The sequence below is a fragment of the Hemitrygon akajei genome, chromosome 17 (genome assembly GCF_048418815.1).
Source record: "Hemitrygon akajei chromosome 17, sHemAka1.3, whole genome shotgun sequence".
In the NCBI taxonomy this organism is placed as follows: domain Eukaryota; kingdom Metazoa; phylum Chordata; class Chondrichthyes; order Myliobatiformes; family Dasyatidae; genus Hemitrygon; species Hemitrygon akajei.
In genome coordinates, this window is record NC_133140.1 from 6154929 (window position 1) to 6227017 (window position 72089).

General features: G+C 44.9%; 1 protein-coding gene across 1 annotated transcript; it reads right to left on the reverse strand.

Moving 5' to 3' along the window:
• Positions 1-22911: 22911 nt before the first annotated feature.
• LOC140740960 (uncharacterized) lies at positions 22912-46457 on the reverse strand. The gene is made up of 11 exons (XM_073070601.1): positions 46324-46457; positions 45056-45138; positions 44308-44402; positions 36978-37090; positions 36770-36850; positions 33635-33690; positions 31294-31614; positions 27604-27906; positions 26444-26557; positions 25023-25060; positions 22912-24370 (listed from the first exon to the last, which is right to left on the reverse strand). Exons 1-11 carry the CDS (start codon positions 46455-46457, stop codon positions 24347-24349), a joined length of 1362 nt encoding a protein of 453 aa, XP_072926702.1. The 3' UTR covers positions 22912-24346.
• Positions 46458-72089: the final 25632 nt, after the last annotated feature.

A 72089-nucleotide genomic window follows, 5' to 3' on the forward strand; every position in this document is an offset into this window, starting at 1 on the left:
GCCTGGAGCCTTGCCACACCTTACCTCACCTCTGCCTGGAGCATTGCCTCACCTCGCCTCACCTCTGCCTGGAGCCTTGCCTCGCCTCGCATCACCTCTGCCCGGAGCCTTGCCTCGCCTCACCTCGCCTCTGCCAGGAGCATCGCCTCACCTCTGCCTGGAGCCTTGCCTCGCCTCACCTCACCTCTGCCTGGAGACTTCCCTCACCTCTCCTCACCTCTGCCTGGAGCCTTGCCTAGCCTCGTCTCGCCTCTGCCTGGAGTCTTGCCTCACCTCGCCACACCTCGCCTCTGCCTGGAGCCTTGCCTCACCTCACCTCAACTCTGACTGGAGCATTGCCTCGCCTCGCCTTGCCTCTGCTTGGAACCTTGCCTCACCTCACCTTGCCTCTGCCTTTTGCCTTGCCATGCCTCGCCTCGCCTCTGCCTGGAGCCTTGCCTTGCCTCGCCTCGCCTCTGCCTGGAGCCTTGCCTCGCCTCACCTCGCCTCTGCCTGTAGCCTTGCCTTGCCTTGCCTCACCTCGAACCTGCCTGGAGCCTTGCCTCGCCTCGCCTCACCTCTGCCTGGAGCCTTGACTCGCCTCGCCTCGCCTCTGCCTGGAGCCTTGCCTCGTCTCGCCTCGCCTCTGTCAGGAGCCTTGCCTAGACTCTGCCTGGAGCCATGCCTCGCCTCGTCTCGACTCTGCTTGGAGTCTTGTCTCGCCTCGCCTGGCCTCTGCCTGGAGCCTTGCCTCACCTCACCTTGCCTCTGCCTTTTGCCTTGCCATGCCTCGCCTCGCCTCTGCCTGGAGCCTTGCCTCGCCTCACCTCGCCTCTGCCTGTAGCATTGCCTTGCCTTGCCTCGCCTTGAACCTGCCTGGAGCCTTGCCTCGTCTCGCCTCACCTCTGCCTGGAGCCTTGCCTCGCCTCGCCTCGCCTCTGTCAGGAGCCTTGCCTAGACTCTGCCTGGAGCCATGCCTCGCCTCGCCTCGACTCTGCTTGGAGTCTTGCCTCACCTCGCCTGGCCTCTGCCTGGAGCCTTGCCTCACCTCACCTTGCCTCTGCCTTTTGCCTTGCCATGCCTCGCCTCGCCTCTGCCTGGAGCCTTGCCTTGCCTCGCCTCGCCTCTGCCTGGAGCCTTGCCTCGCCTCACCTCACCTCTGCCTGTAGCCTTGCCTTGCCTTGCCTCGCCTCGAACCTGCCTGGAGCCTTGCCTCGGCTCGCCTCACCTCTGCCTGGAGCCTTGCCTCGCCTCGCCTCGCCTCTGCCTGGAGCCTTGCCTCGACTCTGCCTGGAGCCTTGCCTCACTTCACCTCGACTCTGCCTGGAGCCTTGCCTCACCATACCTCACCTCTGCCTGGAGCATTGCCTCGCCTCGCCTCTGCAAGGAGCCTTTACTCGTATCACCTCGGCTCTGCCTGGAGCCTTGCCTCGCCTCGCCTCGCCTCTGCCTGGAACCTTGCCTCGTCTCGCCTCGCCTCTGTCAGGAGCCTTGCCACACCTTACCTCACCTCTGCCTGGAGCATTGCCTCACCTCGCCTCACCTCTGCCTGGAGCCTTGCCTCGCCTCGCATCACCTCTGCCTGGAGCCTTGCCTCGCCTCACCTCGCCTCTGCCAGGAGCATCGCCTCACCTCTGCCTGGAGCCTTGCCTTGCCTTGCCTCGCCTCGAACCTACTTGGAGCCTTGCCTCGCCTCGCCTCGCCTCTGTCAGGAGCCTTGCCTAGACTCTGCCTGGAGCCATGCCTCGCCTCGCCTCGCCTCTGCCTGGATCCTTGCCTCGCCTCACCTCACCTCTGCCTGTAGCCTTGCCTTGCCTCGCCTCGCCTCTGCCTGGAGCCTTGCCTCGACTCTGCCTGGAGCCTTGCCTCACTTCACCTCGACTCTGCCTGGAGCCTTGCCTCACCATACCTCACCTCTGCCTGGAGCATTGCCTCGCCTCGCCTCTGCAAGGAGCCTTTACTCGTATCACCTCGGCTCTGCCTGGAGCCTTGCCTCGCCTCGCCTCACCTCTGCCTGAAGCCTAGCCTCGCCTCTGCCTGGACCCTTGCCTTGCCTCGCCTCGCCTCTGCGTGGAGCCTTGCCAGGCCTTGCCTCGCCTCGCCTCTGCCTGGAACCTTGCCTCATCTCGCCTCGCCTCTGTCAGGAGCCTTGCCTCGACTCTGCCTGGAGCCATGCCTCGCCTCGCCTCCACTCTGCTTGGAGTCTTGCCTCGCCTCGCCTGGCCTCTGCCTGGAGCCTTGCCTCACCTCGCCTTGCCTCTGCCTTTTGCCTTGCCATGCCTCGCCTCGCCTCTGCCTGGAGCCTTGCCTCGCCTCACCTCGCCTCTGCCTGTAGCATTGCCTTGCCTTGCCTTGCCTCGAACCTGCCTGGAGCCTTGCCTCGCCTCACCTCACCTCTGCCTGGAGCCTTGCCTCGCCTCGCCTCGCCTCTGCCTGGAGTTTTGCCTCGACTCTGCCTGGTGCCTTGCCTGGCTTCACCTCGACTCTGCCCGGAGCCTTGCCTCACCTCACCTCACCTCTGCCTGGAGCATTGCCTCGCCTCGCCTTGCCTCTGCTTGGAGCCTTGACTCGCCTCACCTCGCCTCTGCCTGGAGCCTTGCCTCGCCTCGCCTCACCTCTGCCTGAAGCCTTGCCTTGCCTCGCCTCACCTCTGCCTGGAGCCTTGCCTTGCCTCGCATCACCTCTGCCTGGAGCCTTGCCTCGCCTCACCTTGCCTCTGCCAGGAGCATCGCCTCACCTCTGCCTGGAGTCTTGCCTTGCCTTGCCTCGCCTCGAACCTACTTGGAGCCTTGCCTCACCTCGCCTCACCTCTGCCTGGAGACTTCTCTTGCCTCTCCTCACCTCTGCCTGGAGCCTCGCCTAGCCTCGCCTCGCCTCTGCCTGCAGCCTTGCCTCGTCTTGCCTCGCCTCGCCTCTGCCTGCAGCCTTGCCTTGCCTCGCCTCAACTCTGCCTGGAGACTTGCCTCGCCTCGCTTCTGCCAGGAGTCTTGCCTCGACTCTGCCTGGAGCCTTGCCTCACCTCGCCTCGACTCTGCTTGGAGCCTTGCCTCGCCTTGCCTCATCTCTGCTTGGAGCCTTGCCTCGACTCTGCCTGGAGCCTTGCCTCGCCTCGCCTGCACTCTGCCTGGAGCCTTGCCTCGCCTTGCCTCGACTCTGCTTGGAGCCTTGCCTCGCCTCGCCTCACCTCTGCTTGGAGCCTTGCCTCGCCTCACCTCACCTCTGCCTGGAGCCTTGCCTCGCCTCGCCTCGCCTCTGCCTGGCGCCTTGCCTTGCCTCACCTCGCCTCTGCCTGGAGACTTGCCTCGCCTCGCCTCACCTCTGACTGCAGCCTCGCCTCGCCTCGCCTCTGTCAGGAGCCTTGCCTAGACTCTGCCTGGAGCCATGCCTCGCCTCGCCTCGACTCTGCTTGGAGTCTTGCCTCACCTCGCCTGGCCTCTGCCTGGAGCCTTGCCTCACCTCACCTTGCCTCTGCCTTTTGCCTTGCCATGCCTCGCCTCGCCTCTGCCTGGAGCCTTGCCTTGCCTCGCCTCGCCTCTGCCTGGAGCCTTGCCTCGCCTCACCTCACCTCTGCCTGTAGCCTTGCCTTGCCTTGCCTCGCCTCGAACCTGCCTGGAGCCTTGCCTCGCCTCGCCTCACCTCTGCCTGGAGCCTTGCCTTGCCTCGCCTCGCCTCTGCCTGGAGCCTTGCCTCGCCTCACCTCACCTCTGCCTGTAGCCTTGCCTTGCCTTGCCTCGCCTCGAACCTGCCTGGAGCCTTGCCTCGCCTCGCCTCGCCTCTGCCAGGAGCATCGCCTCACCTCTGCCTGGAGCCTTGCCTTGCCTTGCCTCGCCTCGAACCTACTTGGAGCCTTGCCTCGCCTCGCCTCGCCTCTGTCAGGAGCCTTGCCTAGACTCTGCCTGGAGCCATGCCTCGCCTCGCCTCGCCTCTGCCTGGAGCCTTGCCTCGCCTCACCTCACCTCTGCCTGTAGCCTTGCCTTGCCTTGCCTCGCCTCGAACCTGCCTGGAGCCTTGCCTCGCCTCGCCTCACCTCTGCCTGGAGCCTTGCCTCGCCTCGCCTCGCCTCTGCCTGGAGCCTTGCCTCGACTCTGCCTGGAGCCTTGCCTCACTTCACCTCGACTCTGCCTGGAGCCTTGCCTCACCATACCTCACCTCTGCCTGGAGCATTGCCTCGCCTCGCCTCTGCAAGGAGCCTTTACTCGTATCACCTCGGCTCTGCCTGGAGCCTTGCCTCGCCTCGCCTCACCTCTGCCTGAAGCCTTGCCTCGCCTCTGCCTGGACCCTTGCCTTGCCTCGCCTCGCCTCTGCGTGGAGCCTTGCCAGGCCTTGCCTCGCCTCGCCTCTGCCTGGAACCTTGCCTCATCTCGCCTCGCCTCTGTCAGGAGCCTTGCCTCGACTCTGCCTGGAGCCATGCCTCGCCTCGCCTCCACTCTGCTTGGAGTCTTGCCTCGCCTCGCCTGGCCTCTGCCTGGAGCCTTGCCTCACCTCGCCTTGCCTCTGCCTTTTGCCTTGCCATGCCTCGCCTCGCCTCTGCCTGGAGCCTTGCCTCGCCTCACCTCGCCTCTGCCTGTAGCATTGCCTTGCCTTGCCTTGCCTCGAACCTGCCTGGAGCCTTGCCTCGCCTCGCCTCACCTCTGCCTGGAGCCTTGCCTCGCCTCGCCTCGCCTCTGCCTGGAGTTTTGCCTCGACTCTGCCTGGTGCCTTGCCTGGCTTCACCTCGACTCTGCCTGGAGCCTTGCCTCACCTCACCTCACCTCTGCCTGGAGCATTGCCTCGCCTTGCCTCTGCTTGGAGCCTTGACTCGCCTCACCTCGCCTCTGCCTGGAGCCTTGCCTCGCCTCGCCTCACCTCTGCCTGAAGCCTTGCCTTGCCTCGCCTCACCTCTGCCTGGAGCCTTGCCTTGCCTCGCATCACCTCTGCCTGGAGCCTTGCCTCGCCTCACCTTGCCTCTGCCAGGAGCATCGCCTCACCTCTGCCTGGAGTCTTGCCTTGCCTTGCCTCGCCTCGAACCTACTTGGAGCCTTGCCTCACCTCGCCTCACCTCTGCCTGGAGACTTCCCTTGCCTCTCCTCACCTCTGCCTGGAGCCTCGCCTAGCCTCGCCTCGCCTCTGCCTGCAGCCTTGCCTCGTCTTGCCTCGCCTCGCCTCTGCCTGCAGCCTTGCCTTGCCTCGCCTCAACTCTGCCTGGAGACTTGCCTCGCCTCGCTTCTGCCAGGAGTCTTGCCTCGACTCTGCCTGGAGCCTTGCCTCACCTCGCCTCGACTCTGCTTGGAGCCTTGCCTCGCCTTGCCTCATCTCTGCTTGGAGCCTTGCCTCGACTCTGCCTGGAGCCTTGCCTCGCCTCGCCTGCACTCTGCCTGGAGCCTTGCCTCGCCTTGCCTCGACTCTGCTTGGAGCCTTGCCTCGCCTCGCCTCACCTCTGCTTGGAGCCTTGCCTCGCCTCACCTCACCTCTGCCTGGAGCCTTGCCTCGCCTCGCCTCGCCTCTGCCTGGCGCCTTGCCTTGCCTCACCTCGCCTCTGCCTGGAGACTTGCCTCGCCTCGCCTCACCTCTGACTGCAGCCTCGCCTCGCCTCGCCTCTGTCAGGAGCCTTGCCTAGACTCTGCCTGGAGCCATGCCTCGCCTCGCCTCGACTCTGCTTGGAGTCTTGCCTCACCTCGCCTGGCCTCTGCCTGGAGCCTTGCCTCACCTCACCTTGCCTCTGCCTTTTGCCTTGCCATGCCTCGCCTCGCCTCTGCCTGGAGCCTTGCCTTGCCTCGCCTCGCCTCTGCCTGGAGCCTTGCCTCGCCTCACCTCACCTCTGCCTGTAGCCTTGCCTTGCCTTGCCTCGCCTCGAACCTGCCTGGAGCCTTGCCTCGCCTCGCCTCACCTCTGCCTGGAGCCTTGCCTTGCCTCGCCTCGCCTCTGCCTGGAGCCTTGCCTCGCCTCACCTCACCTCTGCCTGTAGCCTTGCCTTGCCTTGCCTCGCCTCGAACCTGCCTGGAGCCTTGCCTCGCCTCGCCTCACCTCTGCCTGGAGCCTTGCCTCGCCTCGCCTCGCCTCTGCCTGGAGCCTTGCCTCGACTCTGCCTGGAGCCTTGTCTCACTTCACCTCGACTCTGCCTGGAGCCTTGCCTCACCATACCTCACCTCTGCCTGGAGCATTGCCTCGCCTCGCCTCTGCAAGGAGCCTTTACTCGTATCACCTCGGCTCTGCCTGGAGCCTTGCCTCGCCTCGCCTCACCTCTGCCTGAAGCCTTGCCTCGCCTCTGCCTGGACCCTTGCCTTGCCTCGCCTCGCCTCTGCGTGCAGCCTTGCCAGGCCTTGCCTCGCCTCGCCTCTGCCTGGAACCTTGCCTCGTCTCGCCTCGCCTCTGTCAGGAGCCTTGCCTCGACTCTGCCTGGAGCCATGCCTCGCCTCACCTCCACTCTGCTTGGAGTCTTGCCTCGCCTCGCCTGGCCTCTGCCTGGAGCCTTGCCTCACCTCGCCTTGCCTCTGCCTTTTGCCTTGCCATGCCTCGCCTCGCCTCTGCCTGGAGCCTTGCCTTGCCTCGCATCGCCTCTGCCTGGAGCCTTGCCTCGCCTCACCTCGCCTCTGCCTGTAGCATTGCCTTGCCTTGCCTCGCCTCGAACCTGCCTGGAGCCTTGCCTCGCCTCGCCTCACCTCTGCCTGGAGCCTTGCCTCGACTCTGCCTGGTGCCTTGCCTGGCTTCACCTCGACTCTGCCTGGAGCCTTGCCTCACCTCACCTCACCTCTGCCTGAAGCCTTGCCTTGCCTCGCCTCACCTCTGCCTGGAGCCTTGCCTTGCCTCGCATCACCTCTGCCTGGAGCCTTGCCTCGCCTCACCTTGCCTCTGCCAGGAGCATCGCCTCACCTCTGCCTGGAGTCTTGCCTTGCCTTGCCTCGCCTCGAACCTACTTGGAGCCTTGCCTCACCTCGCCTCACCTCTGCCTGGAGACTTCCCTTGCCTCTCCTCACCTCTGCCTGGAGCCTCGCCTAGCCTCGCCTCGCCTCTGCCTGCAGCCTTGCCTCGTCTTGCCTCGCCTCACCTCTGCCTGCAGCCTTGCCTTGCCTCGCCTCAACTCTGCCTGGAGACTTGCCTCGCCTCGCTTCTGCCAGGAGTCTTGCCTCGACTCTGCCTGGAGCCTTGCCTCGCCTCGCCTCGACTCTGCCTGGAGCCTTGCCTCGCCTTGCCTCATCTCTGCTTGGAGCCTTGCCTCGACTCTGCCTGGAGCCTTGCCTCGCCTCGCCTGGACTCTGCCTGGAGCCTTGCCTCGCCTTGCCTCGACTCTGCTTGGAGCCTTGCCTCGCCTCGCCTCACCTCTGCTTGGAGCCTTGCCTCGCCTCGCCTCACCTCTGCCTGGAGCCTTGCCTCGCCTCGCCTCGCCTCTGCCTGGCACCTTGCCTTGCCTCACCTCGCCTCTGCCTGGAGACTTGCCTCGCCTCGCCTCACCTCTGACTGCAGCCTCGCCTCGCCTCGCCTCTGCCAGAAGCCTTGCCTCGACTCTGCCTGGAGCCTTGCCTCGCCTCGCCTCGACTCTGCCTGGAGCCTTGCCTCGCCTTGCCTCATCTCTGCTTGGAGCCTTGCCTCGACTCTGCCTGGAGCCTTGCCTCGCCTCGCCTGGACTCTGCCTGGAGCCTTGCCTCGCCTCGCCTCGCCTCTGCCTGGCGCCTTGCCTTGCCTCGCCTCGCCTCTACCTGGAGACTTGCCTCGCCTCGCCTCACCTCTGACTGTAGCCTCACCTCGCCTCGCCTCTGCCAGAAGCCTTGCCTCGACTCTGCCTGGAGCCTTGCCTCGCCTCGCCTCGACTCTGCCTGGAGCCTTGCCTCGCCTTGCCTCGCCTTGCCTCGTCTCTGATTGGAGCCTTGCCTCGCGTCGCCTCGCCTCTCCTCTGCCTGGAGCCTTGCCTCGCCTTGCCTCACCTCTCCTCTGCCTGGAGCCTTGCCTCGCCTCGCCTCGCCTCTGCTTGGAGCCTTGCCTCGCCTCACCTCGCCTCGCCTCACCTCAGCCTGGAGCCTTGCCTCGACTCTGCCTGAAGACTTGCCTCGCCTCGCCTCGCCTCTGCCTGGAGCCTTGCCTTGCCTCGCCTCGCCACTCCTCGCCTCTGCCTGGAGCCTTGCCTTGCCTCGCCTCGACTCTGCCTGGAGCCATGCCTCGCCTCGCCTCGACTCTGCTTGGAGTTTTGCCTCGCCTCGCCTGGCCTCTGCCTGGAGCCTTGCCTCACCTCGCCTTGCCTCTGCCTTTTGCCTTGACATGCCTCACCTCGCCTCTGCCTGGAGCCTTGCCTCGCCTCGCCTCGCCTCTGCCTGTAGCCTTGCCTTGCGTTGCCTCGCCTCGCCTCACCTCTGCCTGGAGCCTTGCCTCGCCTCGCATCGACTCTGCCTGGAGCCTTGCCTCGCTTCACCTCGCCTCTGGCTGGAGCCTTGCCTTGCCTCGCCTCGAATCTGCCTAGAGCCTTGCCTCGCTTCACCTCGACTCTGCCTGGAGCCTTGCCTCACCTCACCTCACCTCTGCCTGGAGCATTGCCTCGCCTTGCCTCGCCTCTGCCAGGAGCCTTGACTCGCCTCACCTCGCCTCTGCCTGAAGCCTTGCCTCGCCTCGCCTCACCTCTGCCTGGAGCTTTGCCTCGCCTCGCATCACCTCTGCCTGGAGCCTTGCCTCGCCTCACCTCGCCTCTGCCTGGAGCATCGCCTTGCTTCACCTCGACTCTGCCTGGAGCCTTGCCTCACCTCACCTCACCTCTGCCTGGAGCATTGCCTCGCCTCGCCTCGACTCTGCTTGGAGTCTTGCCTCGCCTCGCCTGGCCTCTGCCTGCAGCCTTGCCTCGTCTTGCCTCGCCTCACCTCTGCCTGGAGCCTTGCCTCGCCTTGCCTCGACTCTGCTTGAAGCCTTGCCTCGACTCTGCCTGGAGAGTTGCCTCGCCTCGCCTGGACTCTGCCTGGAGCCTTGCCTCGCCTTGCCTCGACTCTGCTTGGAGCCTTGCCTCGCCTCGCCTCACCTCTGCCTGGAGACTTGCCTCGCCTTGCCTCGCCTCTGCCTGGAGCCTTGCCTCGCCTCGCCTCTCCTCTGCCTGGCGCCTTGCCTTGCCTCGCCTCACCTCTGCCTGGAGCCTTGCCTTGCCTCGCCGCCCCTCTGCCTGGAGCCTTGCCTCGCCTCGCCTCGCCTCTGCCTGGAGCCTTGCCTTGCCTTGCCTCGCCTCGAACCTGCCTGGAGCCTTGCCTTGCCTAGCCTCTCCTCACCTCTGCCTGGAGCCTTGCCTCGCCTCGCCTCGCCTCTGCCTGGAGCCTTGCCTCACTTCACCTCGACTCTGCCTGGAGCCTTGCCTCACCATACCTCACCTCTGCCTGAAGCATTGCCTCGCCTCGCCTCACCTCTGCCTGAAGCCTTGCCTCGCCTCTGCTTGGACCCTTGCCTTGCCTCGCCTCGCCTCTGCGTGGAGCCTTGCCAGGCCTTGCCTCGCCTCGCCTCTGCCTGGAACCTTGCCTCGTCTCGCCTCGCCTCTGTCAGGAGCCATGCCTCGCCTCGCCTCCACTCTGCTTGGAGTCTTGCCTCGGCTCACCTGGCCTCTGCCTGGAGCCTTGCCTCACCTCGCCTTGCCTCTGCCTTTTGCCTTGCCTCGCCTCACCTCGCCTCTGTCTGGAGCCTTGCCTCGCCTCGCCTCGCCTCGCCTCTGCCTGGCGCCTTGCCTTGCCTCACCTCGCCTCTGCCTGGAGCCTTGCCTCGCCTCGCCTCACCTCAGCCTGGAGCCTTGCCTCAACTCTGCCTGAAGCCTTGCCTCGCCTCGCCTCGCCTCTGCCTGGAGCCTTGCCTCAACTCTGCCTGAAGCCTTGCCTCGCCTCACCTCGCCTCTGCCAGGAGCATCGCCTTGCCTCTGCCTGGAGCCTTGCCTTGCCTTGCCTCGCCTCGAACCTACTTGGAGCCTTGCCTCGCCTCGCCTCACCTCGGCCTGGAGACTTCCCTCGCCTCGCCTCACCTCTGCCTGGAGCCTTGCCTAGTCTCGCCTCGCCTCTGCCTGGAGCCTTGCCTCGCCTCGCCACACCTTGCCTCTGCCTGGAGCCTTGCCTCGCCTCACCTCTGCCTGCAGCCTTGCCTCGTCTTGCCTCGCCTCGCCTCTGCCTGGAGCCTTGCCTCGCCTTGCCTCATCTCTGCTTGGAGCCTTGCCTCGACTCTGCCTGGAGACTTGCCTCGCCTCGCCTGGACTCTGCCTGGAGCCTTGCCTCGCCTTGCCTCGACTCTGCTTGGAGCCTTGCCTCGCCTCGCCTCACCTCTGCCTGGAGCCTTGCCTCGCCTCGACTCGCCACGCCTCGCCTCTGCCTGCAGCCTTGCCTCGTCTTGCCTTGCCTCGCCTCTGCCTGCAGCCTTGCCTCGCCTTGCCTCGACTCTGCCTGGAGCCTTGCCTCACCTTGCCTCGCCTCTGCGTTGAGCCTTGCCTAGCCTCGCCTCTGCCTGGAGCCTTGCCTCACCTAGCCTCGCCTCTGCCTGGAGCCTTGCCTAGCCATGCCACTGCGTGGAGCCTTGCCTCACCATGCCTGTGTCTGTAGCCTCGCCCTGTTTGCAACTGTCTGTGTCCACACCTTTGCTAGGTAGGTCGGGCCGTTTTGCCGCTACCTAGTGATGTGAACTGTCTTGTCGTCTTCAGCGTTCTGTGTAATGAGTCCCGGCCCTACGTCCTGCACCCAACGAGGGGTCCTGGCTTGGTGTTCCATGTTCCTGTCTCTCCCTCAGCTCTGTGTTCTACGTTCCTGTTCTTCTTCAATTAAGGCTCTACGTTCCCGTCTCTTCCTCGACCAAGTCAAGGCTTTGGGCTCCCGTCCAGTCCTAGTCACGTCCAAGGTCCTAATCCTGTCCAAGCCATGGTTTTCTGTTCTCATCTTGTCATGTCCCTCACCCAGCCCAATGCTGGGGTTCCCTCGTCCTTTGCTGTGGTTCCCTTGACCTGTCCATGAGTCTCACGTTCAATCCTGTTGCCTCTCCTCATCCTGTAGGCATGTCTTGTCTTCACCTGATTCTGGAGTCTGAGCCCGAGTCAAGAACCAGGTTCTGGGTCCTTGTCCAGTCTCTGGCTCTGAGTCCAAGCCCAGGCTCCTAGTTCCCAGTTTCATGTCCTGGTTCTGCTATCCTTGTCAAGTCCTAGCCCAGGCCCAGAATCCTTGTCTGGGGACTGTGTCATGTCCAGCATCCTTTCTTCCCCACTTTCCTTGCTTCCTTCTCACACCTAGTCCTGTTCCTGGTAGTTCAGTGTCTGTGTCTTGATTTTGGTTCCACTCCCAACGCCCCACTTATGACAAGTATGTTGTCAAGCAGCTGCACGTAGTTTGGTGCTCTGTAGTTACCAAGAACATTTTGAACATTCTTAGATGCCTTCCATGCGATTTTGTCTGGTCCTGCTAAAAGTTACCTGTCATTGATGACATGTTGATTTGTGGACCAACAACAAAGCCTTCCTTATTCTTGGCATCTGTTATTCTGGGAAACATCTGTCTCAGATATTGAAATCTTTCATGGGATTGTATAGAATTCCTATAACCTGTCCTGCCAGGCAGCATCTGCCTTGGACATGTCTTGACAAGACAGAGAACTTCTGAGCTTACATTGTGGGCAACATTATAATTGACTTGATTTATCAATTGAAATAACAAATACAGGTGATTTCAAAAGACGGTGCATGATAGGGAAATTCGTGGTGATTTTCTTTAGTTTTGTAATTTGTTTTTTATTGAAGTTCATCATCAAACAAACATTTCCATAAGATGTATTTCAGACATTGTACATATATATCATATAATCATATATGACACAAATCTCCACATAGTATTTATCTGAGGTATATGCTTATAGAAAAGAGTGGAAAGAAAAAACAAGCAAAAGGAAAAAACTATGTACAAATAGGGAATGATATTTTTATTTACAACATATTCATTGATTTGTGAGGATAAAATCAGGTCTATGAGGCATTATGCAGTTAAACCATGTTCCCAGTATGAATTAAATTGTTCCAGCTTATGATTAACAGATGCTGTTATCTTTTCCATTTTGTAAATGTCCATTGTAATTTCCATCCATGCATTTAAAGTTGGGCTCTCCTTTGATAACCATTTCCTAGTAAGAGTCTTTTTACCAGCCACCAATAGTATATTCATTGAATATTTATCTCTTTTCAACCATTCTTGAGGTATATATCCAAAATATATGGTCTTACTCTCTAACGGTATTTCACATTTAAAGATGTCTTGTAGGGCATTGTGTATCTCCCTCCAATAGTCTTTGATAACAGGGCAGTCCCAAAAAATACAATAATGATTTGAATTTTGATTTCCACAATTCCTCCAGCAAACAGGGAAGTTACTATCATAATGGGATTTCTGAGAGAGTGTAATAAAATATCTTATCAAGATTTTCCATCCAAACTCCCTCCATTTCTGTGAACCGATACACTTCCATTGATATCTCCATATTATTGTCCATTCTTCCTCAGATCTAATTATCCCTCCTTCCTTCTCCCATTTTGTTTTAATGTATGAAGTCGAATGTGTTTTAAGACTTGACAACCCCTTATACATGCTTGAAATGATTCTACTACCGTTATCTGAATGATATGCTTTTCTAAATAGCTCTATCAAGCATGAACGTGCCTTGGTTACATTTTTAAGCATCTTATTAACATATTGTCGCATCTGTAAATACTGATAAAAATCTTGTTTTTCTAATACGTGTTTCTCTTTAAGCATTTCAAAACTGAACAGTGTTCCTTCTTTCATTATGTTGCAAAAAACTGTTATTCCTTTAGCTGTCCAGTCCTTAAATCTATCATCCAATTTATTTGGTGTAAAATCCGAGTCATATCCACACCATTTAAGAACTGCAATATCTCCCTCTAGATTGTATTCTTTCATAACAGTTTTCCATATTTTAAGAGTCAATTTCACCCATGGTTTATCAATAATATTTATGTACCTTTGCAGGTTGTTATGAGCCAAAATTGCTTGTATGAGGATGGGAAGCACCTGCTCCTCAATGTTTTTCCATTGAGCTTCATAAGATAGGGTGCACCCACATATGACAGCTCTCAACTGGGCTGCAAAATAATAATCTCTGAGAGAAGGTAGGCCCCTTTCCTTTGCTAAATGCAAAGTTTTGAGATGAAATCTAGGCCTTTTATCCTGCCAAATATACCTAGATACCATCTTGTTCCATTCATTGAATCGATTTTGATTCATCTCTATTAGTAGGGTCTAAAAGGGATATCACAGTCTGGGCAGTATATTCATTTTAATAGACTCATCCTTGAACTGAGACTGAAAAAAGGAATCCGGTTCCATCCTGCCATATCGTCCTTCATTTTTTATATAAATATTATATAACATTCTAATATTATAATAACATTCTGATAATTTTGCCAAATCTTTTGGCATAATAATGCCCAAATATTTCAAAGACTCTGTTTTCCATGCCCAGGGATATCTACTTTCAATTTCTCTTGGTGGGCTATAGTAATATGAAAGTAATTGGGTTTTATCTGTGTTGATCTTGTATCCTGATAATTGACTATATTGTTCAAAGGATTGCATCAATTTAGGTAAAGAGTATGTTGGTTACCCTAGATAGATCAAAATGTCATCCACGTAACAAGCTAATTTACGCTCTGCCCCTTTAATAGTAATTCCCCTGATATCTTCACTTTGTCTGATGTATTGAGCTAATGGTTCCAGATATAAAGCGAAGACCATGCACAACCCTGTCTCGTACCCCTTTCTAGGGTAAGACTATTTGATAAATATCCATTAATTTTCATCCTAGCAGTAGAGTTGTCATATAGTGTCTGCATAGTTTTCATAATTGTGTCTTGGAAACCAAATCTATGTAAAACTCTGTAAAGAAAATTCCAATTAACCAAATCAAATGCCTTTTCAGCGTCCATGCTTATCACTATTGCTTCGATTTTGTTTTTGTATATGATCCATAATGTGAAGTCTCCTTCATATATTATCTTGTGTTTGGCGGTGTCGTATAAAACCTGTCTGATTGTTATGTATCAGTATGGGTAGAAACTCCTCTAATCGTTTGGCCACGATGGAGATAAATAATATATAATCTACGTTAAGAATGGATATTGGTCTAAATGACCCGCATTCCATTTTATCCTTGCCTTCTTTCGGTATAGCTGAGATTATCGCTTCCTTCCAACTGGGTGGCATTTGTGCCAGTTCAGTGTGGGGAGTAAAACAGGAATTAATTCTTTTTTAAATTCTTTGTACCACTCTGCTGTGTACCCATCTGATCCTGGTGAGTTACTTAATTTAAGCCTACTAATTGCAGCTTTTAATTCAACTTCAGTTATGTCAGCAGTCATCGTTCTATTTTGTTCTTCACTTAAAGTAGTTAACTCCAGAGAATTCAAGAAGGTGTCAATTTGGGTTATGCTTCCCCCTGGAACTTTAGAATATAGAGTTTTGTAAAATACTTCAAAAGCTTCTTGAATTTCACTTAGCATATTTTTTATTATTTTCGTTCTTGGGTCCCTAATTCTATGAATTGTATTTTCTGCTATCTTTTTTTTTCATTTTCCACGCCAGTATTTTCATAGACTTTGATCCACTTTCATAAAGTATCTGTTTTAGAAACATTAAATTTTTCCTGATTTCTTAGGTAGCCAAACTATTAATTTCATTCCTCATTTTTTTAAAATTCCCCAAATGTATCCTGTGCCAAATTCAATTTGTGTTTTTCTCTAGTTCCTTCAGCCTATTTTGTAATTCCTCTAATGTTTTATTCCTTGTTTTTTCTTATATGAAGATATCACTATAATTTTCCCTCTAAAGACAGCCTTCAAAGTATCCCATAAAATGGGAGGTGAAACCTCTCCATTACCATTAAATTCTAAGTAGAGACCAATTTCTTTTTTAATTTGTTCCTTAAAGTACGGATCATTGAGCAGACTTGTATAGTATTCTTTGGTTGTAGGTCAAAATCAACAGATAAATATACAGGTGCATGGTCACTTACATCTGTTGTCCCAATTCCACAGGTGTTTATTTTGTCTTTTTTCTTTTCCAAATGTTACAAAATAGTCTAATCTTGTATATACAGAATGGGGAGCAGAATAATGAGTGTAATCCCTTCTGTCGGGGAAAAGGTCCCTCCATATATCAATTAAACCAACATCCTCAAAAAGTGTATTAACTTTCTTATGTAAGGATTTTGTTTCATAGGTTTTTCTATTGGAAGAGTCCAACTTTAGTTGTAATTGTAAATTTAAGTCTCCCCCACATATCAGGAGACCTTCTGTTTCTGCTACCATAATATCAGTAATTTTGTGAAAGAAACCAATATCACTTCCCGGGGGTGCATATATATTCAATAGAGTAACTGAATTGCCGTCTATATTCCACCTTACCAGAATATATCTGCCCTCTTTATCTCCCATTTCGAATACTTTTTCAAAATTTAGCTTACTTGAGATAAGAATATCAACTCCTCTCCTATGTCCTGATTTATATGAGGAGAAAAACAAATTAGTGAAGCCCATTCTCTTTAGTTTTCCATGCTCATTATCACTTAAATGAGTTCCTGTAAATATACTACATGGGCTTGTTCTTTTTTCATTTTGTATAAAATTCTGTTATGCTTGATTGGATTTAATAGCCCATTAACATTAAAAGAAATGAATTTTACCTTGTCCTTAGCCATCTGTATTTATCTGTCAATGTGTCATTGAAATTAGAATAAAACTTAATCGATTTACTCCCTGAACAAATAAGAATCAAGAAACGCAAATAATAACAAAAATGGCAATGAGCGTGTGATTCCAAGGCTGAGGTCTCTAGTACATGACACTGCGTTGATTTGGAAGAAATGTATAGCTGTGGTGGAATAACCCCTCCTACTTGTGAGTTGAGGGCCCCCATTGCAGTATTCAGAAAAGTCAGTGAACAAATCCATTACACAAAGTTTTTCCTGTATACTCCTTTTATATATATATATCTACATACATACATACACACACACACACGCACACACATATATATATATATATATATATATATATATATATATATACATATATGCATACATATATATATTCTCATTTTGGTGGGGAAAAGGAGTAAGTGAGTGAATAAAGAATAACAACTAAGTAATATAAAATCCACATTATAATAAGTATTTCTCGAGATAGGTATATCACCGTCTACTTTTGCTTCCGATTAGCTTCTCAACATTTTTAAAGTTAGCCAGACCTTATGGTTCTTTTGAATGGGGCGAGGACTGTCTTTAGGAAACTCCTTGTCTCTTCCTGATATACTTCTCTCGGCCTCCTCCCGTGTCCTGCCTTCTCGATTCTCGCACTATTTCCCAAGTGGAGTGGGATAATTCCTCAGCCAGGCTTTCCCTTGGTTTGAGCATGCTGACGGGCAACCCTCTGGCCTTCATGTCTGTAGGCGCCTCTTCCACTGTCTGGTACAACCGTGCCCCATCGTCATACAACACTCGAAGTTTAGCAGGGTACGGAGTTTGAAATCTAATCCTTTTTTGCTTTAGTACTCGCTTTACTTCAGAGTATTCTTTACGTTTCTACAGGACCGTGGGGGGGGGGGATATTCTTGGTCGAAATATATTAATTTATCACCTAAAAACACCTTCTTCTTACTCCAGGCCCTTCGTAGAATCTCCGCCTTGGTACTGTCTGAAGGAATTTAATTATTATTGAGCGTGGCTTATCTGGTCTATCTCGGGTAGGCTTTGGGACAAGCGCACAATGCGCTCTCTCAGTTTCCAGCTCCATAGTCGAGGGAAGCTCCAGCGCGTCCCACAGCAACTTTCCGACTAAGTCCCTCATAGACAAGCCCTCCACTCCTTCAGGAACGTTGTATATTCTGATATTTTTTCCGCCGTGATCTTCTCTCCAGGTCAAGCAGTTTACCTTCTTGTTGATTTAATATTTGTGTCGTCTTACTTAATATCCGTTCCACATTTTGAATGCGATCTTCCACCTTCTCAATTGGAGTCTCTGCCATCGCTATGTTTTGATTGACATTGGCGAGCTTTGACTTAATATCATATAGCTGCTGTTTTATATCTTTCTGGAACTCCCTTATCTCTTTCAAAATTTCGATCATATTTGCCGCTTTGCCTGAACGAGGCCCAGCGTCCGCCTCGCTAGCACACGGTTGGGTAGAAGAGCCGCTCGCTGCACTCCTCTTGGCCACAGGCTCCGCAGTGTCGCTTTTTTTATTTCCATTATTTTTCCCCATTCTTGCCCCTCTTATCAGTTCAAATACTTTCGAAAAATACTATAATTTGATGGGTTAACGGGACTTAAATAAGTGTTTTTCCGGAGGAGCTAATGACTTAAGAAGCCATTCTCGACAATGACATCACTGGAACCCTCATGGTGATTTTCATGATAAGAAGCCCAAAATCGGTAAGCTACACCCAAAAGTATGCAGGGAGCAAAAGCTTTGTTGTCCAGTGTTTTAGTGTAAATGTGGTTTTCAGCAACTTGAACAAAATACGTAGAGACTATCTATGATACTGTGGTGGCCCAGCAATAATTTATTAATTCAATTAGATAGATAAATAGATAAATAGACAGACATATGGATAGATGGATAGTTGGATGGATAGATGGATAGATAGATAGATAGATAGATAGATAGATAGATAGATAGATAGATAGATAGATAGATAGATAGATAGATAGATAGATAGAGATAGGTAGATAGATAGATGGATTAGATTGATAGATATAATTTATATCTGTTGGCATCACCAGATTTGTAGTGTAATAGTATTTCAGAAGAATTTGTCAACTTGTTATTCCAGATAACTTCTGTATTATTCATCAAATGTGCATCGATTTCCATAGAGCTATCTGTGGGAATAACATGGAACACCAGATTGCTACCATCTAGAATTTGTTTCCATTCTGGTATGCCACATTTTAATTATTTGTCGGAGAGTTTTAGGTAATCCAGCAAAATTGTCTCATATTATGCAGATGAAAGTTGCTTATTGCGTTTCATTACATCTGGTGTCTATATATTTCACAATTGAAACATCCTTCGTTACCGATATGGCAGCTGGATGTATCCCATTTATTTTCCAGTAGCTTTCTCTAAAGAAGAACTGCGCAGTCAGTCAGAAAAGTAGGCCTATTATTTGATGGGCCAAGGGCGTTATTTATTATGTCCTGTGCCATAGTATATGAATCACATATATCGATGATGTTTGAAGTTTGTACACAATATCTTTGAACAAGATGATCATAATCGGAGTTCGCTGTTTGAATTCATGTATGCTATCATTTGCCAAAGCTTTATCAACCAGCATTTTGTCACCATGTTCCAGTGTCTTCTTTTTCTCATACTGGGTACGATACAAGAGATGGCTTTACATAACTAATTATGTACACAAATAAACGAAGATCCAGACTCCTGTGTTCCTACTTGGTAACATTTCACTATGTTGATTATCAGTTATAGTTTCTTTTTCTTTAAAACACTCCTGGACTATCTTTTCAAGTTAGACAGACAGACAGACATACTTTATTGATCCAGAGGGAAATTAGGTTTTGTTACAGTCGCAGGACCAGCCTATTGGCTCAGAGTGTCTGACACTCCAAGGGAGGAGTTGTAAAGTTTGATGGCCGCAGGCAGGAATGACTTCCTATGACGCTCAGTGTTACATCTCGGTGGAATGAGTCTCTGGCCGAATGTACTCCTGTGCCTAACCAGTACATTATGGAGTAGATGGGAGACATTGTCCAAGATGGCATGCAACTTGGACAGCATCCTCTTTTCAGACACCACCATCAGAGAGTCCAGATCCACTCCCACAACATTACTGGCCATACGAATGAGTTTGTTGATTCTGTTGGTGTCTGCTACCCTCAGCCTGTTGCCCCAGCACACAACAGCAAACATGAAAGCACTGGCCACCACAGACTCATAGAACATCCTCAGCATCGTCGGGCAGATGTTAAAGGACCTCAGTCTCCTCAGGAAATAGAGATGGCTCTAGCATCATAGTGTCATAGAAACGTACAGCAGAGAAACGTTTCTAGTCCATCTAGTCCGTATCTAAACATTTAAACTACCTACTGCAGTGGACCTGCACCCGAACACGCAGGGAAGAATATTTTCCTCTTGTTTCCCTTAAACTTTTCACCTTTAACCTTTAACTCATGACCTCTGGTTGTAGTCCCTCGCAACCTCAGTGGAAAAACCCTGCCTGCATTTCCCCCATCTATACCCCTCATAATTTTGCATATTGCTTTCAAATCTGTCCTCAATCTTCTGCGTTACAACAAATAAAGTCGTAATCTATTCAATCATTCATTTTAACTCAGTTCCTCCAGTCCTGACAACATCCTAGCATTTTTTCCTGTATTCTTTAAGCTTATTTCCTGTAGGTAGGTGACCGAAACTACACTCAGTCATCCAAATTAGGCCTCACCAACGTCTTTTACAATTGTTGGAGTTTTAAAGCATTGCATGGCAGCAGTTGGACAGATCAGATGCCTGAGAAGTTGTCTTTCCCTCAGGTTAGGAAAAGCAGCGGCTCACGGAATTTTGGAGCTCTGAAGAATGCCAAATCAGGGCTCGGGAATGATTGGCAACAAGTTAAAGAAAGACTGCCACAAACGGAATGGTCATCATCGCAGTGATCATCGTTGGAGTGAAGATTTTGAGACTTTAGCTCTTTGAGGCTTGAGTGAGAGAAGGCAAAAAAGCTGTAGGTAGAGATATTTCATGATCCACCCCATCCCCTTCTTTACATTTGCTAAGTTGGAACAGTAGAGATACCAGGCGGGATAGTGGAATGCTCCTCTTGCAGGATATGGGAAGGCAGGGGGATTTCCAGTGTACCTGAAGACTACACCCACAAGAATGCATCCAGTTGCAGCATCTAACAATCTGCATTAAGGAACTGGATGAACAGCTCGTAGGATGGGGGAAGAGGCAGAACGAGCCTCTTGTTGGATTTGGAGTGGGTGAGAGGAGGAAAGCTGGAAGCCAGGAGCAGATGGCCAGTGATTTGGCCACCAGTGCCGGCCCACCAACTGGAGAGTGTCATGGTTAAGGGTCAAAACACTCTGTGAAGGTTGGGAACCACCTGATGACATCTCTTCCTGGCTGAAGGCTACAGTTACCTCATAAGGTATCTGCAATCTAACAGGTGTATGTAACAAGTGAACACCAGATCACTTGGGAGGCTGAGGGGGTAGGACATATAGAAAGGTAGTTGCGCCTGAGGTGCAGGAAACAGGAAAGTGGGTGACAGTCAGGAGGGTAAAAAGAGTTAAACAGCCAGTGAAGTGTACCCCTGTGCCCATCCCCCTAAACAACTAGCTTGGATACTGTTGGGGGAGAATATCCACGCAGTGGAAAGTCACAGCAGTCAGGTCTCTGGCACTGAATCTGATTTTGTGATTCGCAAGGAAAACAGGGAGAAGAGGCGAGCTGTGGTGATAGGGCCTTCATTAGTTAGGGACTCAGGCAGTGGAGCTCATTAGCCTTGGACGGTCCACCTAGAAGAAGGAAAACTCTGATTTTAAACCTCCGCTGCCTTGCAGCCATACTCACCCATGGGAAAGGCTTTGAAGTAAACCCCGAGGAAGAAATCCAGAGCCGGGGTCCCTAAGGCAGTTTGATGTTGTTTACAACTTCACTCTGGCAAACCCTGTGATGACACTGGTACCAGGCTGTATCGGCGCTTACCCTTCCCTTGGACTACATCAGTGACGTGGAGAGGGGGAACTTGCTGCATGGGCAACAGCCAGTTCTTCAAACCTTCCCACCCAGGCTTGCACCCTGAAGAGGATGCAATCAACCAGAGGTGCAAACCCATGATCTCCTGGGATCGATGGCCTCATGCAACTACATTAGGGAAACAGAAAGAAGGTCACGTGAATGAGGACATGATTCTAGGATGGTATGTGGCCTCCAGGTGCCAAGATCTGATCGAATCCTCCGCAACAATCTTCAATTGCAGGACTGGCAATTGTTAAGTGGCAGTGTGAATAATTATATATAGCGGTAACGATATAGGTAGGAAGAGTGACGGCATTCTGCAAAAGGAGTTCATGGCTTTAGGTGTTAATTTAAAGGACAAGACCTCCAGGGTTGAGATATTAGGGTTGCTACCTGTGCCATGTGCTAGTGAGGCCAGAAACAGGAAGATTATACAGTTGAACACTAGGCTAAGGAATTGGTGTAGGAGGGTGAGCATAAGATCATTGAGCTCACTTCCAGGGAAGTGGGACCTGTACAGAAGAGACAGTTTGCACCTAAACTAGATGGAGACTAATATAGAACGGGGGTGGAGATAAACTAGAGTAACAGGGAGATGGGAACCGAAGTGTCAGAACAGGCAGTGGAGAGGTTGTGGAAAGAGATGTTTGGAAGACCTCAGATGAAGTCAGGAATCACAAAGTTGATTATGGTGTGATTAATATCCTGAGTTGCATATATCTAAAAGTAAGAAATCCGTAGGAAATCAGCTGAGGACATGCATGAAGCCTCGAATTATGATGTTGTGATCACTAGTGAGACTTGATTGCAGGTTGGGCAGGACTGGCAATTCAATATTCTGGGGGACTGTTGCTTTAGCCATGACAGAGTGGAGGGGATTAAAGGAGGAGGGGTTGTTTACTTGTCAGGAAAAATATTACAGCAGTGCTCAGTCAGGATAGATTGGGAAACCCCAGTGAGGCGTTGTGAGTGGAACTGAGAAATGCGAAATGTGACCACGTTCATGGGGCTATTTTACAGACCAACCAACTATCCGAGGAAGAACATATTTGGAGAGCGATTGAAGATTGTTGCAAGAAACATAAGGTTGTTACAGTAGGTGATCATAACATTCCAAATATTGATTGGTACTCTTATACAATAAAAGGATTAGAGTTCATCAAATGTGTTTAGGAGAGTTTCCTTATTCAGTACATAGATGACACAATGACAAAGTGTGTGATTCTTCATCTGCGATTAGAAATTGAGACAGGGCAGGAGACAGAAATGTGTGTAGGTGAACACTTTGCAATTCGTCATCACAGTACCATTAGTTTCAAAGTAAGTATGCAACAAGATAGGTTTGGTCTGCGGGTTGTCATTCCAAATTGAGGAAAGGCCCATTATATGGTATCAGAAATTATCTGACAAGTGTAGATTGGAACAGGCTATTTTATGGGAAATGTGTACTGGTAAGTGGGAAACCTTCAGAAATGAAATTCGGAGAGCAAAATATTGTCAAAATAAAAGGTAAGGTAACAAGTGTAAGGAGCCTTGGTTTTCAAGGGTTATTGAGGCCCTGGTTAAGAAAGAAAATGGAGGTCTGTAGCAAGGATAGGCAGGAAGGAACAAATATGTTGCTTATGGAGCATGCAAGAGAATACTTAAGAAAAATATCAGGAGGGCTCGAAGAGACATGAGGTTGCCCTTGCCGACAAGGTGTAGGAGTGTAAGGGAATCTGCAGATATTGAAAGAGAAAGGGGATTACAAGGGACACTCTCCCATCCATGTACCTATCTAAACTTCTCTTAATCGTTCACATCGACCTCGCATGCACCACTTGTGCTGGCAGCTCGTTTCACACTCTCACGACCCTCTGGGCAAAGACTTTTCCTTTCATGTTCCCCCTAAACAATTCAACACTCACCCTTAAACCATGACATCTAGTTATAGTCACACCCATCTTCAGTGAAAAGTCAGCTTATATTTAACCAATCTATAGCCGTCACACTTCTGTATACTTCTGTCAAATCTCCCTACAATTTTCCACATTCTGAGGAACAAAGTCCTAACCTATTCAATCTTTCCTTATATAGCTCAGACCCTCCAGTCCCGGCAACATCCTTGTAAATTTTTTTCTGTTCTCTTTCGACCTTATTTACATCCTTCCTATAGGTCGGTGACCAAAAGTGCGTACAATAGTCCAACATAGGTTTCTTAAACAAATTAATTTTAAGTTGTTTAATTTTAAACAACTTCAACAAATCATAAGCATGAGAAAGTCTTCAGGTGCTGGAAATCCAAAGCAATACACACAAAATATTGAAGGAACTCAGCAGGTCAGGCAGCATCAATAGAAATAAACAAGCAGTCGGTGTTTTGGGGTGAGGCTCTTCTTCGGGACTGGAAAGGATAAAAAGGTGGGGGGAGAGGGAGGAGTATAGTTAAAGGTGACAGGTGAAACCTGATGGGAAGAAAAGTTAAACAAGGGTTGGGAGGAACGAATCTGATTGGAGAGGAGAGTGGACCATAGGAGAAAGGGAAGGCAGAAGAGATCTTGGGAGTGGTAATAGGCCAGTGAGAGGCCAGATTAGGAAATATAACAAAGAGGACGGGAATTGTTTCTTAGCAGAAGAAGAAATCAATATTTATGCTATCAGGATGGAGGCTAAAACAACGGAATAAAGGTTTTGCTTTTCTACCCTGAGGATGGCCTCATCATAGCACAAGAAGAGGCCATGGGCCCACATGTCGGAACGGGAATGGGAATGGGAATGGGAAATAAAATATTTGGCCAGGGCGAAGTTCCGGTTTTGGCGGATGGAGATAAGGTGCTCAAAAAGTGGTTCCTCAATTAACCACGGGTCTCATCAATGTAGAAGAGGCCACATCAGGAGCACCAAACGCAATGGACAATCCTAGCAGATTTGCAGGTGAACTGCTATCTCACCTGGAAGGATTGTTTGGCGATGTGAATGAAGGTAAGCGGGAAGGTGAATAGGCAGGAGCAGCAAATTGGCCGCTTGCAGATATTAGTGCCAGGAGACAGATTAGTGCGAAAAAACGAATGGACAAGGGAATCATGGAGGGAACGGTGAATGGCAGAACTGGAGCGGGGTGGCAGGGGAGTAAAGATACATTTGATTGTGGGATCCTTTGAAGATGGTGAAAGTTGTGGCGGATGATGTGTCAGATACGGAGGCTCATGTGGTGGTAGAGAAGATGGGGTGAGCGCCAATGTTCAGGAATTGGGAGAGATGCGAGTGATTGCAGCATCTATGGTGGAGGAAGAAAGAGAAGATCTCTAATGTCCTGGAATGGAAAGCAGCATCCTCGGAACAGATGAGGCGGAGGCGACGGAACTGAGAAAAGGGAATAACATTTTTACAGGATGGAAAGAGGCACAGTCAAGATAACTGTGGGAATCTTTAGGTTTATATATATATTGATACCTCTATCAGTCTATGTTTCTACTTCAGGTAAAGCAGTTTAACATTTGATAATAACATTGAAATATGAAGATAGGTAGCCAAATAACAATCGTTCATCTCAGATCATGTTGCAAACGGAAGCTGCGCCAATTCATTCCATAACCGTAAATTCCAGCAGGTGCAAGATTTCTCGAGCATGAAACGGCGTTTGTGAGAAAACAGGCGCATGGTCAAGTGGATATGGTCCTCTTCATCTGGAACGAAATATAATGACACTATAATTCAGCACCATTTGCGGAATTGTTAACGCAATGATTACAAAGATATTTATCGTACAGACCAATGTGCCGCATCCGCAGAATCTCTTGAGTTAAAGAAATTAACTGACTAGTTTAAGCGCAACGTGACACAATGGCACAATAGTTATCAGATCTGTCACAATTCCAGCGATCTCCGTTCCATTTAGATCTCAAGAGCTTCAACATACTCCGGGTGATGGTATCTGTTTCTGATAGGTCCCCAGTGTCCTCCCATATATCAAAATGAATGTTTTAAAACTTCATGATGGCTTCAAAAATTACAATGATTTTTCTGAATACAAAAGAATAATTATAGCAGTTATCAAGACAAGAGATAATTTAGTTTACGTCATTTAAGTAAATATGATGAAATGCATAAATAAATAAATAGATAGATAGATAGATAGATAGATAGATAGATAGATAAATAAATTTATTAGTGCCAAATGGACGTCTTAACACGATTTGAATCATTGTTAGCGACAGGAAGAATAAACAAACTATGCAAACACACACTGTTATAATAAGACTATCGTTAATTCTGTCCAGATCAGATCGTCTATTGAATGACCAGAATGTACGGCGCTATATGTAAGCAAGAACAAACCTCACTATGATTCGCTTCCGTAAAGCATTCCTCGTTACCTAGAACGAAATATAATGGCATGAAAATAAAGCACCTTTCGCAAAATTGTTAACGAAATTATCGTAAAGATATTTATAGAAGCACTCAAATTACAGCATCTGCAGAATCACTTGTGCTGGTTTTTTGTCCAACGTGTCGCAATAGCGCAATAATTATTCCACCGCAACCACTTCCATAGAACCATAGAACATAGAATACTTCGGCACAGTACAGGCCCTTCAGCCCTCCAGTTGTGCCGACCCATATAATCCTTTAAAAAAGTACTAAACCCACACTACCCCATAACCCTCCATTTTTCTTTCATCCATGTGCCTGTCCAAGAGGCTCTTAAATACCCCTAATGTTTTAGCCTCCACCACCATCCCTGGCAAGTCATTCCAGGCACTCACAACCCTCTGTGTAAAAAAACTTACCCCTGATGTCTCCCCTAAACTTCCCTCCCTTAATTTTGTACCTATGCCCTCTGGCGTTTGCTATTGGTGCCCTGGGAAACAGGTACTGACTATCCACCCTATCTATGCCTCTCATAATCTTGTAGACCTCTATCAAGTCCCCTCTCATTCTTCTACGCTCCAAAGAGAAAAGTTCTAGCTCTGCTAACCTTGCCTTATAAGACTTGTTTTCCAATCTAATCAACATCCTGGTAAATCTCCTTGGCACCCACTCCATGGCTTCCACATCCTTCCTATAATGAGGTGACCAGAATTGAACACAATACTCTATGTGCCGTCTCACCAGAGATTTGTAGAGTTGCAATATGACCTCTCTACTCTTGAACTTAATCCCTCTGTTAATGAAGCCGAGCAACCCATAGGCCTTCCAGCGACCTCGGGTCGATTGTGATCTCAGATGCTTCTACATTCTCCGAGAAATCGCATGTGTTTCTCTAAAGTACCCCAGAGACCTCCCACATCCATAGTAATAGAAATTAAGTGAACTGGCAACTCTAAATTTCCTGAAGTATGTGTTATTGGAGGAGAATCGTGGGCATATCTTGTTACAGGGGAATAAATTGGAGCGTCAAATCCTGTGAGAGCAGACACAAAACACAGTAGGCCGAATGTTCTGTGAGTCGCTACAAATTTTGCAGAAAATTGCAAGATTTTTTTGCTTACACCAATTGCATTTTCTCGTTCCGAAAATTAAAGTAATCGTTTGGCATGCGAACGAAGTATACGGCGAGAGAATGGGAATAGATAATTAAGCACGTCATAGGCTGGCCGAGAATTGAATGCTTGACTTCTGCTAAATATCTGAAATACGTGACCCAGATGTTGCAGCTTATTGAAACCCCAGTGATGATTGTGCTGTCCTGGAAAAGACGCAGAAATGGTTTTTTTTTGTCTTGCTTGTGGATTTGGGAAATGTTCTTTAAATCATACCCTTTCTTTCCTGCTTTCGGCACCGCGTCCCAATGACGATCATTAGCACTAGAATCGCCAGTACGCCCATCGCACAACGGAGAACCCAAACGAAAAGAGATTTGCCAGAGGAACCTGGAGTTTTCAAAGAATATACGTTATGGAAGCTGAGAAGTAAATATATAACTCTCTTTTTTGAGAGGAGCTGAAGAGTCGCTGCTGGTTCTCGTGCTAGTGGTGGCATTAGGGTGTGTGAATAATAGCGGATAAGACAACCCAACACAGATTAAAAGTATGAGAGAAAATTAATAAATAAAATACACAGCCCTCTCTTTATCAAAATAAACCCCGAAGTTATTCTATATTGGACAATTAAAGTGTGTTTAATCAGGCTCGATGTGACTATGGCTGATGGATTGCAGTGTCTGAAACAATTTTCCCAATTTTCCCAGTGCAAGATTGACACAATATGTAGATGCGCCTACAAGAGGAGAGGCAGTACTTGATCTGGTATTGGAAAATGAACCTGGTCAGGTGTCAGTGGGAGAGCATTTTGGAGATAGTGATCACAATTCCATCTCCTTTACCATAGCATTAGAGAGGGATAGGAACAGACTAGTTAGGAAAGCGTTTAATTGGAGTAAGGGGAAATTTGAAGCTATCACGCAGGAACTTGGAAGCATAAACTGGGAACAGATGTTCTCAGGAAGATGTACAGAAGAAGTATAGCAAATGTTTTGGGGATATGTACGTGGAGAGAACCGGAGTTGAGATATTTTATATGTCTCGGATAGAAATCTGATGGAAACGCGAAACGGAACGGAAACTCCTGCAAACAGTTCAACTGAAAGGTACGGAATCACTGGTAAAAAATGATTTTTTTTTCAAATGGATTACAAAAGAAACATCAATACACGTGGGTGGAAATGCAAATTATAAAGAACTTGTTTCCCAATTTTCTAAAAATTCAAAAGACATTAAATGTAAAATTTTGTCACAGAAGTGCTTTTATTAATGCCTGTCTTGCAACCCACAGAATTCGATATTAACTAAAAGCCCTTTAACGGTATGCTGTACTTAGAGTTTCAAAGAATTAAAGTGGATTTTCCTTGCGACCTCTAACAAGTAGTGATGGCTCATTATATGTATATTTGAGAAATTAGCAGGACATGCCCTTGTACCTTGGTTAGATTTGGAAATAGAATAGACTGCCACGGCTGAAGTATTGAGGGAGACATGAGATACCGAACAGGTATATTTTGTGCCGTTCTTATCTGGCTGCATCTCTGTCAAGCTGCTCGAAACCTCATAAAGACCTTCAGTGTCATTCTTTACTTTGGTATGCGTGCCCAAAACTATCTCAACATCATTTTTATACCAGGTAAGCGAGAAGTCCATAGGATAAAAGGCACCTGTTTCACACACAATAATGAAGGCGGTAGTTGAATGCTTTTTCACGAACATTTTCAATGGAGTTGGTACTACTGTGGAACAGATAATGGAAAAAATGTTAAATGACTTTGCGATATTGACGTATTTCCCTTACATTATCCTTAGGTTCATTAACTGTGATGTTTGCATTTGAAGAAATATTAGTAATATGATCTATATCAACTACTAATACCTGACTCTGATTCATATTAGACGACATCATTTGTTGTGTCTCAATAACGCCTCTGATATTCATAAACTATTTTTACGGAGTCAGATTTAACCAAATAATCCTGACAAAAGGCAGCACGGAGAAACTCTAAATTTGTTCTACACAGATACTGACGAGCAAACTGCAGCTTAATTATGTGAAAATGAATAAGTAAGCTGCTTTATAATAAAAATATCTTTACAGAAGTGAGTGAAAATAGTATGCCGTTTTCAAATTCGCCAGCAGTCAACGCCTTGCCATTTGAAAGGGTGATCGCCCTTCATTTATTGAAGGAGTGCATGGTTTAGTTTTGAATTTTTCACACTCCAGGAGACAGTGCAGAGTAGTTGACCAGCAGGGGGTTATACACTGTATTTTAAATCATTTGTATTAATTTTATACTTCTTTTGGAATGTCGAACAGTAACATAAGCAGTCAGAGAGGAGAATTGGGACCATTGGGAATTGGATTTAATGAAGTCAAACGCCATGTAATGCATATTGGAAGATAATAATATGTTCTCAGCGAAACGTATGGAAGAAATGTGGTCAGGGGATTTTTGCATGGGGTTCTGAGTAGGTACATTCCAATGAGACATGGAAGGGATGGGCTTAAGAAAAAAAAAATAGGAGAGCCAGAAAGGGCCATGAGAAGACCTTGGCGGACAGGATTAAGGAAATCCTCAAGGTGTTCTACAAGTATGTGAAAAGCAGGATGATAAGACATCAGAGACTGAGACCAATCAAGTGTGACAGTGGAAAAGTGTGTTTGGAAATGGAGGAAATAGCAGAGGTACTTAATGAGTACTTTGCTTCAGTATTCACTACAGAAAAGGATCTTAGCGATTGTAGGGATGACTTGTAGTGGACTGAAAACCTTGAGCATGTAGATATTAAGGAAGAGGATGTGCTGGAGCATTTGGAAAGCATCAAGTTGAATAAGTCACCGGGACCGGAAGGGATGTACCCCAGGCGAGGGAGGAGGTTGCTCAGTTCTGGCAATGATCTTTGTATCATCAATGAGGACAGGAGAGGTTCCGGAGGATTGGAGGGTTGTGGATGTTGTTCCCTTCTTCAAGAAAGGGAGTAGGGATAGCCCAGGAAATTATAGGCCAGTGAGTCTTACTTCAGTGGTTGGTAAGTAGATGGAAAAGATCCTGAGAGGCAGGATTTATGAACATTTGGACAGGCATAATATGATTAGGAATAGTCAGCATAGCTTTGTCGCATAGGCAGGTCGTGCCTTGCGAGCCTGATTGAATTTTTTGACGATGTGACTAAACACATTGATGAAGGTAGAGCAATATATGTAGTGTACAGGGAGTTTAGCAAGGCATATGATTAGGTACCCCATGAAAGGCTTATTGATGAAGTAAGGAGGCATGGGATCCAAGGGGACATTGCTTTGTGGATCCAGAACTGGCTTGCCCACAGAAGGCAAGGAGTGGTTGTAGACGCGTCACATTCTGCATGGAGGCTGGTGGCCAGCGGTATGCCTCAGGGATCTGTTCTGGGACCACTACTCTTCGTGATTTTTATAAACGACCTGGATGAGGAAGTGGAGGGATGGGTTAGTAAATTTGCTGATGACACAAAGGTTGAGGGTGTTGTGGATAGTGTTGAGTGCTGTCAGAGGTTACAACGGGACATTGATAGGATGCAAAACTGGGCTAAGAAGTGGCAGATGATGTTCAACCCAGATAAGTGTGTGGTGGTTCGTTTTGGTAGGTCAAATATGATGGCAGAATATAGCGTTAGTGGTAAGACTCTTGGCAGTGTGGAGGATCAAAGGGATCTTGGGGTTCAAGACCATGGGACTCTCAAAGCTGCTATGCAGGTTGATTCTGTGGCATACGGTGCATTGGCCTTCATCAACCATGGGATTGAGTTTAAGAGCCAAGAGGTAATGTTGCAGCACTATAGGACCCTGGTCAGACCCCTCTTGGAATTTTGTATCGAACTACTTATTCCATTATTCTTAACAATCATGTGTCCACAATATGGAAACTTAGAAGGTCATGAGCACAATACAGGCCCCTTCAGCCCACAATGCTGTGCCGAACATGTACTTACTTAGAAATTACGTAAGGTTACCCGTAACCCTCTAATTTTCTAAGGTCCATGTACCTATCCAGAAGTCTCTTAAAAGATACTATCGTATCCAGCTCCACCACCATCGTCGGTTACCCATTCCACACATTCTTCTGGAGGGATGTGTAATAACAGGGGAGTGGGGAAGTTTTAAGAATATTTTCTTGGATTGGGAGGATTTGGTTTAAGAAGAAAGATAGTATTTCATGAGTTTCTTCTGAACGATGGAACCTGAGGGTGATCTAGGTGTTGAAACAAAGAAATTTTGGATTACTATAATGTTCTATTCAGTGGCATGGATATCAGAAGCAAAGCAGCGTATGTTTGAAAGAAGGGAAAGAATTTCGATAAGAATTTGTGAGAGAACTGAGAGGAACGCAAAACTAAAGTAGCTGGTGGATCAGATCCAGTTATAAGGTTGGGAGTCATTTAGACGGGGCATAATAAAGTAAGACGTTGAAAGTAGTGTGTCTAACGTGATGGAGATCCATGGTTGTTCTTCGGCACCAACTTCAAGAAATCAGGGTGCTGAGAAATTTTAGCAGGGAAGCAAGGAGTTTTCATGCCTCTTCACCCTTCGTTTTTGAAATGATTATTGGAAGACTTACATCTCAGGGCGGCAGCTGTTCACAATTTAATCTTCTATAATCCAACGATTCTGCAAATAATATCTTTGGAACTTTATGAATATCTCTATATTACAGATCAATAGAGAAACAACTTCTCCAGTTACTAGTATTGAAGAATAGAGCCAGAGTGTTGTAAAATTCAGTGAATTAAAAGATTTATGGCAAACCCTTGGAGCACCTCTTATTAGCAGACAGAGATAGAGCATTGACCTTATTCTTACAAAACACCCTGGACAAAGGATGTTAAGGCAAGAGTGCTGAATTTGTAAAGACTGGGTGAAGAGTCTCGGCCCGACACGTCGACTGGACACTTTTCCAGAGATGCTGCCTAGCCTGCTGAGTTCCTCTAGCATTCTGTGTGTGTTGTTTGGATTTCCCTTGTCTTTTTTCAAATGATGTTAAAGGACATTTTCATAGTCGACCTGTTACACATATATATATATATAGCGTGTTATATTCTATATACTTTATACGTTATACTATATACGTTCTCCAGTTATTTTAGCTTACCGTGAATTTTTAGAAGTGATCCGGTTCCATTTCTTGCAGGCAGTCCTTTGCGGGTCAATGAACACAGATACATTCCAGAATCTTGGATCATTACATTTTGCAACTCAAAGTACCAAGTTCTTTTACCTCTCCGACCGGAACGTTTTCTGCTGCCGGTGCTTGTCCGTTGGTATTCATTCTCGCCCTGTTTCCACCAATAGACTTTTACCCAGGATTCATCCTGAGAAATGGGAAATACGCAGTAGAACGTGACGTTCTCTCCTTTGGATACCACCGCTTCTTTGGGCGATTGAGATACATTGAACGAAGTTTGATCCGTAGCTAAGAAGGAAAGGTTAAGTTAGTTAAATTGAATTTTTCATAAATGCAACCTACAGCTGATTCACAGTTATCAAAAATATCGTGTAATCTAATCGGACATTGATTGATAAATTAAAACACACAGAAATGAATAAAGCTGTACCTATGTAAATGTTCCCACAGATTGCCAGGAAGAGAAACATACTTGCTGACATTCTGCCTGACAGATTCAATGAGTTTATAGATGTGCGATTTTAACGGTTGAGTGAGAGAGTGATTTATATTCTCTGCTGGATGATTCATATCCTGTCGTGGAGAGGGGCGGTGAAATTACAGCGATTGATTCGTAAATCGGTGACCGATATCAGATCAGGGGAAATAAAATATTTAATAAATCGATTTCTGTTTCCATTTTCTGACCCTCACGTTCTTTACTGACGATGGAAGTGATATAGGAGATTTCACAACGTTTTATGAATTTCTAGTTTCTACTTTTAACATGAGCTAATAGTTCTACAATGCCGAATCCTCACAACCTTTGCACGTCTAAGCACGTTCATAATCATTTTGAATTATAAGCAGGAATAGTTTAGGATACATTGGTGATTAAAGATATGACTAGTACTGGTTCATGAGCCGAGCGATTCTGCTGCCGATCATGGATATATGGTCAACACGCTATTTTGGTGGAACATGCTGAGTTCGAATTTAAGAGAAAAGCTAGGATAATTAAGTTCCCAGGGTTGGAACTAGATGGGAGAATAGTTTAGCCCATAGTGGAGTTGCGGAGCAGAATCGATGGGCCGAATGGCCTACTTCTGCACCTTTGTCTTGTGATCTTGTGGAAGAGATATATACCAGGTTACTGTGGGTAGTGTGAAAGTCATACTCCCCCAGAAGAAATCCCAATGATAAAAGAACCTGAAGCCCTGCCCCCTGCATCAGCTTTTCACCTGTGAGAAACCACTTCGCAAAGCTCTGCTCCTGCTGTTGATAGGGCCTCTGCAATGGCCAAATGCCCGCGAAGCTCCCTTTTTAAATAAGAGAGTTTCCTGTCCCTTTCTTTTCCTTCCGATCTACACAGTTAGATGGACGAGGTTTTGGGTAAGTGTAAGTTCCTTCTCTTCCTCTACCCACACCATCGACTGATTTTCCACACACTTCACCTACTGACCCCCTATCTGCATTCTCCCACTGCCGTACTTGATTCCATGTTCTACCTTCCTCTCTCTTAAGGTTCCACCTGTCACCCAAGTGCGGAGTGGGAGACACTGAAGCAGGTCGATAGTTCACAGACTTTAATGCGAACAGTGTGAAAGGGAAAAGAAAACAATAAATGCTAGGCCAAGCAGGGCCGTTAACTAAAACTCTCAAATGGAAAACGAAACCTACACTGTGGCCGAAAAGAACATTTAAGAATAAAACGAATATCCAACACGAGGAAATCTATAGACGCTGGAAATTCGAGACAAAGGGTTTCGACCCGAAACGTCGACTGTACTTTTTCCTATAGATGCTGCCTGGCCTGCTGTGTCCCACCAGCATTTTGTGTGTGTTGATGAAACAAATACTGCTGGTCTTAAGAGTCAGATGACTCGACAGACCAATTTCTCAGGCAAGACAAAATACGAACAGGCAGCGAAACGTTACTGTGTTGAAGTCTCGACAAATACTATGATGGAATGAATGGGATTAAACACTATCACAATGAAATAATAATTAGCTGACACTTGCATATTCATGAGCACAATTGCAGAATCTGCTGCGCTGCAGAATACCTGGTGTGGCACTATCATCGTCAGCCCAATGTCACTTCCATTGAAATTCCATCAATCATCTCTATTAACCACTATGATTACTACAGCATTGTTTCTTCATCAGTACTCAGCAGTGTTCTGGCACAAACGATGATAACACAGTGAGAATTATGACATAGAAGGCAACAAACTCTTTTACAGTATACCCACTATATCGAAAGTTCCTCCAAATATCTGTGGATTGTCATGGAAAAACATCTATAGAACCAGACAGTAGAGAGTACCTTCCTGTGGGGTGTTTCCTGTCCTGAATTCGAGTGTGCCCAAACTGGATATAACACTGCAAAGTAGAACATCAACAATAACTTATCAGAGATGCAAGGGGCTCCAAGATAACCATTTTCTCTCATTTTTATTCCTAAAACAACTAGGTGCGATATATAAACATTGCCAGAATATTGTCCTAATCGGTGGTGCAGATACCCTTCATTCAATTACACTATATTTCACAGTTTACGACTCTTTGTCAATTACAGAAGCAAATTCCGAGGTACTTAAGTATCACTAACTTGTACGTAAACAGTAGTGTGATAATGTGCAGGGAAAACAGATATTGAGGTAAAACAATGGTTTTCAGATAATAGTATATCTAAGTATTTTGTTCTCCCATCACAGTGCAGTGTTACACAGGAGCAACACTTTGGAGATTGCAGGGTGAATCTTTTGTGCAAAATTAACACCGTACATAACATTGTCATATGAGGAACAGAAAACATAAATGAAAAGCTGGTAGTCTTGATTTTATGGACGTAACATTCTAACATCACTCATTCATATCAACACTGTACTATTTAAAACAAGATACTGTTCTGTAGCTATAATTGTGATCCACTGAAAGGTGTTAGTATTGGTGTAATTGTAGGTTAAATGGAAACAAAATAGATTTTGATTCATGCAGTGGTATCAGAATGGTATTATATGAAGTGCAAATGTATTTTAAGTATTGTACAATAGGAACTTCATTTATACTTGGACAATGCTCCCAGTAAAAGATAGGATTACCCTATTCATATAACCTCAGCCTGTCCGTGCCTGACCGAGACTAACAATTTCCCGATGCAAAAGAAACTATTTCAGGGGGAATCTAACAATCTGATTCACTTTGACAAATTTCACATGGTCCTGTGAATTATTAAGGAAGTGAAACATAATCGAAGTTGTTGCTTCCAGTCTGACTGGAGAATGCAAATAAGGAAATTGAGGAACCAGTTGCATAAGCAGTATTGAAGCCTGGGTAATGAAATCTAATGATTAGGTTCAAGAGGAGGATATAGAATGCTAAACAGTAGTCTCCAGAGAGCATCCTGATGTGTGCATCTTCATTTTCAAGTGTTCCATCTGATGTTGATCTATTGAGATGGTGGATAATTTGGAGTGGATCTAAATCACTCCTCAGGGAGGAGTTGATGTATTTCATGACCAACCTCTCTAAGCAGTTCGTTATAGTTGATGTAGGTGCTCCTGGACGATAGCCATTGAGGCAGGATGTCACATTCTATGGGCAGGAAAATGATGCTGAGATGAAGCTAGAAGCTGTACAAAAAGAAATCTGCAAGCACGGTGCAGTCATAATAACAACAGAAAGAGGTGACAGTAGAACTCAGCTCAAACAAAATAGACAAGTGAAATAAAGAGCAGGTAAAATGTCCAATTACAGGAGATGTTACATGTCTCCATTCCACATCAAAAAGCTCTGTTCAGCAAAAGAATTGTAAGGTTGGATTCACAAAACACTGTTCAGTGACTTAAGTAGTACCCGGAGCTGCTCACAGGCCTGGAGTTATTGAAAGAAAAGTGCCTTATCTAACTGAGACCAGGCAAGACACCCTGCTCTATGACCACAGCAAGGCACATACCAGTCCCATTGATGAACACAGTCAAAGCTGAACTTGAGAGAATTGAGGTGCTTGACATCATAGGTAGAGTGAATGGACTTACTGATTGGTGTGCAGGCATTATTCCAGTTCCCGAGCAAAATGGCACAGTGAGAATCTGTGTTGATCAACCAAAATTGAATAATGTAGTGAGACAGGAGAAGTTTATTCTGCCCTCTGTTGAGCACATATTGGGTATGCGGATGGAGCAAAGTCCTTCACCAAACTAGATGAACTAGATGCAAATTCAAGATTCTGGCAGATCCATTTAGTTCCTGAGTCACAGAAGCTTACAACATTTATCACACTATATGAATGCTATTCCTTCAGGAGACTCCCTGTTTGGCATCTCATCAACCCCTGAACTATTTCAGATGAACATTAACCCAATATTGGAGGGGCTCGAAGGAGTAGTCTGCCACATGGATGATATACTCATCTCAGGAGACTCAAGAGAGGAACATGACCAAAGAGTGGAGGCTGCCTTGGAGAAACTGAAATAGGCTGCAATCACCCTGAATAAAAAGAAATGCCAATTTGCAAAGTTACAGGTGAAGTTATTGGACGACCAACTGTCCTCAGAGTGACTGTAGCCAGATTTAGATGAACTGGCAGGAATTCAAAACATGGAACAACCTACGAATGTATCAGAGATCTGCAGTTTCATTGGCATGGTAGACAAGCTGGGAAAACTCATTCCAGATTTGGCAGAGAAACAAAGCCACTGCGAGATATCTTCTCTCAGAGAAATGTTTGGTCCTAGTATGCACCACAGGAGATATTATTATCATCACTTAAAGCAGCTTTTTTCTCCAACAATCTTGCCTTTTTTAAATTTGAACAAAGCAATCAATGTATTAGCAAATGCCTCTTCCTTTGGTCTAGGTGAAGTACTCATGAGTACTGCAGTGGTGTATTGAAATTGGTGGCAAATGCATCAAAAGCTCTACTTCCCTTTGAGCAGTATTACGCTCAAATAAAAGATAAGACATTGGCTCTCATATGGGCTTATGAACACTTCAACTGCTAATTCATAGGGACTAAGTTCCTACTGGAAACAGACCATACGTGACTTGTCAGCCTCCTCTGCTCAAAATACTTGGATGACTTACCTCCATGTCTGCAAAGATTCACAATGAGGTTTATGCAATACTTTTGTGACATGGAACATGTTCCCGGCTAATAGTTCGCTACACCAGTCTCTCTGTCAAGGATGGCGTGGACAAAAGCTGACTCCGCCCTCATAGATGATATCAATATCTACTTATAATGAAAGTTTCCCTGCATCACAGAATAAACTAGACTAAATTCATGCTGAGCTGAAAAAGGATCAAATCTGGATTTGGATTTCCCTTGTCTTTTTTCAAATGATGTTAAAGGACATTTTCATAGTCGACCTGTTACACATATATATATATATAGCGTGTTATATTCTATATACTTTATACGTTATACTATATACGTTCTCCAGTTATTTTAGCTTACCGTGAATTTTTAGAAGTGATCCGGTTCCATTTCTTGCAGGCAGTCCTTTGCGGGTCAATGAACACAGATACATTCCAGAATCTTGGATCATTACATTTTGCAACTCAAAGTACCAAGTTCTTTTACCTCTCCGACCGGAACGTTTTCTGCTGCCGGTGCTTGTCCGTTGGTATTCATTCTCGCCCTGTTTCCACCAATAGACTTTTACCCAGGATTCATCCTGAGAAATGGGAAATACGCAGTAGAACGTGACGTTCTCTCCTTTGGATACCACCGCTTCTTTGGGCGATTGAGATACATTGAACGAAGTTTGATCCGTAGCTAAGAAGGAAAGGTTAAGTTAGTTAAATTGAATTTTTCATAAATGCAACCTACAGCTGATTCACAGTTATCAAAAATATCGTGTAATCTAATCGGACATTGATTGATAAATTAAAACACACAGAAATGAATAAAGCTGTACCTATGTAAATGTTCCCACAGATTGCCAGGAAGAGAAACATACTTGCTGACATTCTGCCTGACAGATTCAATGAGTTTATAGATGTGCGATTTTAACGGTTGAGTGAGAGAGTGATTTATATTCTCTGCTGGATGATTCATATCCTGTCGTGGAGAGGGGCGGTGAAATTACAGCGATTGATTCGTAAATCGGTGACCGATATCAGATCAGGGGAAATAAAATATTTAATAAATCGATTTCTGTTTCCATTTTCTGACCCTCACGTTCTTTACTGACGATGGAAGTGATATAGGAGATTTCACAACGTTTTATGAATTTCTAGTTTCTACTTTTAACATGAGCTAATAGTTCTACAATGCCGAATCCTCACAACCTTTGCACGTCTAAGCACGTTCATAATCATTTTGAATTATAAGCAGGAATAGTTTAGGATACATTGGTGATTAAAGATATGACTAGTACTGGTTCATGAGCCGAGCGATTCTGCTGCCGATCATGGATATATGGTCAACACGCTATTTTGGTGGAACATGCTGAGTTCGAATTTAAGAGAAAAGCTAGGATAATTAAGTTCCCAGGGTTGGAACTAGATGGGAGAATAGTTTAGCCCATAGTGGAGTTGCGGAGCAGAATCGATGGGCCGAATGGCCTACTTCTGCACCTTTGTCTTGTGATCTTGTGGAAGAGATATATACCAGGTTACTGTGGGTAGTGTGAAAGTCATACTCCCCCAGAAGAAATCCCAATGATAAAAGAACCTGAAGCCCTGCCCCCTGCATCAGCTTTTCACCTGTGAGAAACCACTTCGCAAAGCTCTGCTCCTGCTGTTGATAGGGCCTCTGCAATGGCCAAATGCCCGCGAAGCTCCCTTTTTAAATAAGAGAGTTTCCTGTCCCTTTCTTTTCCTTCCGATCTACACAGTTAGATGGACGAGGTTTTGGGTAAGTGTAAGTTCCTTCTCTTCCTCTACCCACACCATCGACTGATTTTCCACACACTTCACCTACTGACCCCCTATCTGCATTCTCCCACTGCCGTACTTGATTCCATGTTCTACCTTCCTCTCTCTTAAGGTTCCACCTGTCACCCAAGTGCGGAGTGGGAGACACTGAAGCAGGTCGATAGTTCACAGACTTTAATGCGAACAGTGTGAAAGGGAAAAGAAAACAATAAATGCTAGGCCAAGCAGGGCCGTTAACTAAAACTCTCAAATGGAAAACGAAACCTACACTGTGGCCGAAAAGAACATTTAAGAATAAAACGAATATCCAACACGAGGAAATCTATAGACGCTGGAAATTCGAGACAAAGGGTTTCGACCCGAAACGTCGACTGTACTTTTTCCTATAGATGCTGCCTGGCCTGCTGTGTCCCACCAGCATTTTGTGTGTGTTGATGAAACAAATACTGCTGGTCTTAAGAGTCAGATGACTCGACAGACCAATTTCTCAGGCAAGACAAAATACGAACAGGCAGCGAAACGTTACTGTGTTGAAGTCTCGACAAATACTATGATGGAATGAATGGGATTAAACACTATCACAATGAAATAATAATTAGCTGACACTTGCATATTCATGAGCACAATTGCAGAATCTGCTGCGCTGCAGAATACCTGGTGTGGCACTATCATCGTCAGCCCAATGTCACTTCCATTGAAATTCCATCAATCATCTCTATTAACCACTATGATTACTACAGCATTGTTTCTTCATCAGTACTCAGCAGTGTTCTGGCACAAACGATGATAACACAGTGAGAATTATGACATAGAAGGCAACAAACTCTTTTACAGTATACCCACTATATCGAAAGTTCCTCCAAATATCTGTGGATTGTCATGGAAAAACATCTATAGAACCAGACAGTAGAGAGTACCTTCCTGTGGGGTGTTTCCTGTCCTGAATTCGAGTGTGCCCAAACTGGATATAACACTGCAAAGTAGAACATCAACAATAACTTATCAGAGATGCAAGGGGCTCCAAGATAACCATTTTCTCTCATTTTTATTCCTAAAACAACTAGGTGCGATATATAAACATTGCCAGAATATTGTCCTAATCGGTGGTGCAGATACCCTTCATTCAATTACACTATATTTCACAGTTTACGACTCTTTGTCAATTACAGAAGCAAATTCCGAGGTACTTAAGTATCACTAACTTGTACGTAAACAGTAGTGTGATAATGTGCAGGGAAAACAGATATTGAGGTAAAACAATGGTTTTCAGATAATAGTATATCTAAGTATTTTGTTCTCCCATCACAGTGCAGTGTTACACAGGAGCAACACTTTGGAGATTGCAGGGTGAATCTTTTGTGCAAAATTAACACCGTACATAACATTGTCATATGAGGAACAGAAAACATAAATGAAAAGCTGGTAGTCTTGATTTTATGGACGTAACATTCTAACATCACTCATTCATATCAACACTGTACTATTTAAAACAAGATACTGTTCTGTAGCTATAATTGTGATCCACTGAAAGGTGTTAGTATTGGTGTAATTGTAGGTTAAATGGAAACAAAATAGATTTTGATTCATGCAGTGGTATCAGAATGGTATTATATGAAGTGCAAATGTATTTTAAGTATTGTACAATAGGAACTTCATTTATACTTGGACAATGCTCCCAGTAAAAGATAGGATTACCCTATTCATATAACCTCAGCCTGTCCGTGCCTGACCGAGACTAACAATTTCCCGATGCAAAAGAAACTATTTCAGGGGGAATCTAACAATCTGATTCACTTTGACAAATTTCACATGGTCCTGTGAATTATTAAGGAAGTGAAACATAATCGAAGTTGTTGCTTCCAGTCTGACTGGAGAATGCAAATAAGGAAATTGAGGAACCAGTTGCATAAGCAGTATTGAAGCCTGGGTAATGAAATCTAATGATTAGGTTCAAGAGGAGGATATAGAATGCTAAACAGTAGTCTCCAGAGAGCATCCTGATGTGTGCATCTTCATTTTCAAGTGTTCCATCTGATGTTGATCTATTGAGATGGTGGATAATTTGGAGTGGATCTAAATCACTCCTCAGGGAGGAGTTGATGTATTTCATGACCAACCTCTCTAAGCAGTTCGTTATAGTTGATGTAGGTGCTCCTGGACGATAGCCATTGAGGCAGGATGTCACATTCTATGGGCAGGAAAATGATGCTGAGATGAAGCTAGAAGCTGTACAAAAAGAAATCTGCAAGCACGGTGCAGTCATAATAACAACAGAAAGAGGTGACAGTAGAACTCAGCTCAAACAAAATAGACAAGTGAAATAAAGAGCAGGTAAAATGTCCAATTACAGGAGATGTTACATGTCTCCATTCCACATCAAAAAGCTCTGTTCAGCAAAAGAATTGTAAGGTTGGATTCACAAAACACTGTTCAGTGACTTAAGTAGTACCCGGAGCTGCTCACAGGCCTGGAGTTATTGAAAGAAAAGTGCCTTATCTAACTGAGACCAGGCAAGACACCCTGCTCTATGACCACAGCAAGGCACATACCAGTCCCATTGATGAACACAGTCAAAGCTGAACTTGAGAGAATTGAGGTGCTTGACATCATAGGTAGAGTGAATGGACTTACTGATTGGTGTGCAGGCATTATTCCAGTTCCCGAGCAAAATGGCACAGTGAGAATCTGTGTTGATCAACCAAAATTGAATAATGTAGTGAGACAGGAGAAGTTTATTCTGCCCTCTGTTGAGCACATATTGGGTATGCGGATGGAGCAAAGTCCTTCACCAAACTAGATGAACTAGATGCAAATTCAAGATTCTGGCAGATCCATTTAGTTCCTGAGTCACAGAAGCTTACAACATTTATCACACTATATGAATGCTATTCCTTCAGGAGACTCCCTGTTTGGCATCTCATCAACCCCTGAACTATTTCAGATGAACATTAACCCAATATTGGAGGGGCTCGAAGGAGTAGTCTGCCACATGGATGATATACTCATCTCAGGAGACTCAAGAGAGGAACATGACCAAAGAGTGGAGGCTGCCTTGGAGAAACTGAAATAGGCTGCAATCACCCTGAATAAAAAGAAATGCCAATTTGCAAAGTTACAGGTGAAGTTATTGGACGACCAACTGTCCTCAGAGTGACTGTAGCCAGATTTAGATGAACTGGCAGGAATTCAAAACATGGAACAACCTACGAATGTATCAGAGATCTGCAGTTTCATTGGCATGGTAGACAAGCTGGGAAAACTCATTCCAGATTTGGCAGAGAAACAAAGCCACTGCGAGATATCTTCTCTCAGAGAAATGTTTGGTCCTAGTATGCACCACAGGAGATATTATTATCATCACTTAAAGCAGCTTTTTTCTCCAACAATCTTGCCTTTTTTAAATTTGAACAAAGCAATCAATGTATTAGCAAATGCCTCTTCCTTTGGTCTAGGTGAAGTACTCATGAGTACTGCAGTGGTGTATTGAAATTGGTGGCAAATGCATCAAAAGCTCTACTTCCCTTTGAGCAGTATTACGCTCAAATAAAAGATAAGACATTGGCTCTCATATGGGCTTATGAACACTTCAACTGCTAATTCATAGGGACTAAGTTCCTACTGGAAACAGACCATACGTGACTTGTCAGCCTCCTCTGCTCAAAATACTTGGATGACTTACCTCCATGTCTGCAAAGATTCACAATGAGGTTTATGCAATACTTTTGTGACATGGAACATGTTCCCGGCTAATAGTTCGCTACACCAGTCTCTCTGTCAAGGATGGCGTGGACAAAAGCTGACTCCGCCCTCATAGATGATATCAATATCTACTTATAATGAAAGTTTCCCTGCATCACAGAATAAACTAGACTAAATTCATGCTGAGCTGAAAAAGGATCAAATCTGCTGCAAGGTCATGCAATACCATGAGCATGGATGGCCAGCTGTTCTAAAAGGAGCTCACGAACTCAACCCTTGCTGGTTTGAAAGTCACATGCTCACCATTCTAGATGGCTTGCTGCTAAAGGGCTCCATACTTGCTATCCCTGCATCTGTGTCGCCTAAGAGCAAGTAAATCCATGTGGTGGCCTGGTCTGAGTCCACAGCTGGGAGGTTATGTAAATAGAATAAACTGTTATCAAAGAAGTATTGAGGGAGACATGAGATACCAAACAAGTATAATTTGTGTCATTCTGAGCTGGCTGCAGCAGTGTCAAGTGTTTAAAACTCAAGAAGTCCCTGGGTGTTCTTCATTGTCTTGGCCTGAATGTCAATAACTATTTCAATGCCACTCTTATACCAAGTGAGAAATTACTGGCATAAAGGGCAACTGTTTCACACACAATAATGTAGGTGGTAGCTGAATTCGTTTTCACAAATATCTTCAGTGGAGTTGGTACTACTGCGGAACAGATAATGGAAAAAGTTAAATGATGTTGCAATATTGAAATATTTTCCTTAAATTAACTTCTAGTGCATTAAATATGATGGTTGCATTTGAAGAAATGTTCTTAATATAATCCATATCAACTACTAACACCTGATCCTCATTCATATGCTGCATGTCTCTAACTCAGCGATAATGACGTCACTTCAGATAATTGTATTGTATTTTTTTTGGAGTACAAAGACTTAATCCAATAGCATAGCCATGACAATGGACAGCATGTCAAAATTCTAAATTTGTTTCACATATGTAGTGAAGAGCAAACTGCACTTCAATTATGTGAAAATGTCAGTACATTGGAGCAGGCGATCCATTCACTGACCCAGTACTGTGTACACAGTGATATTAATTGAGCACCACATCCCGAGGTGCAAACAAAGTCGACGTCAAAGTTCAGGCATAGATAAAAACATCCAGAGAAATCAAAAAAGCAGAATCAGGAAACAGGCAGAGTCGATATTCAGATGGACAGAATACAGATAGGAATGCTGGAAAGGCTCAGAAAAATTCACTGGCACAATCTGGCAACAAACAGGGGATGGCTCATGAAAGGCTTGATGCAGGACACATGGAATAATGTGGCAGAGAGTGCAGAGGGGAGCTTGAGATGAAGGCAGCAGGGTTGACGACTTTAGCAATGGGAAAGGGGCAAATGAAGTGGGGGACGAGCTTGCGGGAATCCACACTGAGGGGCAGGTCTCCGGTTGAAAGCCACACATGCTGTCCCTGGTAGTAACGTAGAACCTTGGAGCAATGGCAGACAGCTTGATGCTTGATCCTAGCAGAGGCACAGAGAAGGACAGAGTGAGTGCGCCTCCATGTCCTCCAACAGCGGTGGATGAATGCCTCAGCAGATGGAATGCCAACCTCCTCCTCCTGGGCAGGAAACAGTGGAGGTTGGTAGCCAAGGCAGCACCCGAAGGCAGACAGACCAGGGGATGAGGACAGAGGAGTGTTTATGGCGTACTTGGCCCAGGGTAGCTGCCGACTCCATGCAGAGGGGTTCTGGGAGACCAGACACTGCAATACAGCTGTTGGTTGGCCCACTCGGTCTGGCCATTGGTCTTTGGGTGGAATCCTGAAGGCAAACTCACAGAGGCACCCAGAAGATTACAGAAGGCCCTCCAGAAGATGGATGTGAATTGAGAGCCCTGTCTGACTCAACATCTAGAGGTAAACCATGTAATTTAAAACATGCAGGACTAGTAATGTGGCTGTTTCTTTGGCAGAGGGCAGTTTCAGTAAAGGAATGAAGAGTACAGACTTGGACAGATGATCAACTACTGTGAGAATGGTGGTGTTACCATTTGATGGGGGAAGACTGGTTGACAAAATCCAGGGCAATGTGGGACCAGGGTCTCTTGGGGATCGTTAGGGGTTGTAATAGACCAGCAGGTGACCAGTTAGAGTTCTTGCCTTGAACACTGACCGAGCAGGCTGAAACAAATTTGTGAATATGTCATCTCCCATGGAGGGCCATCAGAACCACCGTCTGATGAAGGCCTGAGTACGCTTGGTTTCAGGGTGACAGGATAACCAGGAAGAATGATCCCACTGTGGACAGAGCTGGGAACATAAACACAGTTAGCGGGGCATTGACTAGAGGCTGCCTCACTCTGTTGAGCAGTTTGCATTATGGCTTCAATGTCCCATTGCACTGCACCCACAAGACAGTGAGCAGGGAGGATAACATTGGGTTCCTCAGGGGTTTCAGAGGAAGGATATCTTCGGGAGAGGGCATCAGGTTTTCCATTTTTGAAATCTGGGCGGAAGGACAGAGTAAAATAGAATCTTGAGAAAAACAGGGACCAATGAGCTTGAGGAGAGTTCAGACGATTGGCCCTATGGATATATTCCAGATTCTTGTGATCAGTCCAGACTAAGAATGGCACCTTTGCTCCCTCCAGCCAATGCCTCCACTCCTCCAGAGCTAGCATCGCACCCAGCAGCTCCCGGTTTCCGACATCGTAATTCCACTCTGTGGGAGTGAGGCCGTGAGAGGAGAAGGCACAGGGGTGTATCTCTTCATCTTAGCTGAGCACTGAGAGGTAACCGCTCCTACACCAATGTCAGACACATCTGTCTCCACAATGAACTGCCGGTCAGTGTCAGGTTGAATCAGGATGGGGGCAGAGGTGAAACATTCCTTCAGGACAGAGAATGCTTTTTCAGCAGCCGGGAACCAGGAGAATCTGACAGCCAATGAGGTAAGAACAGTGAGTGGTGCAGCCAGTGTACTGTAATTTCTGATGAAGTGGTGATAGAAGTTAGCAAAGCCCAAGAAGCATTGCAACTCCCGACGAGTCGAAGGTTAGGGCCATTCGACCACCACCTTGACCTTCTGTTGGTCCATCTGAATGGAACCACCTGAAATTACATACCCCAGGAAGGAGACGGTATTGTGATTAAACTCACATTTCTCAGCCTTCACAAAAACCTGGTTCTCCAGAAGGCACTGAAGAACTCTGCGGACATAACTTGCATGTTCGGCAAGGGAACTAGAAAAAAAATCAAAATGTCTTCGGAATACACAAAAAAAATCGGTTCAGTATGTCCCTGAGAAAGTAATTTACTAGGGCTTGGAAGATGATGGGGGCATTGGTGAGACCGAATGGCATGACCAGATACTCAAAATGGCCTGAGCTGGTGTTGAAGGCCATCTTCTACTTGTCCCCTTCTTGGATGCGGACAAGATGGACTTTGACAAGGTTCCACACGGAAGGTTAGTTAGGAAGGTTCAATCATTGGGTATTAATATTGAAGTAGTAAAATAGATTCAACAGTGGCTGGATGGAAGATGCCAATGAGTAGTGGTGGATAACTGTTTGTCAGGTTGGAGGCCTCAGGGATCTGTACTGGGTCCAACCCCTTTATAAATCAGAGCATTGCGTATAGGAGTTGGGATGTAATGTTAAAATTGTACAAGGCATTGGTGAGGCTAAATTTGGAATATTGTGTACAGTTCTGGTCACCGAATTATGGGAAAGATGTCAACAAAATAGAGAGAGTACAGAGGAGATTTACTAGAATGTTACCTGGGTTTCAGCACCTAAGTTACAGAGAAAGGTTGAACAAGTTAGGTCTTTATTCTTTGAGGCGTAGAAGGTTGAGGGGGGACTTGATAGAGGTATTTAAAATTATGAGGGGGATAGATAGAGTTGACGTGGATAGGCTTTTTCCATTGAGAGTAGGGGAGATTCAAACAAGAGAACATGATTTGAGAGTTATGGGGCAAAAGTTTAAGGGTTACACAAGGGGGAACTTCTTTACTCAGAGAGTGGTAACTGTGTGAAATGAGCTTCCAGTAGAAGTTGTAGAGGTAGGTTCGATATTGTCATTTAAAAAAAAAATTGGATAGGTACATGGACAGAAAAGGAATGGATGGTTATGGTCTGAGTGCAGGTCGGTGGGACTAGGTGAGAGTAAGCATTTGGCACGGACTAGAAGGGCCGAGATGGCCTGTTTCTCTGCTGTAATTGTTATATGGTTATAAGATGGTAGGCTGATACAAAACATCATCTGATTGGCTACAGTACAGACAGGGACGGTGCTGATTCTCCTTTGTCTTTCAGTTGGCGTCAGTTGGGTACAGTCAACCTACATAGCTTCGTGCTCTGGAACGTGAATTGGAGATGGGGACAAATGGCAGGGCAATGTAGACTGACAAGGAGCTTGGAACTCACCCAGTGCCCCAGGGACCCTCTGGAATCCCTCCCTCTATGGCACTGCTGAAGGCCAAATCCAACAGTGCTTCAAAGGTGGCAGGAAGATCGTAGGTGACCACCTGATCTTTGATGTTTTCGGAGAGGCCATTCATGAAGGTGCCGTACTGTGCCACCGAGTTCCAGCCACTGGAGGTGGCTAGGGTCCGGAACTCTATGCCCTAATCTGACACAGAAGCATGCCCCTGGTGCATGTGCAGCATTTCACGGGCAGCTTCTCTCCCATGTTTGGAGCGATCATACAGTTTTCTCATCTCCTCAAAACATAACTGAAAACTGATGCAGAAAGGTGAGCCTGCCTCCCCAACTTCTCACCCGACCAGACAGTTGAGTGATGACATAGGCCACCTTAGCTCGATCAATCAGAAAGGTTGTTGGTTGTAAATCAAAAATGGGTGCATTGGTAAAGAAAAAAAGCAGCAGGTACCAGGCTCACCTGAGTAGTTTTCTGGAGGAGGCAGATGGAGATCTTGGATGGGAGGAGTAAGTGAGAACGCGGAGGGCAGAACAGAAGATGCAGTCGCAGAATGTTAATGGGCGCTTTGGGACAGCTGGAGTGACTGAGTCTGGGCCACAAGATCGGCCACATCAGCAGAAAGTGACTCCACTACCCTGAACACGGAGTCCAGCTAGCTCTGGTGTCTCCCCAGCATCACTCCCTGTTGTTCCAGGGCTGCTCTCAGATGATCGGGTCTGCTGGATCCATTCTGGCCAGATTGTATTGTCAGGATGCTGGAGCAGGGATCCAAACGCAGACCCAGTGCTATGCACAAAGTGATATTAATTGAGTAACATATCCTGAGGTGCAAACAAAATCAGTGTCAAAATTCAGGCAGAGATCAAAACATTCAGAGAAATCCAAAAGCCAGAATCAGGAAACAGGCAGAGGTGATATTCATACAGACTTAGTACAGGTACAAATGCTGGAAAGGCTCAGGAAAATTCATTGGCACAACCTGGCAACCATCAGGTGAAAACACAGGACTAAAATACACTGAGCAATAGACAGAGAGGCAGATGATAGGTGGAGAACAATGAAACAGAAGTGGCAGCAAAACAGATAATAATGAAAAACAGGTGAGAGGCTGAGTACTTAGTAATACAGGGGCTGGAGTAGAGCAGGAGTGGGGACAGGAGCACATGGCAATACAAAACCACAGACTGACGGTTAGGGGAAAAACACGCAAAAACACATAAAGTTCTACTGGAGGTACTAACAGAAAATGAGTAAGTAAGCTGCTTTATAGTAACATACTCTGTAGAGGTACAGAAGGTAGTGAATATGATATAATGATTTCGTATGCTCCAGGTATCTTCACCATACTATTTGCAGACTATTGAGGGAGTGTGCAGTTCAGTTTCAACTTTTCCACGCTCCTGTTCATAATGCCAAGTAGTTGCCCAGCACTGAGTTGCACGTTCTTTCAAATCCATTACATTTAATCTATAGCTCACAGAATGTCAAACAGTAAGTAAAGCAGTCAGAGATTGGATTACAGTGGTAGGGACATTTGAAATTGGTCCTTAATCCAGCCAAGTGCCATGTAGTGCATATTAGTAAGTCATAAAGGGGCAGGGCACATACAAGAAATCTTGGACTGCTAAGAAATGTTGTTCAACAGGGAAACATTTGGATTCAAAGTGGCAACACAGGATAGTGCAGAATGCTTACTTTCTTATGTTAGGACATAGAATATAAAAGTTGGAATGCGATTTTGGAATTTTATATCATACTGTTTAAACAACATTAGGATTATCCTGGATAGTCCTGTCGCCACAATACAGAAGGATATATTAAGGAAAGCCCCCAAACATTCTATAAGAATGTGAAGAGCAAGAGGATAAGACGTGAAAGAATAGGAACTATCAAGTGTGACAGTAGGAAAGTGTGTATGGAACTGGAGGAAATAGCAGACGTACTTAATGAATACTTTACTTCAGTATTCACTATGGAAAAGGATCTTGGAGATTGTAGTGATGACTTGCAGCAGACTGAAAAGCTTGAGCATGTAGATATTGAGAAAGAGAATGTGTTTGAGCTTTTGGAAAGCATCAAGTTGTATAAGTCACCGGGCCTGGATGAGATATACCCCAGACTACTGTGAGAGGTGAGGGAGGAGATCGCTGAGCGTCTGGCGATGATCTGTGCATCATCAATGGGGACGGGAGAAGTTACAGAGGATTGGAGGGTTGTGAATGTTGTTCCATTATTCATGAAAGGGAGTAGAGATAAGCCAGGAAATTATAGACCAGTGAGTCTTACCTCAGTGGTTGGTAAGTTGATGGAGAAGATTTATGAACATTTGGAGAGGTATAATATGATTAGGAGTAGTCAGCATGGCTTTGTCAAGGGCAAGCCGTGCTTTACGAGCCTGACTGAATTTTTTGAGGATGTGACTAAACACATTGATGAAGGAAGGGCAGTAGATGTAGTGTATATGGATTTCAGCAAGGCATTTGATAAGGTACCCCATGAAAAGCTTATTGAGAAAGTAAAGATGTATGGGATCTAAGGGGTTATTGCTTTGTGGATCCAGAACTGGCTTGCCCACAGAAGACAAAGAGTGGTTGTAGACAAGTCATATTCTGCATGGAGGTCGGTCACCAGTGGAGTGCCTCAGGGATCTGTTCTAGGACCCCAACTCTTCGTGATTTTTATAGATGTCCTGGATGAGGAAGTGGAGGGATGGGTTAGTAAGTTTGCTGATGACACAAAGGTTGGAGGTGTTGTGGATAGTGTGGAGGGCTGTCAGAGGTTACAGTGGGACATTGATAGGTTGTAAAACTGGGCCAAGAAGAGGCAGATGGAGTTCAACCCAGATAAGTGTGAAGTGGTTCTTTATGGTAGGTCAAATATGATGGCAGAATATAGTATTAATGGTAAGACTCTTGGCAGTGTGGAGGATTAGAGGGATCTTGGGGTCTGAGTCCATAGGACACTCAAAGCAGCTGCTCAGGTTGACCCTGTGGTTAGGAAGGTGTATGGTGTATTGGCTTTCATCAATCTTGGAATTGAATTTAGAACACAAGAGGTAATGTTGCAGCTATATAGGACCCTGGTCAGACCCCACTTGGAGTATTGTGCTCAGTTCTGGTTGCATCACTACAGGAAGGATGTGGTTGCCATAGAAAGGGTGCAAAGGAGATTTACAAGGATGTTACCTGGATTGGAAACATGCCTTATGAGAATAGGTTGAGTGAACTCTGCCTTTTCTCCTTGGAGCGACAGAGAATGAGAGGTGACCTGATAGAGGTGTATAAGATGATGAGAGGCATTGATTGCGTGGATAGTCAGAGGCTTTTTCCCAGGGCTAAAATGGTTGCCACAAGAGGACACAGGTTTAAGGTGCTGGGGAGTAGGTACAGAGGAGATGTTAGGGGTAAGTGTTTTACTCAAGAGTGGTGAGTGCCTGGAATGGGCTGTCGGCAACCATGGTGAAGGCGGACATGATAGGGTCTTTTAAGAAAATTTAAGATAGTTGCATGGAACTTAGTAAAATAGAGGGCTATAAGTAAGCCTAGTAGTTTCTAAGGTAGAGACATGTTTGGAACAACTTTGTGGGCCGAAGGGCCTGTATTGTGCTGTAGGTTTTCTATATTAGGCCACAGGGAATGGGGATCACTCTTTAAAATTTTTTCCTGGAATGGGAGGACTTTGGCTATAAGGAAAGATGTTATCGCCTAAGTTTCCTCAAAATGAAAGGTTGAGGGAGAACTAATAGTGTAAAAAATTAAATGAGATGAAATATAGAAAGGCTGGACATCTACTATGGTTTATTCAATGGTAGGAGTATAAGAAATAAGCTAGCGTCTATTTGGAAGAAGGGTCGGGAATTTTGAAAAGGATTGTGGAGAGATTTGAGAGGCATTTAGACAGACCCTCATAAATTAAGGCATTGAAAGTCGTGGGTCTAATTTGATGGAGATTGATGCAGATGGGCAAAGAGAAGCACAGACATGTTCGACTGATGCAACTTTTCGGTCTTGTATGAATCTGCATCGCTTTAAACAGCAATTACTTCAGACTGCGTGTTTGTTGAAAGGTGTTTTAAGGTGAACGGTTTTAAAACATGTTATTCTTGAATATTTTTCCAGTATTTAGCTGGAGATCTGTCTAATTTACTTTAGGATGTATGATTTATTTTTCTAACATTGTACGCTATTTCTGTTATGGTCCAGTCCGGTCCGGAGCCCAAATGCCGGGCCTTGATCTGGTCCGTGGACGCCGGACTCCGGGTCTTGTAGCCATCCCTCCTTTCACCCTTAAGCCCAAATAGGATCATCTTGGCTTAAGGAGGTGCACCTGAGACCTATCGGCTGGCAGGTGTATATAAGGGACTCTGGGACTGAGTCTAGTTGGGGGGTTGTCCTGTCTGGTTTGAGCTGTTGTACTGTTTGCTTGGCTATCCTGTTTTGACCCTGTCTTGGAGTGCCCACTGTTAATCATCTAGTTCTTTAAGTCTGTTCTTGTAGTCACCCTGGACCAAGCTCCCTTCTGATCCCTTGCCTCTGTTGGGTAAGCAGCCTGGACTGCTGTTGCCTGGTGGGGGACTCTGACCCTTTCCTACCCCTCTCTTCTGATGGGTTGTGCCCTGCAACCTGCCCAGGTGCTCCATGTCTTGCCCAGGCCCCTGTGTTCCTGCCTGGAAGGTGGCCCTGCCCAGGAGCTAAGCAGCTTGCCCTGAGGAGTCAATCAATTTTAGCAGAGATGTCCAATGTGAAGAATGTAATTTTTTTTTTCTCAGATTTTCAAATGGTTTAGAAAAGCTCATTTTAAATTAACATTGCTGCACACTCACAAAAACATTAGTCTTTAAAAAAATATATATTCTTCAGCTCCACCTCTTATTTGATCATTTCTATTATCTCTTACAACATATTGAGTATACTTGTTATCCAGGAAATCCATTTAGTGAAGGTTCATCCAGAGTAAAATTGAGGATGACTGCTGGGATTTGACCATGTCATGATGAAGAATGGGAGATTTACTGCATTTCCAAAACCACAGTATTTCTTTACTGCTGCTGCCATTCTCTTTTTTGGGGATAGAGGTCATAGTTTTGGGGCACACTGTTTAAATGGCCTAGGTGAACAAATACAGTGTGCATTTGAAATGTTATATACTATAGCCTGTGTGATGGTCTGCGAGATGAAATGGATGGTTATGCTGGTTGATGGTTATCAATCAAATCAAATATTTCATGCTGCATGATATCATGATTCATTTGAGTTGTTATAATACATTTGTCTGCACAATAGAATGTATATTGAAGTGGCCCAGAAGAATTGGAGTTTTAATTGCTTCTTGTAGCATTCACTGGTTTCTGCATTACCAGTTGATATTTATTGTTATTTAGGCTTGTACATATGACCTTCTGGCCAATAGTTACATTATGTAGATTGTTCCCAGATTAGATAGTTTTAGTGAGGAACATGTAGTTCATAACTGGGGAGAGATTAGTCATGACAGTCCATCAACAGGAATAGAAACACAGCCCACCACATGTGTGGCATCTTCTCCACTCTATTATTTCAATCTGTGGGTCAGCCCTGAGTATGTAGAATTAGTAGAAGGTATGCAATGTGTTCTCTATGTGAACTAAAACATGATACCCTCTCTGCAAAACTCCAATAGAGAATCAGTTGAGTCTGAAACAATAAATATGAGATAATGGGAAATCCATGATCCAATGGACAATAAATTGTAAAAATAAATGTTGCTATCATGCAGCAAAACTATGGTGGTGGACAAGTTTCCAAAATCATTGTAATCTTCCTTGACTGAAGATGTCCTGCACCAGTAGCTAGGACATGATTGAAACATTCAGAATCGTGTTCAGCATCAGGAGTCAAATAGGATACTGGCAGATTACTCACAGCAGCTTTGATGCACACCATGTAATATAACAAAATGGGAAGTAACATTGGAAATAGTTAAATCTGGTAAAGTACGTGCTGAGATACGTGCTAGAATGGATGCGCTACTAATCAACCATTCACATTTTGAAGCTCAGGTGTGTCCCATTTGCAACATATTGACAAATCCAATGTGACTATAGTCATGTATATATGTACTGAAAAGTTCCACAAGTGACAGTAGTAGTGCTTGTGGCCTCCACATGTGTAGAGATGTGTTTATGGGGGGGGGGGGTGTGGAGTGAGTGTGTGTGTGTATGTATGTTTGTGTGCGTACGTGCACGCATTGGTGTTGTGAAAGGAAGATTGGAGTTGAGGAGTTTAACACAGACCAGATTGAAAACTGATGATAAAGTGAAAATTCCTTCAAACAGTTCAATATAAAGAATGAAATTATTATTTTTAAATGATATAAGAAGAAACATCAATACACATGAGTGGAAAACCAAATTCTTTTGGAATGTAAAACAGTAAATTAAATGGTCAGAGCTTATATTACAGTGGTCAGAAAATTGGAAATTGGGCCTTAATCCAGCCAAGAGCCATGTAATGCATGGAAATGATAAAAGTGCAGGGTACATACAGTAAGTGTTGGGGTGCTAAGAAGTGTTGGCTTCAATTTCCTATGAAGTGGCAACACAGGATGGCACAGAATGCTCACTTCCATAGGCTAGCAGATAGAATGTAAAAGTTGGAATGTTATTTTGAAATTCTATATCAGACAGGTTTAACAGCATTTGGATTATTAGGGACAGTGTGGTGTCCACAATATAGAAAGGGTGGATTATGCCTTAGGGAGTGTGGATTACTCACCAAGATTTTTTCTTCGATTGGGAGGACTTTGGTTATGAGGATAGAGTGAATCGCTTATGTTTCCTCAGAACGAAGGAGGTTGAATGTTATCTAATAGTATAAAATATAAAATGACATGAGGCATAGAAAAGCTGGGTAGCTGCTTTGTTTTCTTCAGTGGCAGGAGTATCAGAAGCAAGCTAGCTTATATGTTGGAGAAGGGAAGGAATTTTGAAAGGGATTTAGGGAAGATGTCAGAGGAACTCTAAAACAAAGGGGGTAGTGGATTCACATACAGTTATAAGATTAGGGGGCATTTAGATAAGGTATAATAAAGTAAGGTATTGAAAGTTGTGGGCCTAACGTGATGAAATTAGTGCAGATGGGCAAAGAGAAGCAAGGACGTGTTCGATGTCTTTTCTGACCTGAATAAATCTGCATGGCTCCAAACAGCAACTCGGACCGCATGTTTGTTCAAAGATGTTTTAAAGTGAATGGTTTTGGAACATGTCACTTTTGAATATTTTTCCTGTATGCACCTGGTACAGTGTCTAATTTACTTTAGGATGTATGATATATTTTTGTAACATTGTATGCTAGTTTCTGGCATTGCCTAATTTTAAGTTCCAATCAAAAAGAACAAATAAGTTAGAGAATTCAATGTTCATGCCACCAGGTTGGAGGCTACCCAGATGGTATATAAGGTGTTGTTTCTCCAACCTGAGTGTGGATTCATCTTGACAGTAGAGGAGGTCATGGATAGACATATCAGAATGGGAATGGGACGCAGAATTAAAATGTGTGGCTACTGGGAGATCCTGCTTTCTCTGGCTGACAGAGCGTAGGTGTTCAGCGAAACAGTCTCCCAGTCTGCATTGGGTCTCACTAATAAATAAAAGGCTGCACTGGGAGCACCGGACGCTGGTTAGGCAGTTTAAATGTTTTCAGCATAGTCTAGATGAGCCTATTTCTCTGCTGTACTTCTCTATGACTCTAAGTAAACAAATCTGAAGGGAGAAAATGCAATATGACCAGATATCGTAGTACCACTATAGCTGAGCTACCAAAAAGAAATAGCTGTAGTGGTAAAGATCTGTAGTTGGTGGAATAAACACTGTTCAGTGACCAGGAATCTCAAATGAATCCCAAATTCCTCCAATTCCTCATCAACTCTTGAGACGTCCCATCCACTACCACCAAACTCCACCTTACCCCACACAGCTCACTTTTACCTCCTACCGAAGGTCCACAAACCTGACAGTCTGGATAGGCCCACAATCTCTGCGGCTCCTGCCTCACTGAACTCTTATCTATATACCTCAACTCCATTCTATCCCCATTGATTCAGTCTCTTCCCGCCTACATCTGCAATACTTCTCATCTCTTGACCTCCTCACTAACTTTCAATTCCCTGGCCATGTTATCTACACCATGGATGTCCTGTTTCTGTACATCTCTATCCGCCATCAAGAAGGCCTTAAAGCTCGCTGCTTCTTTCTCCATAAAAGAACCAACCAGTTCCCCTCCACCACTACCCTATTCCGTCAGGTAGAACTAGTGTTCGCACTCAACAATTTTTCCTTCTGCACCTCCCACTTTCTCAGGACTCAAGAAGTATTCATAGGCAGCAACTTGGGCCCCAGCTATGCTTGTATTTTTATTGGCTACATACAAGGGGTGATTGATAATTTTGTGGCCTAATGTAGAAGGAGATGGGAGTTATTAACTTCAAACTTCTTGCATAATCACTCAAAGAGATGTGCATGTAACAAGAGCTGTATAACATCTCCTTCTACCTTAGGCCATGAACTTATCAATCACCCATGCTGTGGACACTTTCTAGAGATCCAAGATCCGTATGCTCCACGACCGCTGGACTAAGTGTGTAAATGTAGGAGGGGACTATGTTGAAAAATAAATGTGCTAGGTTTTCTAAAATTGATTCCTTCTACCTTAGGCCACAAACTTATCAATCACCCCTTGCAGACCAGTCCAAAAGCCTTCCTTTGTAATACTCCTCAACTTTTTCTCTGCTACACTGATGACTGCATTGGTGCTGCTTCATGCTGTGCTCGTCAATTTCATTAACTTTGCCTCAGCTTTCCTCACTCCCTTCATCTCCATCACAGAATGTAGCTTTCCTTCCCAAAACATCACCAGAGGTGTCTTCCTTCTTCAAACAAAGGGGTTTCCCTTCCTTCACCATTGATTCTGCCCTCACCCGCATCTCCTCCATTTGCCAAGCATCCACGCTCTCACCATCTTCCCTCCGCCTTAATAGTCCTCTTGTCCTTACCTACCACCCCATTCAACACTAATCCTCCGCAACTTCCACAATTTTCGAAGGGATCCTACCACTAAACATATCTTTACTTCCCTCTCTCTCTCCACTTTCTGCAGGGATTCCCTTGTCCATTTGTCCCTCCCCACTAATCTCCCTCCTGACAATTATCCCTGCAAGCGGTCTAGGTGCTACACCTGCCCAATCACTTCCTCCCTCACCTCCATTCAGGGCTCATCATTATTATCACCTATGTATTGCTCAAATTTAAGAACACAACCTCTACTTACTTAGAAGTTTGCGCAGATTCAGAATGGCATCTAAAAGTTTGACAACTTCTATAGTTCACAGTGGAGCGTATCCTGACCAGTAACATCATAGCCTGGTATGGAAATATGAGTGCCCAAGAGCAGAAACATCTAAAAACAATTCATAGATATGGCATAGTCCATTACAGGAAATGCCTTCACCACGTTCAGCACATTGGCAAGGAGCGCTGCCACAAGGAAGCAGCATACATCAAGGACCCCCAATAACCAGGCTCTCTTATAACTGCTGTCATCCGAAAGGAAGTATGGAAGCTGTAGGTCCCATACTACCAGGTTCAGGAGCAGTTATTAGCTTTCAACCATCAGGCTCCTGAACCATAAACAACAAACCAACCTTTGTTTATATACATGCAAACACGAGGAAATCCACAGATTAGATTAGATTAGATTATGAGGACACTCAGTCCTCGTTTATTGTCATTTAGTAATGCATGCATTAAGAAATGATACAATGTTCCTCCAGTATGATATCACAGAAACACAAGACAGACCAAGACTAACTGACAAAAACCACATAATTATAACATATAGTTACAACATTTGAAAGCAATACCATAATTTGATAAAGAACAGACCATGGGCACGGTAAAAAAAAAGTTTCAAAGTCCCCAATAGCCCATCATCTCACGCAGAGAGTAGAAGGAAGAAAAACTCTTCCTGCCATGAGCCTCCAGCGCCGCAAACTTGCCGATGAAGCACCCTGGAAACACCCGACCACAGCCAACTCTGAGCCCGTCCGAAAACTTTGAGCCTCCGACCAGCCCTCCGACACCGAGCACCATCTCTGCTGAGCACTTTGACCCCTGCTCCGGCCGCCAAGCAACAAGCAAAGCCAAGGATTCGGGGCCTTCCTCTCTGGAGATTTTTCGATCGCACAGTAGCAGTGGCAGCGAAACAGGCATTTCAGAAGTTTCACCAGATGTTCCTCAATGCTTCTCACGTCTGTCTCCATCAAATCAGGATTGTACACAGCATCCTACTTGACAGATAACATATTCACCCTGGAGTGGCCGCTGCGCGCTGCCGTTTCGCTGTCATCTTCTCTCTTGCTGGAAAATCAACAAAGGTTGTTTGTTTATATATAGTTTTCTTAATTAATTCTATTGTATTTCTTTATTTTCCTGTAAATCCCTGCAAAAAATGAATCTCAATGGTATATGGTGTCATATATGTAAGAGTTTACTTTGAACTTTGAACGTTTTAGTATTAATGTTGAACCATAAGATGCACATGTTAACTAGGCGATTTAAAGAAATTCAACACAGCAGTTCTGTCAGTGACCTGATTGCTAGTCAACTGCTGCATCAGTGACATTTTCCAAACAGTTTCATGGACCAGTGCTGCCCAGCTATGCTTTCATTTTTCTTATGGTGTTAGAGCTGTTTCAACTCCATTTAACACGTCTGTTGCTGAACATGCCCAAAAATGAACAGCCTGCAGTTGAACAATCTTTTCACTGGGTGGCACTGTGGTAAACTGCTCAACTTTCTCAAGTGAGCTTTTTTTCATTGTGTTCCAGTTTACATTGCAGCAGAGTTTTCTAATGTCCACAAGTAAGAGAAAAAAAGTTGAATAATCATTTAGTAAAGTGACAGTTCCAATAAGCATTCTCATTGGTGAGTGTCCCAACTTGATGCCAAATGAAGTTACAAGCACTATAGCTTCTGAGAATCTGAAATAAAAGCAGGGTGTGCTGAAATTACTCAGGATGAATGGACTTCACTCTGACTTGTTACTATGTCCCTCTCTCCACAGATACACTATCTGCTGAATATCTCTGAATGGATTTTGGTTCCCAATGCCATCTACCAGAAGCAAGAAAGGTTTTTAGGAGGGAAGTTCTGCCATTCTTAGAACATAGAACATTACAACACAGTAGAGGACTTCTGGCCCACGATGTTGTGTCAACCTTTTAATGTACACTGATATCAACCTAACCATTCTGTCCTACATAGCCCTTCATTTTATATAATCCATGTGCCCCTCTTAAGATTTTCTAATGCCAGGGGTGGTAGTATAAGCATCTACTACCACCCTAGTAGGGCATTCACCACTTACCACTCACTGTGTAAAAAAAAATTACATCTGGCATCCCCTGTATACTTTCTTTCAATCATCTTAAAATTATGCCCTCTCACATTAGCCATTTCCACCCTGAGTAAAATTCTCTGATTATTCACTCAATCTATGCCTCATATCATGTTGTACACCTCTAAGAAGTCACTCCTCATCCTCCTTTACTCCAGAGAGAAAGGCCCTTGATTGGTCAACCGATGCTCAAAGCAGCTGCGCAGGTTGACTCTGTGGTTAAGCAGGCATATGGTGTATTGGCTTTCATCAATCGTGGAAATTAATTTAGGAGCCGAGAGGTAATGTTGCAGCTATATAGGACCCTGGTCAGACCCCATTGGAGTACTGTGTTCAGTTCTGGTCGCCTCACTACAGGAAGGATATGGAAGCCATAGAAAGGGTGCAGATGAGATTTACAAGGATGTTGCCTGGATTGGGGAGCATGCCTTATGAGAATAGGTTGAGTGAACTTGGCCTTTCCTCCTTGGAGCGAATGAGGATGAGAGGTGACCTGATAGATGTGTATAAGATGATGAGAGCATTGATTGCATAAATAGTCAGAGGCTTTTTCCAGGGCTGAAATGGTTGCCATAAGAGGACTCAGGTTTAAGGTGCTGGGGAGTTGGTACAGAGGAAATGTCAGGAGTAAGTTTTTTACTCAGAGAGTGGTGAGTGCATGGAATGGACTGCCGGCAACAATTGTGGAGGCGGATACGATAGGGTTTTTTAAGAGGCTTTTAGATAGGTACATGAAGCTTAGTAAAATAGAGGGCTATGGGTAAGCCTAGTAATTTCTAAGGGACATGTTCGGCACAATGTTGTGGGCTGAAGGTCCAGTATTGTGCTGTAGGTTTTCTATGTTTCTACGTTTCTATTCTCGTAAGCCGAAATATCCACTATATGCCTTGCCTAAGGCACTGCTAAACTGTTCCATCTAAAATAACATGTAGAGCACAGTGAAAATCAACAAATACTTTCTGCTTATAGTATTTGTACAGCACTGCATCTAATATCATTCCTTATCATTGCACAATTTTCTGTTACCAAAATTCTTTTAAGTTTGGGGTCTAACTCTTTGACGAAAGATCATCCTTTTCAGACCAGCAGCATCACGTTAGTCATTTCTTCCTGACTTGAAAGAGGATCTTCACTGGTCTTGTACATACAATTACTAATTTCAGCTTTTAGCCAATGGGGACACCATATTAGGTAGACAATGAAGAGCAAATGCAACTTTCAGTCTTGGCTTCACATGCTGCTGTTGAATTTAAGCCTGGTTCCAGGAACATCAAAAGATCATCAAGAATTTCCCTTGACACACCATGAAGCACAGGAGAGGATCATCAAGAACTTCTCTTGGCATACCAATCAGAATCAGCTTTAATATCATCGACATTTATTGTGAAATTTAATAACTTTTCACAGCAGTACAATGCAGTACATAATAATAGAGGGAAAAAATGTGTGTGTATGTATGTATGTATGTATGTATATATATATATATATATATATATATATATATATATACACATATATATATATATATATATATATACACATATATATACATACATATATATATATATATATATATATATATATATATATATATATATATATATATATATACACACACACACACACATATATATATATATATATGTGTGTGTGTGTGTGTGTGTGTGTGTGCATCCATTAGCCTTGAGGGACCATGGATTTGGGAAGTTTCCAAGGCGCAGGCCTGGGCAGAGTTGTATGGGAGACCGGCAGTTGCCCATACTGCAAGTCTCCCCTCTCCATGCCACCGATGTTGCCCAAGGGAAGGGCAAGGGGTGATACAGCTTGGCACTGGTGTCGTCGCTCAAGGACGCAACACGTTGCCTTAGCTGAGGCTCGAATTAGCAACCTTCAGATCAGTAGACCAACGCCTTAACCACTTGGCCACGTGCCAACATGTACATATCTACTATATATATATAGTAGATTAATTAAATAAGTAGTGCAAAATAGAAATAAAAATGTAGTGAAATAATATTCATGGATTCAATGTCCATTCAGAAATCTGATGGCCAAGGGGAAGAAGCTGTTCCTGAATCGCTGAGTTTGTGTCTTTAGGCTTCTGTACCTCCTTCCTGATGGTAGCAGTGAGAAACGGGCATGTCCTGGGTGGTGGGTGCTGGCTTTCTGAGGCACTGCTCAGAAAATCAATCGTATGGTAACCACCTACAAATGATGTCACTTGCCTCGCCGATCAGTTTGCTTATGAATGCAATTCTATTTAAGGCTACTTGTTGACAAGAAGTGGATATCACATTGAAATGTTAAATTCAGATTGAAAAGAAGTTGTATATTTGGGGAAATTAAGCAAAATAATATATGCTAGTAGCAAATTTTGAGAAAAATTATTAATAGTGTTCAGTAAGGTAGTGCAGGTTGGTCTAGTGCTTCACTGATGTGGCAGTTCTGCCTCAGTTCTGCTGTCCTGACTTGGGGACATCTGACAGTCAACTGTCACCATTGTATTTGCTGACAGAGTTCCTCATTATCATCCTAGTTGCAGAGTACATTCCACCCCTGGCAAACATCAAGCTGGCACTGAAGGAGCCAAGCACCAAGAGCAACAGTCATGAAACATAGCACCCTAATGACATTCCAGTCATCATGGGGGGGGGGGGGGGGGCTTCTACATAGCCAGTTTGAAGAAGTCTCTGACAAACTACCACCAACATGTGACCTGTAGAACTAGAGGAGCCAACACACTTGATCACTGTTACACCACCATGAAGAACACTTACCATTGCATCCGCTGGCTGGCTGTGCTTCTACCCCCAGCATTTAAGTGGTCTAAAGACATGAGATTGCAAAAGTATGATCAGGGAGGCAGAGGAACATATACAGAACAGCTTTGGATTGGTGGATGGGACCTTCATTGGGGATTCATCCTCAGATCTGCATAAATATGTCACAGTTGTCAATGACTTCATCAAGAGCTCTGTAGGTGAGTGTGTACCTACACTAATCCCAAGTTATTCTCCCTGCATTCCCGCTAAGTTCTACCACTTACCTATACACTTGGAACGTTAACTGGCTATTATGAAGTGTCCAAGCTACACATATTTGGGATGCAGGAGTAAGTCAGATCACACAGAAGAAACCCACGCAGTCACAGGGAGAATATGCAAATTCCACACAGTCAGCACCAAAGGACAGGATTAGGTTTATGGTAATGACAAACACATGTTGGTGAGCCCTACTCAGAAAAACCCTGGCAATGAGTCATAATCCAAATTATATATAGTATATTTTTCAAGTACATAATTTGTGCACAAAAAATCAAGGAAAAGTTTTTGAAATCATTTTATGTTAAAGATATCAACTTCCTTGCCTAGGGTTGTAAAACAGAAGTAATTTGTTTGAAAACGCCGTGTATTTAGACAATAAGCAATTAGAACAAAATTAGGCCATTTGCCCAAACAGTTCTGCTCCACCATTCCATCACAACTGATTTATTGTCACACTCACCCTTCTTGTCTTCTCCACATAACCTTTAACTCCCTTACTAATCATGAACTTATCAATTTCTGCTTTAAATACACCCAATGACTCAGCCTCCACAGCCATCTGTGGCAATGAATTTCACAGATTCACCACACTCTGTCTAAAGAAATTGCTCTTCATCTCTGTTCTAAACAGATGTCCTTCTATTCTGATAGAATAGAATCTCTGATCCTAGGCTTCCCCACTATAGGAAACATCCTCTTCACGTCCTCTCTAACTAGGCCTTTAATAGGTTTCAATGAGATCATCCCTCATTCTTCTAACCCCTAGTGAGTACAGGTCCAGAGCCATCAAACACTTCACATTCATTAACCCTTTCATTACCAGGATCATTCTTGTGAACCTTCTCTGGACCGTCTCCAATGTCAGCACATCCTTTCTTAGATAAAAAGCCCAAAGTTGCTCACAATACTCTGAATGCTTTGTGACCCATGGCATATAAAGCCTCAGCATTAGATCCTTGCTTTTTGCATTGTAGTCCTCTCAAAACGAATGCTGACATCATTGTTGCCTTCCTTATCACTGACTCAACCTTTAGGGAATCCTGCACGATGACTCTCAAGTCCCTTTGCTCCTCTGATTTCTGAATTTGTTCCCCATTTAGAAATTAGTCTAGGGTTCAAAATTTCAAAGGTTCATTTATTATCAAAGTATGTATCCGCATACAGCTTGAAATTTGTCTTTTCCAAATAAAGAACCTGAAATTCGTTCAGAGAGAAACATGAAACCCACACCCCCACACAAAAACGAATAGCGTCCTGACCATCAACCCCCAATACCCCTCCCCTGCACAAAATGGAAAAGGAACATTGACCACCAAAAACCACCCCCTTTATTGCACAAAAAATCTAATTTCTTCTTCTTTTTCTTCTTTTTCCTTGGGTTTTTACAGCAGTTGGCATGCACACTGTTGCATTACTGCCATCTTCAGGATTTACTGTCCCTCATTATCCATTCACTTGACTGTCTAAGGTCGTCTTTCCAGTCCCGCCATCCTTAAAAAACTAAAGAACCATTTCCTCCCCTGATCACTCTCCCCACATTCCAATAAACCTTTAACACTGTTCTCTACCAGTCCTATTTTACGTAATTGTTGTAGCATTTGTTGTCTTTCTTATGTAAATTTCCTGCATGAAATAATGATATGCTCTACTGTTTCAGTGTCCTGACATAGATCGCAAAAACCTGTCGGATGTTTATTTATGATGGCCAGAGTACCATCAAGGTTGCTGTGCCCAATTCTCAGTCTACTTATAATTACTTGCTCCTTCCGTTTTACTCCCCTACTCCTTCCCATATCTACTCTGTTCTGAATTGAATGAAAATGTCCTCCTTTTATTGCTCTATCCCAATGCTGCTGCCACAGTTGATTTATCCTTCTCCACACTATGCTCCTCCCCTCTGATTTTGATAGTTTAATATTGACCTCTACAGATCCATTTTGACGACTGCTTTTGCCAGTTTATCTGCTGTCTCATTTCCCATAATACCTGAATGTGCTGGAACCCACATGAATGCAATATTTTTGCCTTGTCTAGCCAGTCTTGAATTCAGGATTTCATTAAGCGGATCCTGGTGTCCTCTAGCTGTACCCGCCTTAATGCTTGCAAGGGCAGATACAGAATCGCTACATATCACAATATTATTACAATCAACCTGCTCACTCCATTCTAGTGCTAACAATATGGCAAACATTTCAACTGCATAAACACTCAAGCAATCTGGCGTTCTCTTGCTAATTTCCACTTGATAACTTGGCACAACAATTTCACCCTGTTGCACCCCTTTCTGGATCCTTCGATCCATCCGTAAAAATCTGTACGTCTTTATATTTACATTCCCTATACCTACTATACCAGCGCCGTTTTATTACTGCATTTAATCTTAAGCAATCTAACAAAACTCAACAGAATATCAGTCCCCAAACACCCTCCTCTTGCAGAACAAAGCAGAAAAGGAACGAGCAATAAAAAAACCCCAGAATATAAAGCCATAAACCTGAAAAAGTCCACAGTCCATAAACACAACAGTCCAATTCATAAACACTGAACCACAATATCACCGGCATTCATTGAAAGAGAGGAACACCACACAAGGCAGTGAGGCCTACCCAGCTGCCACAGGGAGCCACACAGCAATAGGCCACTCACAGACTCCTTCTCTGGTAACAATCACAAGGCAGGCAGTCAAGTGCTGAAACTCTCACTCACCTTCCACTTTCACCTTGATAAAGTTCTATTTTCCTCGAATAAAGTCCCTATTTTCCTCGAAGGTGTCTTGATCGTGGTTGTTATAATGGCTGTTAATGATATTAATTTCTTAGAGTATTGTGTTTATTTATGAAAACAAGCTTTTATAAAGATAAAGCAGTGATTTATGATTATATGGACTGAAGAATGACAAATCATCACAATTTGCACATACATGCTATGCTGAATATCTACTCCTTGTGAATTTCTTTATCCTGCAGACTATTGCTCTAAAAAAAATTAGTATTATGTGGTCGTAGATAAAATCTGTTCATGATCATTTTTGTGGAGCTTCCTAATTCTGGATTTAACCTTCTTAAAGTGTTTCTTTAATTTTATATCCTATCCCAAGGAGGAAAGTAAAACCTCACTTAAGGCCCTACTAACTTTCATGAGGGTGCATGTGGACCATTCATGACATGGACAGTTTACAAAGTAGAAATACAGTAGCAAGCTGAGTTCTCAGGTGGCAGAAAATGCCTGCAGTTCCAAAGTAGCTGTCAAATCCATCACACCAATCCCCCTACCACTTACCATAGGTATAATTGGAGAGTAGACTCCATCTGACAGCATGAGCATTAATTTTCCAGCTTCTTGTAATTTCTGCCCCCTTTCCCTTTTCTCTTTTACATTCCCCATTCTTGCTCGCCTCTTACCCCTTCCCTTCATCACCTCCATCTGGTTCCCTGCTTCTGCCCTTTCCCCCATGGTCCACTCTTCATTCCTGTCAGATGACTTCTTCTTCAGCCCTTTGCCTTTTCCACTTATCTCCTCTCAGCTTCTCATTTCATCTCCACTCCTCCACCCACTCACTTTCCATTCACCTGGCTTTACCTATCACCTGCCAGCTTGTACTCTTATCCTCCCCCCAGCTTCATATTCCGGCTTCTTTCCTCTTCTTTTCCAGTCCTGATGAAGGGTCTTGACCTGAAACATCAATTGTTTAATCCCAACCATAGATGCTGTATTTTTTGTTTGTTGCTGTGGATGTCCAGCATCAGCAGCATCTCCAAAATCTCTTGTGTTTCATATGTATGGGTATTCGTAACCTGGGGGAGAATCTGTAGAAGCTATTTTTAATGGTTCTGTTGTTAAGGAAGCTTATTAAGATCTTGTTTCAACTAGAGTGCAACAGCCAGCTGGCAGAAAGACCCACTCAGGAGTAGCAGTCAGCAACATTAGGTGGCTCTACAGAGATTGCAATCAGGTGGGAGTTCCAGTAAACATACCCCTTAATATTGCCTATTAGTCATGATCACATGAAATTCAGGGAAAATTAGTGGGGTAATAGAACTGCAGTGTGAGCTTGCATAGAGTCAATGGGCTGAATGGCCTCCTTTACTGACATAAGGAAATGTGAAAATATGGAATACTTGAATCTGAATCTGAGATAAAAGAATAGTTTGTACTTCCATACTTTCACGTTTCCTTATGTCATCAAAGAAGACTATTCAGCCCATTGAGTCTAGGCAGGCTCACACTGCAGTTCCATCTGTGTTTAAACCTCTCTAGTATTAACCACATTCCTTCTCCTTATAATGAATGCCCTCACATACCAGTTGCAGAATATATAGGATGCTGAGGAGAGTGCCAGCTCATCCTAACTAGTATTTGTATAAGAGGAGTAGACAGACTGGGGCTCCTTTATTGTAGCTATCACAGGTTCATGGCAAAGGTATTCTTTGGAACCCAGATTTTGCCAGAGGTGTATAAGAGGGGATATAATAGCCAGTGCATGTTGTCCCCTGGAAAACTGGAGTTAAAATATGAACTGTGACATCTGACAGCTGCAGTCAAACTGTATTCTGTACCAGGATGTAGCCTGGATTAGAGTGCATATCTTATAAGGGTAGGTTGAGCAGTCTAGGGCTTTTCTCTGGAGCAACAGAAGATGAGAGGTGACTTGACAGAGGTGTATAAGATTATGGACAGAGTGGACAGCCAGTTCCTTTTCCTCAGGACAGTAATGATCAATGCCAGAGGACATGTGTTTAAGGTGAGTGGTGGAAAGTTTAGGGGAGATGACAGGTAGGATGTTTTTACACAGAGAGGGTGGGTGCCTATGGCTCACTGTTGGGGTGGTGGTGAAGGCGCATAAAATACAGACAATGAAGACATTCTTAGATAGGCAGACAGATGTGGGAAAATGGGGAGGTGGTCATAGGATATGGAGTAGGGAAGGGTTAAATGTTTATGGAGAAGGTTTATATAGGTTTACACAACTTTGTGAGCCATAGGGCTGGTACTATGCTGTACTGTCTGATGTTCTATATTCTATGGTCTCTGTTCCATGTTTTTTTTTCAGCCATTGCAGTGAGTACTGTATGTGCTATTCCTGTCATTTCCCTGCAGAGTGCAGTCCCAAACATCAGAACCCATTTTATAACACATTATGTGTAATCACTTCCTCATTAATAATAATAGCTAGGAATGATGAGAAAAAGAGAAGCTTTAAGCCAGAATAGGAAGAACATTTTAAACACACCTGTAAAGATGCTAATGCTCAATGACAAAGCATTGACCCAAATGCCAACATCTTTAGTCAGCCAATATAAAAGGAATCCCAATAAATTTTCTCCTAAAATACTGAATCAGAACACATAAAAAACAAAATATTCCACACTGCAGTCATGCCCACTCACAGGTATTTAATTTCTGCATTCAATAGCAGAAATAGTTATATTCATAGTTTCATGAAATATCCTTTATGGTAAACACCCACAATATGATGTGTAGAAACTTCTTCTCTCTTTCCTCAGAGAGTAATGACTATTTGTCCCTAAGGGTGGTAGAAATCAGATCTTTAGATATACTTAAGGTAGAGATGGATAAATATTTGGAAGGTTGAGGAATTAAGGGTTGTGGGAAACAGACACAGAAGAAGATTCGAAGCCAGCATAGACCAGCCATGATCAAATTGAGCAGCTTGAGGTCCTGGTGGCTTACTCCTGTCCCTATCTTCTTACATTCTTGTGTTCTTGAGAACATGTAATGTACAATATTGCAGGTTACTGCCATCTTAGATTCAACTTGTACTAAACTTCAGCAATTTCCTAAACTTTAAAGATGGAAACTGGAAAGACTTGTACATGTGGCAATAAATAGCAATGTTGCAGTGATGAAGTTCAGATTCTAATCAAGAGCTCAGAAGGGAATAGATATGGATCATATGGAAAACTAGATTAGATTAGAGATAAAGAAGGCAGAGGTCATGGAAGGATTTAGAAATATGAATGAGTATTTTAAAATAGGAAGGCAATGTAGGTGAACAATCTTCATGGTATTAGGAAGTGTTGCTTGAGCTGTGTTAGGATGTAGCCCACATTATTTCAGTAACCTTAATTAACAGAGATTAGAATGAGGGAAGCCAAGTGGGGATAGTATGGGACTGTCAGGTTGTGGATGGCATGCAAGTAACTGGAACTTCTGCCTCACAGATCCAGTGAAGTAGGTTCAATCATGATCTCTTTGTGGGGTTTGCATGTTCTCCCTATGACAGTGTGGGTTTCCTGCAGTCGCTCCTATTTTCACCCACATCACAAATGTGTGCCAGGAAGTAGATGAATTAGCTACTGTAAATTGCTTCTAGTGTGTAGGTGAATGGCAGAACCTTAGAGAATTGATGAAGGGTGGATACTCGATGGGCTGAATGGCCCAGTTCAATGCTGTATAAGTTATTGCTTTGTGACTCTAGAGAATACATGAATGGAGCTCTCATCAGAATATGAACTAAGGCAGAATTGAATATAAATGTGATTATACAGATAATCTTAGTGAAAGTAAGGACAAATATCCAAAATTCATTTTCAAGTCAAACATAACACCAGGATTGTAAATAGTTTGTAATGAACCATTGCTAGGTACTGGGGTGGAATTCAGCAGCTCAGAGTGGGAAGTGTTTTTGCCAGGGACTGAAGAGATTTAATTGGAAAATACTTGTGCTCTGCCAGTACAGGGTGTCAGACAGTCAAGTGATATGCAAGGCCTTGGCACCAACATAGCTCCTACCAATCTCACCAATTAACAGATTCTGGGACATCATGAAAGAGCTAGAGGTGAGACCAAATTGGATGTTGTGGTATGCACAGGGAGAATGTGCTGGTGGTTTTGAACAACACATACGAAATGCTGGAGGTACACAGCAAATCAGGCAGCTTCTATGGAGGGAAATAAACAATTGGCATTCTGGGTTGAAACACTTCATCAGGACTGGAAAGAAAGTATAGAGGGAGGGAAAGGAGTACAAGCTGCTCGATGATATGTGAGGGGTAAGACGGGTGGGTGTGGAAGGGGGGACAAATAGTCAGCTGGAAGAGCTAAAGCACTGAAGAAGAATACCTCCCACTGCAACTGGATCCTAGACTTCCTGACTGGGAGACCTCAGTCAGTCCGGATTGGCAGCAGTATCTCCAACACCATCACATTGAGCACGGAGGCCCCTCAGGGCTGTGTGCTCAGTCCACTGCTGTTCACTCTGCTGACCCATGACTGTACTGCGAAGTACAGCTCGAACCACATCATCAAGTTCACCGATGACACGACCGTGGTGGGTCTCATCAGCATGAACGATGAGTCAGCTTACAGAGGGGAGGTACAGCGGCTAACAGACTGGTGCAGAGCCAAAAACCTGTGTCTGAATGTGAATAAAACAAAAGAGATTGTTGTTGACTTCAGGAGGGCACGGAGCGACCACTCCCCGCTGAACATTGACGGCTCCTCGGTAGAGATCATTAAGAGCACCAAATTTCTTGGTGTTCACCTGGTGGAGAATCTCACCTGGTCCCTCAACACCAGCTCCATAGCAAAGAAAGCCCAGCAACGTCTCTACTTTCTGCAAAGGCTGAGGAAAGTCCATCTTCCACCCCCCATCCTCATCACATTCTACAGGGGTTGTATTGAGAGCATCCTGAGCAGCTGCATCACTGCCTGGTTCGTAAATTGCACCATCTCGGATCGCAAGACCCTGCAGCGGATAGTGAGGTCAGCTGAGAAGATCATCGGGGTCTCTCTTCACGACATTATGGACATTTACACTACAGGCTGCATCTGCAAAAGAAACAGCATTATGAAGGACCCCATGCACCCCTCGTACAATCTCTTTTCAATACATCTACTGACTATCGACTCCAGCAGAGACTTTATCAAAATATTCCAATAACTGAATCTTATTGATAAAGTTATGTCTTTATAAATGTGCTGCTATTACATTGTTAATAATTGATTCCAATAATTTTACCAACAACAGATGTTATTAGGCTAATTGGCCTGTGGTTACTCCCATATTGCTAGGCTTTCTACTACTATGAAGTCTTTTGGAATGCTTGAGTAACATGATGGTGTGCAAGATTAAAGAAGGCCTATTTTTATGGATTTTACTGAAAGCCATTACAGTACTTCAATGTAGGGACAACAGCAAACACTCATGGGGTGATCTGAACAATGCAGTAATACTCATACTTCAATATAGTATTTTGAAAAGTCATGCATGATCCTCAAATAAGATTATCGGCCTTGTAAAAATAGAGAGCTGGCTTGCAGTCAACAGGAAGCTGTAAACCCACATTGATACTCTAAGCAATCATTCTGCACTAGCATGAGAGGTCAGTGTTGCAGAGTAACCATGCATTGCAAACTGGTCAGGACACTGCAAAACAACCACCAAAATCCCACTGAACTGCTCCCTTCTCCCAATGTATTAACACTTAACACTTCACCAGTGAAGTTCAAGGGACAGAAGGGAATCCCTAAAAATTTTAACATAAATATCATGAATCCGAATACATGAAAAACAAGATAACAACACGACAATCACATTGAAGTACAGACATAGATATTTAATTTCTGTATATACCAACAACAATAGTTATATTTTTGGTTTCATGATACATCACTTATGGTAAACATCCAAAGTATAATGTGTAGAAACTTTTTTCCCCTTTCCTGAGAGAGTAATTAATCTTTGTCCCCAAGGGAGATAGGAGTCATATCTTTAGATATATTTTAGGTGGAGATGGATGAAAATCTGGAATATTGAGGAATTAAGGGCTGTGAGGATTTGAGGCCAGCACAGACCAGCCATGCTCATATTGAGTGGCTTGAAGTCCAGGTGGCTTACTCCTGCCCCTATTTTCTTGCATTGTTATGTTCTTGAGAAAATGTAAAGTACAATGTTGCAGGTTACTGCCATTTTAGATTCAACTTGTACAAAACTTCAGCAGTTCCCTAAATCTTAAAGATGGAAATTTGGAAGACTTCTACATCTGGCAATAAATACCAATGTTGCAGCAAACATCATTTCAATATGTTTGAAATGGGGCATGAGAAGGCCTTGGCGAGAAGGGTAAAGGAAAACCCCAACGTATTCTTCAATTATGCAAAGAACAAAAGGATGACAGGAGTGATGGTAGGACCGATTAGAGATAAAGGTGGGAAGATGTGCCTGGAGGCTGTGGAAGTGAGCGAGGTCCTCAATGAATACTTCTGTTCGGTATTCACCAATGAGAGGAAACTTGATGACAGTGAGGACAATATGAGTGAGGTTGATGTTCTGGAGCATGTTGATATTAAGGGAGGGGAGGTGTTGGAGTTGTTAAAATACATTAGGACGGATAAGTCCCCGGGTCCTGACGGAATATTCCTCAGGCTGCTCCACGAGGTGAGGGAAGAGATTGCTGAGCCTCTGGCTAGGATCTTTATGTCCTTGTTCATGGGAATGGTACCGGAGGATTGGAGGGAGGTGAATGTTGTCCCTTTGTTCAAAAAGGTAGCAAGGATAGTCTGGGTAATTATAGACCAGTGAGCCTTATATCTGTGGTGGGAAAACTGTTGGAAAAGATTCTGAGAGATAGGATCTATGGGCATTTAGAAAATCATGGTCTGATCAGGGACAGTCAGCATGGCTTTGTGAAGGGCAGATCATGTCTAACAAGCCTGATAGAGTTCTTTGAGGAGGTGGCCAGGCATATAGATGAGGGTAGTGCAGTGGATGTGATCTACATGGATGTTAGTAAGGCATTTGATAAGGTTCCACATGGCATACTTATTCAGAAAGTCAGAAGGCATGGGATGCAGGGAAGTTTGGCCAGGAGGATTCAGAATTGGCTTGCCTGCAGAAAGCAGAGGGTCATGGTGGAGGGAGTACATTCAGATTGGAGGGTTGTGACTAGTGGTGTCCCACAAGGATCGGTTCTGGGACCTCTACTTTTTCTGATTTTTATTAACAACCTGGATATGGGGGTAGAAGGGTGGGTTGGAAGTTTGCAGACAACACAAAGGTTGGTGGTATTGTGGATAGTGTAGAGGATTGTCAAAGGTTGCAGAGAGACATTGATAGGATGCAGAAGCGGGCTGAAAAGTGGCAGATGGAAATCAACCCAAAGAAGTGTGAGGTGGTACACTTTGGATAGACAAACTCCAAGGCAGAGTACAAAGTAAATGGCAGGATACTTGGTAGTGTGGAGGAGCAGAGGGATCTGGGGGTACATGTCCACAGATCGCCGAAAGTTGCCTCACTGGTAGATAGGGTAGTTAAGAAAGCTTTTGGGGTGTTAGCTTTCATAAGTCAAGGGATAGAGTTTAAGAGACACGAGGTAATGATGCAGCTCTATAAAACTCTGGTTAGGCCACACTTGGAGTACTGTGTCCAGTTCTGGTCGCCTTACTATAGCAAGGATGTGGAAGCATGGTAAAGGGTACAGAGGAGGTTTACCAGGGTGCTGCCTGGTTTAGAGAGTGTGCAATACGATCAGAGATTAAGGGAGCTATGGCTTTATTCTTTGGAGAGAAGGAGGATGAGAGGAGACATGATAGAGGTATACAAGATCTTAAGAGGAATAGATAGAGTGGACAGCCAGCGCCTCTTCCCCAGGGCACCACTGCTCAATACAAGAGGACATGGTTTTAAGGTAAGGGGAGGAAAGTTCAAGGGAGGATTAGAGGAGGATTTTTTACTCAGAGAGTGGTTGGTACATGGAATGCACTGCCTGAGTCTGTGGTGGAGGCAGATACACTAATGAAATTTAAGAGACTACAAGACAGGTATATGGAGGAACTTAAGGTGGGGGATATATGGGAGGCAGGGTTTAAGGGTTGGCACAACATTGAGGGCCGAAGGACCTGTACTGTGCTGTACTATTCTATGTTCTATGTTAATATTTGCCAATAAATGTTATAAGCTGGATTGGGAACAATAAAAATGCATGGATAATGAAAAATAATAATCAAAAATATGTAAATGTCCAGAATCTGAAATTTAAATCAAAAATCCAGAAACACTAGCAAATCAGACAGCATCTGTGGAGGGAGAAAGAAACGTAAATATCTCAGATGCAGCACCATTGACAGAAATAAAGAGAAAAATAACTGTTTAGTCTTCAGTTGGAGGGAAGGCAGATGAAGGGTTGGCTAGAAGAAAAGGAATATCTCTAGTAGGACAAGACTGAATAAGTAAATGGCTACTTGTGTCTGCCTACTTAAACCTTTGCAACTGTCACAAGCAGGCTTTTACCCCTTTTGCTCTCACTTTATTAGAGA

Excerpts from the sequence above, each read along its gene's own strand:
- LOC140740960 (XM_073070601.1), bottom strand. The coding sequence starts at position 46,457 with ATGAATGGCCTCTCCGAAAACATCAAAGATCAGGTGGTCACCTACGAT. Across the intron at positions 45,139-46,323 it reads GAGGGTCCCTGGGGCACTGG|TTCCCTTGCCGAACATGCAA; the intron begins GTGAGTTCCAAG and ends TTTTTTTTCTAG. Across the intron at positions 26,558-27,603 it reads TATTTCCAAATCTAACCAAG|GTTCCTCTGGCAAATCTCTT; the intron begins GTACAAGGGCAT and ends TGAAAACTCCAG.